Genomic DNA, 72,089 nt, shown 5'->3' with positions numbered 1-72,089 from the left:
GCCCATTTCACTATTGAACACAGATGAGAAAGTATTGGGTAAGTTTTTGGCGGGGAGGATGGAGGACTGTGTCCCGGGGGTGGTTGCAGAATATCAAACAGGTTTCGTGAAGGGCAGGCAACTCGCGAGTAATATACGGCTGTTGAATGTGGTGATGAATCCGTCGGGGGCTCTGGTACCGGTGGTGGTGGTGTCCATGGGCACTGAGAAAGCATTTGATCGGGTGGAGTGGCGGTACTTGTTTGGGAAGATTTGGGTTTGGGTCGGGATTTGTGGCATGGGTGCGGTTGCTGTATGTGGCATCAAGGGCGAGGGTGAGAACGAATGATATGAGCTCATGAAGCTTTGACTTACACAAGAGTACGAGGCAGGGATGCCCACTGTCACCGTTGCTGTTTGCGCTGGCCATAGAGCCATTGGCAATGGCTCTCAGAGGGTTAGCGGAGTGGCAGGGGATGATGAGTGGACAGAGGGAACATCGGGTGTCGCTCTATGCCGATGACCTGTTTTGTTTTGGATCCATTGGAGAGTGTGGGAAGGATTATGGGCCTGCTGGGAGGTTTGGAGGGTTCACAGAATTACAGAATTTACAGTGCAGAAGGAGGCCATTCGGCCCACCGAGTCTGCACCGGCTCTTGGAAAGAGCACCCTACCCAAGCCCATACCTCCACCCTATCCCTACACGTCCACCCTACGCTGTAACCCCACCTTACCTTACCTTTTTTTGGACACTTAAGGGCATTTTAACATGGCCAATCCACCTACCCCTGCACATCATTGGCCTGTGGGAGATAACCGGAGCACCCGGAGGAAACCCTTCAGACACGGGTAGAACGTGCAGACTCCGCACCGACCTGGGACCCTGATTCTGTGAAGCCATTGTGCTAACCACTATGCTACCGTGTTGCCCCTACCTAAGGTTCTCGGGGTACAAACTGAATGTAGGGAAAAGCGAGGTATTCCTGGTGAATGAGCTGGGACAGCAGGCTAATTTAGGGGGAAAGCCATTTACGGGAGCGAGGGATAGGATTAGGTATTTGGGGATTCAGGTAGCGAAGGAATGGACGGGGCTCCACAAGTGGAACTTAACAAAGCTGGTGGAGGAGGCCAGGGGGGAGTTTAGGAAGTGGGATACACTACACTTAACATTGGCGGTGAGGGTCTAAGTGGTGAAAATGAATTTTCTGCCAAGCATCCTGTTTATCTTTCAGGCTCTCCTGATCTTTATAGAGAAAGGCCATTTTTCGGAAAATGCACACGATCATCTCAGATTTTGTATGGTCGGGGAAGGTGCCGAGGGTGGGAGGACCCTGCTACAGAGGCAGAGGCAGCAGGGGGCGTTGGCGTTGCTGAACTTTATTGTTATTGGTCGGCGAATGTGGACAAGGTGCCGCGGTGATGGGAAGAAGGGGAAGAGTGGGGTTAGGTTGGAAGAGGAATCTTGTAAGGGGTCTAGTTTGAGGGCTATGGTGACGGCAGCATTGCCAAAGTCTCCGAGTAGGCATTCAGGGAGCCTGTTGGTGCAGTCCACGGTCAAGATATGGAAACAGCTGAGGAGGCACATGGGAAGCGGAGTTGGGAGGGGTGATCAATTGGAGAGCATGGAGTCAGGCACTGCGAGGGGTAAACAGGACCTCCTCTTGTGCAAGGATGAGCCTGATGCAGTTTAAGATGGTGCACAGGGTCCATATGACAGGGGCGAGAATGAGTGGGTTATTTCAGGGGGTAGTAGATGAGTGTGAGAGGTGTGGGCGGGGGCCAGTGAATCATGCGCACATGTTTTGGGGTTGCGAAAAATTGGGAAGGTTCTGGGCAGGAGTGTTCGTGATCTTAGCCAGGATAGTGGAGGAGGAGGTGGACCCGGACCCTTTGGTGTTATTTGGAGTTTCAGAGAAGCCGGAGCTCATGGAGAGGAGGAAGGCCGATGTTGTGGCTTTCGACTCTGATTGCACGCCGGCAAATTTTGCTGGAGTGGCGGTCGGCATCGCCATCAGGGGGGTAGCGGCATGGTTGGGTGACCTGTACGACTTCCTGCATGTGGTTGGAGAAGATAAACTATGAGTTAAGCGGCTCAGCAGGGGGGGTTGAGAAAAGGTGGGGGATGTTTGTGACCGTGTTTGAGGAGCTGTTTGTCGCAGGGGGTTGGGGGGGGGGGGTGAATAAGGGGAAAAATCTGTGCAGACTGTATTTGTTTTCTTGGGTTTTTGAACATAATATATTTACGGTTACGTCCACTGAATAAAATAGAAAAGGCTGGTAAGATATTGCCTATCAGCTCAGAAACAGCAACTCTATACAACTGGCAAAATCACGTTTAACAAATAAGTAGAAACATGTTTGTGTGGGGGAAAAACTGGGGAGGTATATATACATTTGGGTACCGGAGAGACAGTTACAGTGATTATATCCAATTCAGAGAGAGCAATACGAGGATGGATTGGTGTTGTTGCTTCTCCTATTCAGCCGTTCGTCCCGTCTTTCTCTCGTATTTTCTTGCTCTCTCTTACTATTTTTGCCGTGTTGCTCTCGTTTCCTGTGCTCTCTCTCCGGTTTTCATTCCCTTGCCTCCCCCCACCTCTGGTTACCCTCTGTTGTTCCCAGTCTCCTCCTTTCTCCCTCTCTCTCCACCCTCTGTCCCCCTCCGCCCCCTCCCTTCCCTCCCCCTTCTCCTTCCCCGCGGTTCACCTTTCTTTTCTCTTATATTCAGCTCGTCCCCTCCCGGTTTTCCCCCCTTCTCACTCCATTTGGAGAGATTCTGAGAGGTCGGACAGCCAGTCTGCAGCTGTGGGCGGTGCTGCTGACCACCAGCCGAACAGGATTCTACGGCGGGCGATCAGGGAGGCAAAGGCAAGGGCGTCCGCCCTCCTCCCCAGGAATAGATCTGGCTGGTCTGATACCCCGAAGACCGCCACTTTTGGGCATGGCTCCACCCTCATCCCCACCACTTTGGACATTGCCTCAAAGAAGGCTGTCCAGTACTCCACAAGTCTGGGACAAGACCAGAACATGGGTGCGTGGTTGGCCGGGCCTCCTTGACACCGTTCACATCTATCCTCCACCTCCGGGAAGAACCTACTCATTTGAGTTCTTGTTAAGTGGGCTCCATGTACCACTTTTAGTTGCGTCAGGATGAGCCTTGCGCATGTGGAGGTGGAGTTAACCCTACGCAATGCTTTGCTACAGAGTCCCCACCCTATTTCAATCCCCAGGTCTTCCACCCATTTCTTTCTTGTTGCGTCCAGTACGGTGTCAGCCCTTTCTACCAGTCGTTCATACATGTCGCTATAGTTTCCTTTATCTAGGATGTACGCGTCCAGTAACTCCTCCAGTAATGTCTGTCGTGGCGGTTGTGGGTATGTCCTTGTTTCCTTCCATCGGATGGTTTTGCAGGTACCTTAGTTCGTTCCCTCTGGTTAGCTATAATTTCTCCGTCAGTTCGTCCAGTGTTGCGATCCTGCTGTCCGTACATAGGTCCCTGACCTAATTGCTGCTGTCGTTGGTTCCAGGACTGGAGGTGTTTTTTGAGTGGGGATGGGAGTGTCGCAGTGGCGAGGGCCTGGAGAGAGGTCCCCTTGCAGCAGGCCTCCTCTGTGCACACTCACTCGGCTTCTGGCTCCTTGATCCATCCCCTTATTCGTTCAGCTGTCGCCACCCAGTGGTAGAATTGTAGGTTTGGGAGGGCTAGCCCACCCCTGGACTTTGTTTTTCGTAAGACCTTTTTTTGGAATTGAGATGCCCTCAACACAGGAGAGAAGATAGATGATTCAAAGGCTTTAATCATCTGGGAACTGGACAGCAGCCGAGAAGTGTGCTCATCCCATGTGGCCTGGTTGAGCCTTATCTTATATACCATTTCCTGGGGGCGGAGCCAGAGGCGGATCCCCCAGGGTTCCAAGCCTGGTCTTAAAGGGCCAATGCATTAAAGGTAAGGTACCATTATATCAACTACTGATAACATTCATCACAGGGATCCTGGGACTCTCCTCCCCCCCCCCACCCCCCCAGCCCCTGCCAATACGAACGCCATGATTAGTTTGTCCAGCGCTTTGAAAAAGGCCTTGGGGATGTAGATCGGGTTGCATCTAAGTAGTAAGAGGTACCTGGGCAGTATGTTCATTTTGATCGTCTGGACTCTCCCCGCGAGGGAGAGTGGGAGTGTGCTCCATCTTGGAAGGTCCTTTTTGACTTCCTCTAGACTGGTGATGTGGTGAGGTTCCATTTATGGATCCCTTTCCAGTCATGGGTTATTTGGATCCCAGGTAGCGGAATCTGTGTCGGGCTTGTTTGAATGGCAGTCTCATTAGTGCTGCCTCTCCTCCTTGCGGGTGTATCGAGAAGATCTCGCTTTTGTTCATGTTGAGTTTGTAGCCCGGTGTAGCCACCTAAGATGGACACTGGGCTAACAAAATGGAGAACTGCTAAGACTGTAGGGAGAAAACAGTTTAGCCAGGACAAGCAGTCTGCAAAAGCTAATTAGCATTCTGCACGTAGCAAAACTAGTTTATGGCCAGGTGGAAGATCTCAACCAAAGGTGTAAATAGCAAAACGCTTTGCATAGTAATGAGGCAATCCAGATCTGGGCACACACAATAGCAACATTTGGCTTTGAATGGATACTTTGAGTGGACGCTCAGACGAAACGGCACCAGAAGTATCCATCACAAAAGACCCTAGAGACCGCCCCACCCATCGAGAAGAGACCCTCAGATTGGGGGATTCGTAAGACATCGATTGGGAAATGATCCAATCGATACATGGAGGTAAAGGCCCGCCCCGAAAAGGCACGGACATTGGGGCCCCTATAAAGATAGACCCCGCACATGGTTCTGTCTGTTTTTGTGCTCCGGCTTGGACTGCTGTTTTGACTTCGACCCAGATCCGCTGTTGTATCCTGACTCCGACTCCAGCCGTTGATCCTGTCTTCCATCACCAGCCGTTGAGCACCAGCCATCGTTCAGTAAGTCCCAAAACGACGCTCGCTACGTGAACCCGGCATTACTTATACAGTATTCGACTAGTAACGAACAGAAGGTGCAGCCCAGAAAGGAACAAAAGCCTTGTCCCCTGACCTTGCTGGTTCCTACTTAGATAAGTATTTAGTCGTTTAATAGTAGAAATAGGTATTAGTCTTTAGCGTGTGCATGCGTATTTATTATATTTGCATAATAAATATTGATCGTTGGAACTTACTAATCGGTGTATAGTTTTATTACTTTGAACCTGACCTTGAGATACTTGTGAGGTGTCTATATACGACACCTGGCGACTCCGAGCTGAAATTACACACACAGAGCTGTAGCAGTGTTAAGCACACGGCCTTTAAACGGAGGCGTGTTAATACACTCCAATAAACGCGTAATACACTCAAGTAAAACGTGCAACATTTAGTGGCGACATCCTGACGGGACGCGGTTACAAGTGGCACCCCCACTCCGTCGAGGACCCTGAAATTTGAATTAGAAATCTAGTAAAGAAAAAGGAAAGAAATCACAAGTATTCAAGGTGTTCAAACGAATAAACGTAATTCGGAAGTGTGTTTAGTGCATGCGTACTAACAGGGTTGTAAGGAAAACCTGAAAGCATTTTTGTTGCGACAAACTTTCGGTAGTTTTGTGAACGGAACATAGCGTAAGCCTTACCCGTTTCGTGAGACATAACCTCAACACCCCCTGTTCCAAATTAAAGTGAGTCAGAGAAAATGGCCATGCAGGCAATGGAACGCCTCATGAACCCAGAACGGTTTGTGGTCGCAGCGACCAGCAGTAGCCGAGTAGGTCAGTGTCCCGTGTGGGAGCTGGAACTCCGCAAATATCTGCAAGGAAAGGGATGGCCCCTTTGGAAAGAATTCTGTATGAATGAGGAGACAGGTCCCGGAAGTATAGGACATACTTGGTGGGAGAACCTCTCTCAAATTCACAAGAAAACCCTTAGTAAAGCACGCAAGCCGATGGCAATCGTGTCCTGTTTGGCACAATTGCGAGGCACAGAGGAGGTCGTTCAGACGCTCCGGGCAGAATTAGAGGAGAGAAATTGAATGAGTAAAGTGGATGTAAGGGACATCGAGAAAGAAAATATGGAACTTAGAGGGAAGTTGGCAGAAAAAGGTAGAGAGGTGGATGATGCCAAGAGGGCACATCAGTCTTGTCTAGCCCATCTCAGCAGTTCCCAGACCCAGTACGAAAAGGCCTATCAGGACGTGCAATGTGCCGTCCTGATAAGAGAAGAATCAGAGAAGCAGGGAGAGGCTTTGCAGAGGCAATGCTCTGACCTTAAAGCAGCTTTAAGAGCACTCCATGCTGCCACCACAGAACAAAGACAGAGTACAGTAGACCATGCAAAATGCAGAAAGCAGATTGCGGAGCTGCAATCGCTGCTTTCAGTGCAAAATGGGTTCCAAAGCACCTTTGGAACGCAGTTAGATGAGGAGAATGCCCCAGACTGGAAAGAATTAAGCGAAACAGCGCAGCGTTATGGTCAGGGAACATGTGCGCCAGCAGCGCAGCAGAAAAGACAAACACCCCAACCCCCCACAGATCAGATAGTTACCGCACCAATGAATCCAGTCACCACCCAAAGAAAGGTGACCACAGAAGGCGCACCCGATATCACCTACACCACCCCCTTAACTGTAACCCAACTCAGGGACGCGTGTGAAAAGATCACTCCGTTTCTCCCCACCGCAGACCCCCACCAATTTGTCGCAAAAGTAAAGCAACAGGCAACCATGTACGGCCTGGACGAGAGAGAGCAGGTTAAGCTCACAGTTCTGAGTTTAGACCAATCGGTAGTAGCAGCCCTCCCCGACCCACAGAACGTTGGCGGAGGCACCCTAGAGGAAATGCACACCTCCATTTTAGATGCCATAGGGTATAACCGAGGTGACCCAGTCGAAGGACTTAACAAGTGCCGACAAAAAAAAACCGAGCACCCCACAGCATTTGCAGGAAGGCTGTGGATCCATTTTAACGCAGTTTTTGGCGATTTAAATAGAGCCCATTTGAACCGAGAAAACATGGTTAAATGGACGCGCACCATAATTTCCCATGCCACAGATGCAGGACAGAGTGCTTGCAACAGCTATGACCCCTCAGAAGAGGCCCATAATGAGAAGTGGGTCCTGAAAAGATTGTCCCGCGCTTGGGAGCAATCAGTTCAGGGCAAAGGCAAAGTGAAATCCCCAGAAGAAGCTCAGGCTGCAGCGGACATTCAGGCAGTGAGAGCGCACCAAAACCCCGCGTGGGTGAATGAAGGAAAGAACAGCCCTCCACAGAAGTCGCAGGAATGCTACAACTGTGGCCAGTTAGGACATTGGGCTAAGGAATGTAATGCACCCCAGAGATCACAGAGAGGCCAGCAGACAGGCACTCTGAATAGGAATAAAGCCAAACCAATCCATAGTATAGGGATACAGTCAGGACAGACCAATGTGGACGGGACGGACTGACGGTGTTCGGGCTCCCCCACTTGGGTCTGTGACACTCTTTGGGATCAATCTGGAAGACCGGTAGTCACTGCTAAGGTTAGAGGGAAGCCCATAGAGTTACTTTGGGACACAGGAGTGTCCCGCACCACGATTAATTCCACCACCACGGCACAGGCAGACACGTGGCCGACCACCTCCACCATCACACTTAGCGGTTTTACAGGACACTCGCAGCAGGGACACATTACAGCACCCGTAGCAATCCAGCTAGGGAACATTTCCACAAAACACCCCGTCGTTCTAGTAAATCTTCCCCGGACAGCAGAACACATCCTGGGGATAGATTTTATGAATGCCCATAGCCTGTCGTTCGACCCAGTGAACCAGTGTGTCTGGCGAATGGCGAGATCAGACAGAGCACCCGCTACCCTCACAGTAGGAGAGTACGCTAATAGAATTAGCGCAGGAGGAGACTATTCATTTGACTTGACTACACTAAACACGGACAGACAAGTAAAGGCAGTATTACACAAACATAGGACAGCATTTGCCAGTCACCGGCACTACTGTGGCAGAATGACTGGACAAATTCACGTTACCAGACCTGACCCCCGACCACAGAAACAGTACAGATTTCCCCTAGAAGCAGAGGGAGAAATAGAGAAGGTGATAGGTAGCTTATTGGAGCAAGGTGTGCTTAGAACAGTAGCCTCGACCAATAATGCCCCTATTTGGCCAGTGAGAAAGCCCGACGGATCATGGCGTCTGACCATCGATTATTGGGAGCTCAATAAAGCAACCCCAGCAGTAGCCCCCACGGTAGCAACAAGTCCCGAGACCATGCTCAAACAGGGACTCAACTCCACATTTTTCACGGTATTGGACATTAGCAACGGCTTCTGGTCAATCCCATTGGCAAAGGCGTGCCAGTACAAATTTGCCTTCACCTTCAAAGCACAACAGTATACGTGGACATGCCTTCCACAAGGATTCCACAATTCCCCCTCCATTTTCCACCGACAGCTGGCGAATGGTTTAGAAAAATTTTCCCGCCCCGAATGTCTGGCACAGTATGTAGACGACCTACTACTGCAGACAGACACAAAGGCAGAGCACATTACGCTTCTGGCCGAGCTCCTGGAACTTTTAACCTCAATTGGCTGTAAAGTTAACCCAAGAAAGGCCCAGATTTTGGAAAACAAAGTGATGTATTTGGGTACAGTCATCACACACGGCAAACGCGAGATCGAATTCAAAAGAATTGATTCGATTGTCAAATTGCCCCTTCCCCAGAATGTTTCAGCCCTCCGGTCGTTCTTAGGACTGGTTGGTTATTGTCGGAACCACATCGACGGATTCGCGACAAAGGCAGCCCCACTCTCAGACCTCCTTAAGAAAGGAGCCCCCTGGGAATGGCTTCCGCAGCATACAGAGGCTGTGGAGGAGTTAAAGAGAGCCCTTAGCGCAGCACCTGCGCTACAAGTCCCAGACCAACTTTCCCCCTATGCAATAGAGGTAGCGAGCACAGATCTGACCCTCTCGGCCGTGTTACTTCAGGAACGGCACGAGCAGCTAAGACCAGTGGCTTATGCCTCCCGACTTTTAGATCCAGTAGAACAGGGATTTTCAGCCTGCGAGAGGCACCTCCTTGCAGTTTTCTGGGCAGTTCAGTACTTCTCGTACATTACCGGACTCAACCCCATCACTATTCTGACCGAGCACACCCCCACACAGTTACTCCTAGACGGTCGACCGAAGGACGGTTCAGTTAGCCAGATTAGGGCAGCTAGGAGGACACTACTTTTACAAAGACGCGACATTACGGTTAAACGGACCCGCACACACACATTTTTAGCCGACAACCTCCAATACCCAGGACAGCCTCATGAATGTGAAATTGTAGCACCCCTACACAACACAGGACCCTTCATAGCAAAGACACGCCCCAGGAAGATAGGGAACCCAAGACAAAGCCCCCAACACACAGACACGTGTGGACCACGACTGATATACGTAGACGGTTCATCCACGGTTTTAGAAGGTGAGCGTATCACGGGATGCGGCATCTATGTCGAGGACGCGCAGGGTCGCGCTCTCGAGGAAATAGCTTTAAAATTGCCAGGTCACTTAGGCGCGCAGGCAGCAGAGCTCGCGGCCATAGCATACATAGTGGACCACCCCGATTCTTTCCCCAGCCCGGCGGACATATATTCGGACAGTCTATATGTCTGCAACAGTTTGACAGATTTTCTACCCCTGTGGAGGACACGAGGTTTTGTCTCCGCAGACGGGAAACCCATTCCATCAGCCCCTTTACTCCGCCACATTTTAGATAAAGTGAAGGACAGAACCTTCGGCATCATAAAAGTTAGAAGCCACCATAGGTCATCCCCCCCCCGGGAATGTAATAGCCGACGCACTGGCTAAGGCAGGTTCCAGGCGAGGACACTTATGGACACCCCCAGCTAGCGCACCAGCTAGCGCCCCTGTGAGCGCAGTTCAAGTCTCACAGACCGATATCAAGGATTTAGCTGAAGCACAGAAGCAGGATGAGGATCTCAGGGAGATTTTTAAAGGCAACTTTGTGCCTCAGTTTGACAAATTTAGACACGCACTGACCACACATGAGGGTGTGATCATCAAGGATCAGCTTTATGTGGTCCCGCAGCAGGACAGGAATCAAATGATTGCTTTGTTCCATGACGGGCATGGACATCAAGGAATCGACACGACCACGAGACACCTCAGGCAGCTCTGTTGGTGGCCTAACCTAAGGACAGATGTAACTCACTACATCGAGAATTGCCTTATTTGCGCCCAGAATAACCCGGAGAGGTATTCTAAAAAGGCACAGCTTCGGCATACTCGACCAGTTAATGGCCCCTGGACAAACATCCAGATCGACATTATAGGACCATTGCCCCCTTGTAAGAATGGCTATAAATACGTTCTGGTGGTAATCGATACCTTTACCAAATGGGTAGAGGCATTCCCCTCGAGAACGAATACAGCTAAGACAGCTGCAAAGATCCTGACCCACCACATCTTTACGAGATGGGGTTTACCCCGAAGCATTGATTCGGACCAGGGGTCTCACTTCACAGGACGTGTCATGAAGAACGTCCTGACAATATTCGGCATCAAACAAAACTTTCATATTGCGTATCACCCACAGTCCAGCGGGATTGTAGAGCGCATGAATCGGACCCTAAAATCCACACTTAGAAAAATGGTTCAAGAGAACAACTCAACATGGGATTCAGTGCTCCCATTTGCACTCATGTTTATCAAAAATACAGTTTCAACTTCCACAGGATACACACCACACACACTCATGACCGGACGCCCTATGAAAGGTACAGAATTCCTTTTAGGACTGGACATGACTAGCCCCGAAGTGACGGCCCTCACACATGAAAAGGCAGTTAAAGACCTGGTTGAGACTGTGAGGTCTGCACAGATCGCAGCCGCAGTTCAGCTAGGGAAATGGCGTAAACAAAGCACAGCATGCTTTAACAAGACCGTACACCCCACAGAATTCCAGGTTGGGCAACAGGTAATGCTATCTCTATACAACCCCAGCAGTTTTTTGGCACCAAAATATTCCGGCCCATATTCAATTTCGGATAAAATTAGCCCCTCAGTGTATAAGATAAAATATCCCAATGGAAAGACAGCGTGGTTCCATATTAACCAGCTAAAGGCATATGGAACACAGTCCAACCATGCACACCATGTCCTGCTAGACGCAGCAGAACACCTCACCCCGCCCACTAGAGACACGTTTCCACCATCCCCCTCACAGACCAGTTCTTCATCGGACTCGCCCACGACTCCGCCCACTGACCGCAACAGACCACGCCCCGAAACGCCCACAAGTTGCCGCAGCAGAGACAGCGATACAGACACTGACTCTGAGGACAGCCACAGCACACCACACTACAGCCCACACTGCAGCGACTATGACCCCGACTCCAGTGACCCCATGGAAGTCACTTATATTAAAAACCCAGACCCACCACCCGACCCCGACTACCCCGACAATACCCATTCACTTTTAGACCCACTACTTTGGCACAGGGACAATTCGTGCAGACTTGTCCGCAACGACGAAAGTGACCCCCGGTCACATAATTCAAAAATTTCATGCCTGATCCACACAAGGGTGTGGGATCCGGGAGAGCAGGACGACACGGTGTCTGAATCCCGATACGGCAACCCCTTTGTGACCCTGTTCACAGAGACAGAGGAAAAGTGAGGTGTCCAGATGATGTAAAATAGGAACCGCTTGAGGGAAGCGATCTCCTTTCTGATGGAACCTGCACGTATGTTTTGTTTGTCAGTTAATGTTGTTTGTATTTAATGTTATTGGTTCAGTTGGAGGCTGGACACCTTTTCAGCTGAAAAGATTGTGACCACCTCGCACGCACTTTAGTTTGTCCGCAGATACCTCTGAGAACTTTCTATGGTGAGCAGCTCACCTTATCGGCTAAAATGTCTGAAGCCCAGCTCAATTTTCAAAAGGAGCATCTTGGCTCCTCCCTTGTTTTTAGGTGCCCCTCTATTCGGCGAATAGAGGCTGCAAATCCACGGTAAACACATTCTTGCCCGTTAATCCAGGTTACTCAGGCAGTGGACAAACGGCACTGAGGACCCGCCCTGTCTGAGAACCCACTTTGGTCAGCCAAGCTCGGGTATGGCACAGCACGCCTTACCCGGGGATCCCATTCAAATCGTACCCGTAGAGGCCCATACGCAACCCATTCGACCTTTTCTTTCAAATTTGTTTTCATTTTCGTTAGGTAGCCCTTAGGCCGCCATCCCACATGCTATTTACATCCAGGAACATTCGGATGGTAAATTAGCAAAGCCTGCGAGACGGCTTGCAGGAGGAAAGTTGTTAGGTGTATTCTGGTCCTAAAATTCGCTTTTGAAAAAAAAAAAGATGAGGGGAGTCACAGGGTGTGACTTGGCCAGTCATTTTAATGGGTCAATTGGAATTAGAGGACAGGTACACTAACAAGTACGGATATTAAACTGTATATTGACAGATACTGTGCTTGATCCCATAGCTTTCAAAGGACGAAAGAGGGTTCACAGCAAGGATCGGCCATACAGGAGGAAGAGAAGGAGAATGAAGAGAAGACCATGATGGAAGCCTACCTATTACTGTTAAATGTTATATTTGTATGTGTGGAAGCAAGGCACGTTTTCCCCACAACCACAGCCGTCAATGTTTCCCTCACACCAACTTCCCCGTGCTCAGCTCTGATCAGTGAAGTTCAGACCTGGTGCACAAAATTTATGACATGGTACTCCATGTCATATGTGATTGAATCACTGCTAGTGATCGCAATCCTCTGCATAATCATACAGACCCTCAGGTTGAGGAAGTGGAAAAGGAGAGCCTCCCGTTCCTGCCCCTCAACCGTCTATGGAGTTCGATCCCCTATTTTTCGGTTTCATCAATCCCCTTTGCCCCTTGATGAATAAAGCACTATGTGAATAAAAAAATACCCATGTATTATATTGTCCTGGACTCGACTGCCGAGTCAGGAAATGTTATGTGATGTGGTATGAGTGGATGAGGGATTGTAATAAAATGTTTAAGGTAAGATGAGGATAGTTGTGATAGGTAGAGGTTCCCGGTTTTGGTAATGCATGTCCCCTTTGACATAGTGCCAAGTAGAGATGTCAGGTAAAAAAAATTTTCTTCCCATAGTCAAGGACAGAATAGACGCCCAGGAACTTGCCGAGGTCAGGGAACACAAAGAAGGCACCCAGAAGCACTCGAAGCAACGTGCATAGGTGATCCTTCACAATTTTTATTGTGAGGATCACAAGGAGGGAATGTAGCCACCTAAGATGGACACTGGGCTAACAAAATGGAGAACTGCTAAGACTGTAGGGAGAAAACAGTTTAGCCAGGACAAGCAGTCTGCAAAAGCTAATTAGCATTCTGCACGTAGCAAAACTAGTTTATGGCCAGGTGGAAGATCTCAACCAAAGGTGTAAATAGCAAAACGCTTTGCATAGTAATGAGGCAATCCAGATCTGGGCACACACAATAGCAACAATTTGGTTTTGAATGGATACTTTGAGTGGACGCCCAGACGAAACGGCACCAGACGTATCCATCACAAAAGACCCTAGAGACAGCCCCACCCATCGAGAAGAGACCCTCAGATTGGGGGATTTGTAAGACATCGATTGGGAAATGATCCAATCGATACATGGAGGTAAAGGCCCGCCCCGAAAAGGCACGGACATTGGGGGCCCTATAAAGATAGACCCCGCACATGGTTCTGTCTGTTTTTGTGCTCCGGCTTGGACTGCTGTTTTGACTTCGACCCAGATCCGCTGTTGTATCCTGACTCCGACTCCAGCCGTTGATCCTGTCTTCCATCACCAGCCGTTGAGCACCAGCCATCGTTCAGTAAGTCCCAAAACGACGCTCGCTACGTGAACCCGGCATTACTTATACAGTATTCGACTAGTAACGAACATAAGGTGCAGCCCAGAAAGGAACAAAGGCCTTGTCCCCTGACCTTGCTGGTTCCTACTTAGATAAGTATTTAGTCGTTTAATAGTAGAAATAGGTATTAGTCTTTAGCGTGTGCATGCGTATTTATTATATTTGTATAATAAATATTGATCGTTGGAACTTACTAATCGGTGTATAGTTTTATTACTTTGAACCTGACCTTGAGATACTTGTGAGGTGTCTATATACGACACCTGGCGACTCCGAGCTGAAATTACACACACAGAGCTGTAGCAGTGTTAAGCACACGGCCTTTAAACGGAGGCGTGTTAATACATTCCAATAAACGCGTAATACACTCAAGTAAAACGTGCAACACCGGGAAGGTACGGAACTCTTACAGGAGCGCGATAATTCCTTCCATGCTGCTTTGTGGGTTGGAAATATAGAGGAGCAGGTCATCTGCATAGAGCGAGACTCTGTGCTCTCTGCCTCCCCTTCGGATCCAGCTCCAGTTTTTTGCTGTTCTGAGAGCGATCGCTAATGGTTCGATTGTTCAGGCGAACAGCAGAGGGGACAGTGGGCATCCCTACCTGGTGCCCCTGTGCAGCTGAAAATACTGGGAGTTGGTGTTGTTTGTCCGTGTGCTCACCATGGGAGCATTGTATAGGAGTTTTACCCATGAGATTAACCCTGTTATGAGCCCGAACTGCTCCAATACCTCTAAGAGGTATTTCCACTCAACTCCGTCGAAGGCCTTTTCTGCGCCTAGGGAGATGATCACCTCTGGTGTTCTCTCCCCAGATGGGGTCATTATCACGTTCAGCAGGCGCCTGACGTTCGAGGTTAGCTGTCTAACTTTAACAATGCCCGTCTGGTCCTCTGCGACCACCTCTGGTACACAGTCTTCTGGCTAGCATTTTGGCCAGTATTTTGGCATCTACGTTTAGTAGTGAGATGGGTCTGTATGACCCACATTGCGTTAGATCTTTATCTTTCTTAGGTATCAGTGAGAATAAGGCCAGTGCTCGTGTAGGTGGCAGTGTGCCCTGAGCCAGCGATTCTGTGAACATCTCCCGCAGGTGCAGGGCTAGTGTTGTTGCAAATGTTTTGTAAAAGTCCGCCGGGAACCCGCCCAGTCCTGGCGTCTTCCCCGCCTCCATGGAGCTGATACTGTCCACGATCTCTCCCAGTGCTAGTGGTGTTCCAGGCCCCGTTTTCTGCCCTCCCCAACAACTGGCATGTTCAGTCCATCAAGGAACCATTTCATCCCAGACTCCCCTGTTGGAGACTCCCAACCTCCATGTGGGGTGTTGGGCCCTGCCCATCTCCAACCTCACGTCCATGTAATGTGGAACGTGGTCACGGATCACAATTGCAGACTATTCCTCTTTGACCAGCCCCGGAAGCACTGTTTTTCCCACCACAAAGAAGTCAATTCTGGTATATATGTTGTGTACTGGGGAGAAGAAGGAGAACTCCTTCTCCCCTGGATGGGTGAACCTCCAGGGGTCCACCGCCTCCATCTGTTGCATAAAATGACCGAGTTCCTTTGCCATGTTTGAGGTCTTCCCTGTTTTGGGATTTGATGTGTCTGTCATTGGGTCCTGTACACAGTTGAAGTCCCCCCATGATTAGCTGGTACGTCACTATGTCGGGGATTTCTGCCCTGGCCTTTTTGATGAAGTTCGTGTCATCCCAGTTGGACGCCAACACGTTAACTACTCCTACCGGTTCCCCGTCCAGGGCCCCACTAACCATGATGTACCATGACGTAACCATCATTGTCGCCCTAAACATCATCCTCTTGCTGATCAGTATTGCCACCACCCTGGCTCTTGTCCCATAACAGGAATGGTAGGTCTATCCCACTCAGCCCTTTCTTACCCGCAGTTGGTCCTGCTCTCTCAGGTGTGTATCTTGAAGGAAGACTATGTCGGCTTTCATGTTTTTTAGGTGGGCGAAGACTCTGAATCTTTTCACTGTTGAGTCTCCTTACGTTCCAGGTGACTATTCTAGTGGGGGGCTTCTGTCCCCCCGTTCCTGTGGGATTAACCATACTTACCTTTTGTACGTGCTCCTGCACTCCGGGGTTTCCTTTGTTAGGGGGCTATCCAAGATGGCCGTTGTCACTGCTCTCCCCATGCGGTCGGGCCCCTACGCTCTGTGGTTTGCCTTTGTCCAGGTGTGCCCAACATGGCCGGCAACATTGCGTCCGCTATGTGGATCTGCCCCTGCACTCCGGGGTCTCCCTTTGTCCAGGAGTCACCCAACATGGCCGCCGGCTGTGTGTCCGCCAAGTGGGTAGGCCCCTACACTCAAGGGTCTCCCATCGCCCATAGACCATACTGGGTGGTTACTTGCAGTGATTCCTTGTTCCAAGCACCTGGTTGTGGTCGTTTGTAGCCTTATTGTTGTTCACTTTCCAGCCTTGTTTGTCCCTCCTGTAGCCATCTGGGATGGCCACTTACAATAAGAAACATGGACAGTCGCAAAGCATAACGGGAAAAATGGACAATGTAAAGTTCAGGCAGGCTCAGAGCCTGAATGTATATTTGTGAGCAAAGAATCCAGACAGCATCGAAACCGCCAACCGATTATCATTTTGATAACCCATCTCCATAAGACATAAGACTGATACTTGAGTAGCCGATACAATCCCAGACATTTCGGCGCCACTCCCTGTACTCAGGAACATCAACAACAGGATCAATTACCACTTAAGACACACCCAGCCATCAAGGCACCCACCCCTTTACTGGTTCAAATCCAATACAGTGATCAAGAACTACCCAATTAATGGGGTCCAAACCGAAGGGCCGCCCAAAAGAGCGCAAAACTCCCCAAGGATAAAGAGAGAGACCGCCATGTGTTCGATCTCTCTTGGACCTAGCGCTCCGGCAACGTCCACCTCCAAGTGCAACACCACCAGAAGCAAGTTCAAGTTCAATACCCGCTACCAGATGGATGAGCCCAGCTGAGCAGCAGTTACTTCTCCAGACCCAGTAGATCCAGATTCGAACAAAGGCTACTGTTCCTCTGACCTAAGCTGGGTGCCTAAAGTTTAGTACAGGTTCATCATCCTTCTCTTGCAATTTGAGGTTCAGTTCATTTAGAATTGAAAGGATGTCTGCAAGGTAAGACATTGCTAGCATCCAAGTTTAATCAGCCAGAGGGGACAATTTCTCGAGGAGGAAAGCGTGGATTTCGTACCTCAGTTCGTAAACTCTGAGTAGCACCCGAACCTTTGACAGCCAACGTACTTCTGTGTGTAACAATAAATGTGTGTGCTCAGCCCCCATATCAGAACACAGTGTCAAAAAGTCTGGTACTGAGTGGGCTGCATTCTGAGTGGTACTGAGTCGGCTGAAATTCACAACTTTCACTATTCCTTTCAACGCCACTTCAAGATTGGATGGAATTCCTTTTGATGCCAGTGCCTCACGGTGAATAAAACAATGATTCCAAACAATGTCCTGACCAGCTGCCTCCTTAATCCTGACTATAACTCCGCTGTTTTTCCCAGTCATGTTGGCTGCTCCGTCACTTGTGATTCCTCTGCAATTGCCCCAGTCGAGCCCGCACTTTCCAACCACAAAACTATTCAAAACGTCAAATATTTCTGCGCCAGTCGTGTGGGTTGCTAAAGTCAGGTAGCACAGCAAATCTTCAACAAATTCATTGTGCCAAACATACCTGTGGTGAATGTATAAATACTGTTAATTCACCAGTATACTGTATTACGTTATACTATGTTATTAACCCTGTGGGCTCCATCTATGGGCCATTGTGTGGCTTCATCCGCAAGGGGAGATGTTGGAGCATGTACGGGCTCCGCCCATGGCTCCGCCCTTTAGAGGAAGTTGTTGCTCGTTATGCTTTCCCTTAATTTGCTCTGTTTTAATTACCTTTGCTCAGGAGTCTCCATTTTGAAATCAGGACGTGGCCAACCCAGGTGGCTACAAAGTATAAGAGCAGCAGACCTGCAGGACCGCCTTCAGTATTGTACCGGTCGCAGGCAGGCAAAGTTGTAAGATGATTAAAACCACTGTTTACTTCGACACGTGTCTTCGAGTGAATTGATGGTCGCATCAATACCTAACGTATACTAGCAAGGTTGAACAATCTGAAATGTCTGTACTTTCATCCAGTTGTATTGAGAATGCCTGCGCTGATTTTAAATGAGAAATAAGCTGGGCTTCTAAATTCTCAGCAATATCAGAAATTTGCGAGCCACCGTGCTATCACTAAGAGGGATGCATTTCACTTTTGCAACGAACCTCTCATCTATGACCGTATGAACTATATCTAACGCTGCAGGGTGAATTAATCTCTCTGCTATAGTGTGGGGCATTTTCTCTTTACCTACACGGTTAGCTATCATGTAAGAGGCTAATTGTACTTTGTTGTTCAATGTAACATTTCTGCTGAGGACTTCAGCTGACGATTTAAGTTCTCGTTGCATCCTTTGAAAAAAATCAAGAGGTTTAGGGGCAGCAGGGTAGCATGGTGGTTAGCATAAATGCTTCACAGCTCCAGGGTCCCAGGTTTGATTCCCGGCTGGGTCACTGTCTGTGTGGAGTCTGCACGTCCTCCCCCTGTGTGCGTGGGTTTCCTCCGGGTGCTCCGGTTTCCTCCCACAGTCCAAAGATGTGCGGGTTAGGTGGATTGGCCATGCTAAATTGCCCGTAGTGTCCTAATAAAAGTAGGGTTAAGTGGGAGGTTGTTGGGTTACAGGTATAGGGTGGATACGTGGGTTTGAGTAGGGTGATCATGGCTCGGCACAACATTGAGGGCCGAAGGGCCTGTTCTGTGCTGTACTGTTCTATGTTCTATGTTTGTCTTCGAACTCGCCGTGCTTAGTCTTCAAATGCCTTTGAGGTTTTTAATATAATGCATAACGCATATAACGCACATGGGCCTTGCATCCTGACTTGCATTGGCACAATTAATAAATCCATACCTTAAAAAATCATCTTCATACTACTTTGTGCTTGATTTCAGTTTCTTCTTAATGGGCTGTTCACCAGAGGCCCTGGAGCTCACACCAGCACTGCTTTGTCCTGGTGTGGACCCTCCTGAACAGCTCACACCAGCACTGCTTTGTCCTGGTGTGGATTCTCCTGAACAGCTCACACCAGCACTGCTTTGTCCTGGTTTGGACCCTCCTGAACAGCTCACACCAACACTGCTTTGTCCTGCTATGGATTCCCCTGAGCCACTCACTTCAGCAGGTTTAGTTGTGAGATCCTGGCCTGTTTGTGTCTCTTGTCCTCTCTTCCTTATAACAAAATTATCCATTTTAAATTTTACTGTCCTGTTGCTTGTTTGCTGCTAACAAAATCGCAATTGCGCCCAAAGCACGTGACGTCGACGTTCAGGGGGCGTGACCTCCCTTTATTTAACCTCTGCCTCCCTTTAGGCAGGAGGTTAAATAGATTAGGTAAAAAACATCTTCTGTGTTTCTGCAGCAGCCGGCATTTATTAACGTTGGCTGCAATTGGCCTTCAAACTGGCCGCGAACATATTTTAAAATATCGGCCGCATTGTGCATGCGCATGCTCGCCCGATCTATATAGTTTTGCGCATGAACACCAATGATCCGGTGCGCGTGAGCAATGCGGTCGATTTTTAAAAATATGTTCGCGGCCATTTTGAAGGCCGCTTGCAGCCGGCGTTATTAAATGACGGCTGCTGCGACTGATTCGCGCAATCGGGAGCGCCGCGAAGGATGGCTCCGCGACCCTCCAGACACCTGCCCGCGACCCATCCACGGGTCGTGCCTCCGAGTTTGAAGAACACTGGTTTAACTCGTAGTGTTTATGTTGCATGATAATTGTGTGTGTAAATAAAGTAACATTGATCTTGAACTAACTAATTGGTGTTTGGCTCTTTGATCGGTATCCGGTTGAACCTTGTGGTAGTATCATTTGATAACTGGCGACTCGGAGCAATATAATATTGATATCTAAAGAAAAAAGGGCAACCTTATTGATTGCCATATTTATAGCAGCTAAAAAAGGCAACACTCCTTCCCAGTGTACCCCCCGATCCCTTCCCCCACCTTATCTCTCCCTTCCCGCCACTTATCCCCTCTCTCCCGTTTCCCCCTTTCTTGATCCTCTTTCCCCGTTCCTATCCCATTTGCGCCCCCTACCTCTGTTGAGTGGTGTGTGTCCCCCCCTCCCGGCATGGCACCACCCCCCTGTTGGGGGCACGCTTTGTTGCATACCTCCGGCGCTAGCTTTCTTGCTAGTGCGGTGACTCCCCTCCCGGGGGTTACCGTCTCACTTCTCCCTCGCCCAATCTCTACGGTTGTCTGCCCATTCTTCCCCCATCTTACACTGTGCTCCTTTCGCTTGCTCTCCCTTCACCGCTATTCTCGTTCCCTCATGCTGGGCCATGGTCTCCCACCTGAAGCAGTCCCTCTGGTCGTGGTTTGCCTTTCGTCATTCACAGGGTTTGTTTTATGTGGGGGGTGGTGGTGAGTAGAGAGGCTGGTTGTTTCCTCACCCCCCTCCCCCACCGTCGGTGTGCTGTTGCTCCTTGCCAGAGGCCCCTTATTTTTTCCCCTGCTGTCGGTATTTCAGCCAAACCTCGCCAAACTTGTTTGTCTCGGCGGGAGCTGTGAAGAAGTACTCTTTGTCTTGGTATGTGACCTAGAGTTTCGCTGGGTACAGCATACAAAGATGTAAACCGTCCTTGTAGAGGGCTGCATTTGGTCTATTAAATTCGGCCCGTTTCCTGGCTAGGTCTGCCCCAATATCTTGGTATATACTGATGTTATGTCCTTCCCATTTGGCAGCTTTTGTTCTGTCCGGCCGAACACAGGATTGTTTCCCCATCATGGTATCGGTGCAATTTAGCTATAATTTCCCTTGGCTGCACCCCGGCCTTGGGTTTCGGGGGCAACGACCAGTGTGTTCTGTCCATTTCTGGTGGGTTGAGGAAAGTTTTCCTCCCCACTAAGGTGCCCAGCATCTCGGCAATGTATGCCGTGGGGTCCCTGCCCTCAATCCCCTCCGGTAGGCCCACAATTCTTACATTTCGCCTTCTCGAGCGGTTCCCTTGGTCATCCACTTTGCCCTTCAGGCTCCCCTGCATCGCGACCAGCTTCGCCACCTCCTTCTCCAGTGCCGTGATCCGGTCGCTCTTGTCGGTCGCGGCCTTTTCCAGCTCCTTAATGGTCGCCTCTTGGGCTTCCAGTTTCTTCTCTGCTCTAGGGCGAGCTGTATCTCCGCCAGAGTCTCAGCCACTGCTGCTTTCACCACAGCTTCAATGTCTGCTCTAACCTCCGCTTTGATTTCCTGTTGGTGTTCCCTCAGCGCCTCAGTGAAGAATGCCTTCCAGTGTCCCCCCGGCCCCCGGCACAGGGGGAATTTGCTCCTGTTTGTCCTGCTTTTTTTGTTGCGGCGAAACTTCAATTCTGCCGCTTCGTGTGCCGGTCGACTCATCTGAGTGAGTTTGCCCCGGCCCCTTCTGCTCCTGTTGTCCGTTCTGCCTCTAATTTGGTTCCCTTTGGGCAATGTTTTCTTCTCTTTTAGTCTCTCACTTTCTTCCTTTCCTATTAAAGTTGGGGAATGGATCGCTGTGTCGTTTTGGCAATTTTGGCTGAAACGTGGTTGTTTTTCAGGTATACGGGAGGAGAACCACCTAACGTGCGACACCTCAGCACGTCGTCATCATTGGAAGTCTGTACAGACTGTATAATTGATTGTTGGGAAATATGCTTCCCATTGCTGTAATTTGCTGTAACCTGTTTTGATACATGTTTGTGATAAAATACATTTTTAAAATAAGAAACGTTTGGTGTTGATGGGTCCTCGGCAACAAGTATGAGACATTTGTAGCCACCTAAGATGGACACTGGGCTAACAAAATGGAGAACTGCTAAGACTGCAGGGAGAAAGCAGTTTAGCCAAGACAAGCAGTCTGCAAAGGCTGATTAGCATTCTGCACGTAGCAAAACTAGTTTATGGCCAGGTGGAAGATCTCAACCAAAGGTGTTAATAGCAAAACGCTTTGCATATTAATGAGGCAATCCAGATCTGGGCACACACAATAGCAACATTTGGTTTTGAATAGATACTTTAAGTGGAGGCCCAGACAAAACGGCACCAGAAGTATCCATCAGAAAAGACCCTAGAGACCGCCCCACACATCGAGAAGGGACCCTCAGATTGGGGGATTTGTGAGACATCGATTGGGAATTGATCCAATCAATGCATGACAGGCAAAGCCCGCCCCGAAAAGGCACGGACATTGGTGGCCACTATAAAGATAGACCCCGCACATGGTCCTGTCTGTTGTTTCTGCTCCGGCTCCGCTGTTGACTCCGTTGCTGTTGTATCCTGACTCCGACTCCAGCCGTTGATCCTGTCTTCCATAACCAGCCGTTGAGCACCAGCCATCGTTCAGTAAGTCCCAAAACGACGCTCGCTACGTGAACTTATACAGTACTCGACTAAAACGAACAGAAGGTGCAGCCCAGAAAGGAACAAAGGCCTTGTCCCCTGACCTTGCTGGTTCCCACTTAGATAAGTATTTAGTCGTTTAATAGTAGAAATAGGTATTAGTCTTTAGCGTGTGCATGCGTATTTATTATATTTGTATAATAAATATTGATCGTTGGAACTTACTAATCGGTGTATAGTTTTATTACTTTGAACCTGACCTTGGGATACTTGTGAGGTGTTTATATACGACACCTGGCGACTCCGAGCTGAAATTACACATACAGAGCCCTAGCAGTGTTAAGCACACGGCCTTTAAACGGAGGCGTGTTAATACACTCCAATAAACGCGTATTACACTCAAGTAAAACGTGCAACATTTAGTGGCGACATCCTGATGGGACGCGGTTACAAGTGGTACCCCCACTCCGTCGAGGACCCTGAAATTTGAATTAGAAATCTGGTAAAGAAAAAGGAAAGAAATCACAAGTATTCAAGGTGTTCAAAGGAATAAACGTAATTCGGAAGTGTGTTTAGTGCATGCGTACTAACAGGGTTGGAAGGAAAACCTGAAAGCATTTTTGTTGCGACAAACTTTCGGTAGTTTTGTGAACGGAACATAGCGTAAGCCTTACCCGTTTCGTGAGACATAACCTCAACACCCCCTGTTCCAAATTAAAGTGAGTCAGAGAAAATGGCCATGCAGGCAATGGAACGCCTCATTAATCCAGAACGGTTTGTGGTCGCAGCGACCAGCAGTAGCCGAGTAGGTCAGTGTCCCGTGTGGGAGCTGGAACTCCGCAAGTATCTGCAAGGAAAGGGATGGCCCCTTTGGAAAGAATTCTGTTTGAATGAGGAGACAGGTCCCGGAAGTATAGGACATACTTGGTGGGAGAACCTCTCTCAAATTCATAAGAAGACCATTAGCAAAGCACGCAAGCCGATGGCAATCGTGTCCTGTTTGGCACAATTGTGAGGCACAGAGGAGGTCGTTCAGACGCTCCGGGCAGAATTAGAGGAGAGAAATCGAATGAGTAAAGTGGATGTCAGGGACATCGAGAAGGAAAATATGGATCTTAGAGGGAAGTTGGCAGAGAAAGGTAGAGAGGTGGATGATGCCAAGAGGGCACATCAGTCTTGTCTAGCCCATCTCAGCAGTTCCCAGACCCAGTACGAAAAGGCCTATCAGGACGTGCAACGTGCCGTCCTGATAAGAGAAGAATAAGAGAAGCAGGTAGATGCTTTGCAGAGGCAATGCTCTGACCTTAAAGCAGCTTTGAGAGCACTCCATGCTGCCACCACAGAACACCACAGAACAAAGACAGAGTTGAACCAGCAGAGGGCAGCAGAGCAGAGCTACTGATCAGCTGTTCTGGGGAAATTTGCATACGTGCAGTGCGGTCAGCCTAAGTTGAAGGTGAACCTGCGAAGAAGACCCAAGGAGTTTGAGTAAAGGCAAGCAACCAGCAGAGGGCAGCAGAGCAGAGCTACTGATCAGCTGTTCTGGGGAAATTTGCATACGTGCAGTGAGGTCAGCCTAAGTTGAAGGTGGTTTGTGGAGGGGCTGTTGGCAAGTGACAGTTAAACCCGAAACACTTTGTGAGTGTTTCCCACCCTACCTCCTCCTCTAACCAACCCCCCCACCCCACGGTGGTTGGGAAGCGGGAGCAGGGGCCTGTCGTGAAGGTGAGTGAGTGCCTTTAAATTTGCTTACCTTTCAGCGGGATCAGGGTTTGAGGTAATATCAGGTAAGCTCTTCCTTTCTTTTTCTTTTTCTTGTTTTTTTTTAATCTAGAGGGGATGTCAGGGAAGGCAGTACAATGCTCCTCCTGCAGAATGTTTGAGGTGAGGGACGCCGTCAGTGTCCCTGCTGATTTCATCTGTGGGAAGTGCACCCAACTCCAGCTCCTCAAAAACCGTGTTAGGGACCTGGAGCTTGAGCTGGATGAACTTCGGATCATTCGGGAGGCAGAGGGGGTCATAGATAGGAGCTTCAGGGAAGTAGTTACACCAAAGACTGGAGATAGATGGGTAACTGTAAGAGGGACTGGGAAGAAGCAGTCAGTGCAGGGACCCCCTGCGGTCGTTCCCCTGAGTAACAAGTATACCGTTTTGGATACTTGTGGGGGGGACGACTTACCAGGGGTAAGCCATGGGGTACGGGCCTCTGGCACGGAGTCTGTCCCTGTTGCTCAGAAGGGAAGGGGGGAAAGGAGTAGAACATTAGTAATTGGGGACTCAATAGTCAGGGGCACAGATAGGAGATTTTGTGGGAGCGAGAGAGACTCACGTTTGGTATGTTGCCTCCCAGGTGCAAGGGTACGTGATGTCTCGGATCGTGTTTTCCGGGTCCTTAAGGGGGAGGGGGAGCAGCCCCAAGTCGTAGTCCACATTGGCACTAACGACATAGGTAGGAAAGGGGACAAGGATGTCAGGCAGGCCTTTAGGGAGCTAGGATGGAAGCTCAGAGCGAGAACAAACAGAGTTGTTATCTCTGGGTTGTTGCCCGTGCCACGTGATAGTGAGATGAGGAATAGGGAGAGAGAGCAATTAAACACGTGGCTACAGGGATGGTGCAGGCGGGAGGGATTCAGATTTCTGGATAACTGGGGCTCTTTCTGGGGAAGGTGGGACCTCTATAGACAGGATGGTCTACATCTGAACCTGAGGGGCACCAATATCCTGGGGGGGAGATTTGTTAATACTCTTTGGGGGGGTTTAAACTAATTCAGCAGGGGCATGGGAACCTGGATTGTAGTTTTGGGGTGCGAGAGATTGAGAGTAGAGAGGTCAGGAGCACAGTTTTGACTTCGCAGGAGGGCGGCAGTGTTCAGGTCTGTGGTTTGAAGTGTGTCTATTTCAATGCCAGGAGTATACGAAATAAGGTAGGGGAACTGGCAGCATGGGTTGGTACCTGGGACTTCGATGTTGTGGCCATTTCAGAGACATGGATAGAGCAGGGACAGGAATGGTTGTTGCAGGTTCCGGGGTTTAGGTGCTTTAGTAAGGTCAGAGAAGGGGGCAAAAGAGGGGGAGGTGTGGCGCTGCTAGTCAAGGACAGTATTACGGTGGTAGAAAGGATGCAAGATGGGGACTCTTCTTCCGAGGTAGTATGGGCTGAGGTTAGAAACAGGAAAGGAGAGGTCACCCTGTTGGGAGTTTTCTATAGGCCACCTAATAGTTCTAGAGATGTAGAGGAAAGGATGGCGAAGATGATTCTGGAAAAGAGCGAAAGTAACAGGGTAGTTGTTATGGGAGACTTTAACTTTCCTAATATTGACTGGAAAAGATATAGTTCGAGTACATTGGATGGGTCGTTCTTTGTACAATGTGTGCAGGAGGGTTTTCTGACACAATATGTTGACAGGCCAACAAGAGGTGAGGCCACTTTGGATTTGGTTTTGGGTAATGAACCAGGCCAGGTGTTAGATCTGGAGGTAGGTGAACACTTTGGAGACAGTGACCACAATTCGGTGACCTTTACGTTAGTGATGGAAAGGGATAAGTATACCCCGCAGAGCAAGAGTTATAGCTGGGGGAAGGGCAATTATGATGCCATTAGACATGACTTAGGATGTGTTGGTTGGAGAAGTAGGCTGCAAGGGTTGGGCACACTGGATATGTGGAGCTTGTTCAAGGAACAGCTATTGCATGTTCTTGATAAGTACGTACCAGTCAGGCAGGGAGGAAGGGGTCGAGCGAGGGAACCGTGGTTTACCAAAGAAGTGGAATCTCTTGTTAAGAGGAAGAAGGAGGCCTATGTGAAGATGAGGCGTGAAGTTTCAGTTGGGGCGCTTGATAGTTACAAGGAAGCAAGGAAGGATCTAAAGAGAGAGCTGAGACGAGCAAGGAGGGGACATGAGAAGTCTTTGGCAGGTAGGATCAAGGAAAACCCAAAAGCTTTCTATAGGTATGTCAGGAATAAAAGAATGACTAGGGTAAGAGTAGGGCCAGTCAAGGACAGTGGTGGGAAGTTGTGTGTGGAGGCTGAGGAGATAAGCGAGATACTAAATGAATACTTTTCGTCAGTATTCACTCAAGAAAAAGATAATATTGTGGAGGAGAATGCTGAGACCCAGGCTATTAGAATAGATGGCATTGAGGTGCGTAGGGAAGAAGTGTTGGCAATTCTGGACAAGGTGAAAATAGATAAGTCCCCGGGGCCGGATGGGATTTATCCTAGGATTCTCTGGGAAGCCAGGGAAGAGATTGCTGAGCCTTTGGCTTTGATTTTTAGGTCATCATTGGCTACAGGAATAGTGCCAGAGGACTGGAGGATAGCAAATGTGGTCCCTTTGTTCAAGAAGGGGAGTAGAGATAACCCCGGTAACTATAGGCCGGTGAGCCTAACGTCTGTGGTGGGTAAAGTCTTGGAGAGGATTATAAAAGATACGATTTATAATCATGTAGATAGGAATAATATGATTAGGGATAGTCAGCATGGTTTTGTGAAGGGTAGGTCATGCCTCACAAACCTTATCGAGTTCTTTGAGAAGGTGACTGAACAGGTAGACGAGGGTAGAGCAGTTGATGTGGTGTATATGGATTTCAGTAAAGCGTTTGATAAGGTTCCCCACGGTCGGCTATTGCAGAAAATACGGAGGCTGGGGATTGAGGGTGATTTAGAGATGTGGATCAGAAATTGGCTAGTTGAAAGAAGACAGAGAGTGGTAGTTGATGGGAAATGTTCAGAATGGAGTTCAGTTACGAGTGGCGTACCACAAGGATCTGTTCTGGGGCCGTTGCTGTTTGTCATTTTTATAAATGACCTAGAGGAGGGCGCAGAAGGATGGGTGAGTAAATTTGCAGACGACACTAAAGTCGGTGGAGTTGTAGACAGTGCGGAAGGATGTTGCAGGTTACAGAGGGACATAGATAAGCTGCAGAGCTGGGCTGAGAGGTGGCAAATGGAGTTTAATGTGGAGAAGTGTGAGGTGATTCACTTTGGAAAGAATAACAGGAATGCGGAATATTTGGCTAATGGTAAAATTCTTGGTAGTGTGGATGAGCAGAGGGATCTCGGTGTCCATGTACATAGATCCCTGAAAGTTGCCACCCAGGTTGATAGGGTTGTGAAGAAGGCCTATGGTGTGTTGGCCTTTATTGGTAGAGGGATTGAGTTCCGGAGCCATGAGGTCATGTTGCAGTTGTACAAAACTCTAGTACGGCCGCATTTGGAGTATTGCGTACAGTTCTGGTCGCCTCATTATAGGAAGGACGTGGAAGCTTTGGAACGGGTGCAGAGGAGATTTACCAGGATGTTGCCTGGTATGGAGGGAAAATCATATGAGGAAAGGCTGATGGACTTGAGGTTGTTTTCGTTAGAGAGAAGAAGGTTAAGAGGTGACTTAATAGAGGCATACAAAATGATCAGAGGGTTAGATAGGGTGGACAGCGAGAGCCTTCTCCCGCGGATGGGGGTGGCTAGCACGAGGGGACATAGCCTTAAATTGAGGGGTAATAGATATAGGACAGAGGTCAGAGGTGGGTTTTTTACGCAAAGAGTGGTGAGGCCGTGGAATGCCCTACCTGCAACAGTAGTGAACTCGCCAACATTGAGGGCATTTAAAAGTTTATTGGATAAGCATATGGATGATAAGGGCATAGTGTAGGTTAGATGGGCTTTAGTTTTTTTTTTCCATGTCGGTGCAACATCGAGGGCCGAAGGGCCTGTACTGCGCTGTATCGTTCTATGTTCTAAAGCAGTTTAGCCAAGATAAGCAGTCTGCAAAGGCTGATTAGCATTCTGCACGTAGCAAAACTAGTTTATGGCCAGGTGGAAGATCTCAACCAAAGGTGTTAATAGCAAAACGCTTTGCATATTAATGAGGCAATCCAGATCTGGGCACACACAATAGCAACATTTGGTTTTGAATAGATACTTTAAGTGGAGGCCCAGACAAAACGGCACCAGAAGTATCCATCAGAAAAGACCCTAGAGACCGCCCCACACATCGAGAAGGGACCCTCAGATTGGGGGATTTGTGAGACATCGATTGGGAATTGATCCAATCAATGCATGACAGGCAAAGCCCGCCCCGAAAAGGCACGGACATTGGGGGCCACTATAAAGATAGACCCCGCACATGGTCCTGTCTGTTGTTTCTGCTCCGGCTCCGCTGTTGACTCCGTTGCTGTTGTATCCTGACTCCGACTCCAGCCGTTGATCCTGTCTTCCATAACCAGCCGTTGAGCACCAGCCATCGTTCAGTAAGTCCCAAAACGACGCTCGCTACGTGAACTTATACAGTACTCGACTAAAACGAACAGAAGGTGCAGCCCAGAAAGGAACAAAGGCCTTGTCCCCTGACCTTGCTGGTTCCCACTTAGATAAGTATTTAGTCGTTTAATAGTAGAAATAGGTATTAGTCTTTAGCGTGTGCATGCGTATTTATTATATTTGTATAATAAATATTGATCGTTGGAACTTACTAATCGGTGTATAGTTTTATTACTTTGAACCTGACCTTGGGATACTTGTGAGGTGTTTATATACGACACCTGGCGACTCCGAGCTGAAATTACACATACAGAGCCCTAGCAGTGTTAAGCACACGGCCTTTAAACGGAGGCGTGTTAATACACTCCAATAAACGCGTATTACACTCAAGTAAAACGTGCAACACATTGGCTAAGAGATAAGACACAGAGGGCAAGAATAGGTAGGCATATCTCAGGCTGGAGATGAGTTGAAAGTGATGTTCCCCAGGGCTCAGTGTTGGGACACTTGTTATTTTTTTATTTATATAAATGATTTAGAAATGAGAGTGGAGGGCAAAATCTCTAAATTTTCAGATGAGACTAAACGAGAGCGAACAGTGAATTGTGAGGATGAAGTTCAGTGACTTCAGAGAGACACTGACAAGTTGGGAGAAGAAACATGGGGAGACAACACAGGCTCTATGGTACAGCTTTGAGGGGAGTTCAAGTGCATAATTCTCTGAAGGTGGCCAGGCAAGTTAAAACAGTTGTTAAGAAGGCTTATAGGATCCTTGGGTTTATAAATAGAGGCATGAGTATAAAAGCAAGGAAGTGATGCTGCAGCTTTACAAATCATTGGGCAGACTACAATTGGAATATTGTGTTCAGTCCTAAGCCCCTTATTTAATAAGATGTTAAAGCCTTAGAGAGAGTGCAGAGGAGATTTACTAGAATGATGCCAGCAATGAGGTATTTTAGCTGAAAGGAAAGATGGAAGAAATTGGGCTTGTTCGCGTTAGGGCAGAGAAGATTATGAGGTGACCTTAATGAGGTGTTCAAAATTATGAACAATTTTGACAGGGTAAAGAAGAATATTGGGCGAAATTCTCCCAAAACGGGAGAAATCGTCAAACTGCCGTAAAACCCGGGCGGGTTTTACGGCATCGCGCCCCTTCCCGACGGGGGACCGATTCTGGTCCCCGGTCGGGGCTAGCAGCCCGACGTCGGAGGCTCCGACAAGTCGGGCTTAACGAAAATCGTTAAGCCCGCTTGTCGGACTTAGCGCCGGCTGACGCGTCATATGACGTCAGCCGCGCATGCGCAGGTGGGAAGACTCCACCCGCGCATGCGCGGGTGACGTCATCGCGTTTTTGCGCGAAACCCGCGCATGCACGGTCCGGGTTGCCCCTCAGCCGCCCCGCGTATTGATACTGCGGGGCGGCGGAAGGACAAATAGTGCGCGTGCATCGGGCCCGCTGCCCGCGATCGGTGGGCACCGATCGCGGGCCCATGGCACCCTTGGCACGGCCGTGGTACTGCCGTGCCAATCGGTGCCATGGTTATTTTTTTCCAGGTGGTCACGACGTTTTTACGAACGGCAGGACCAGGTGTATTTGCCGTTCGTAAAAAGGTCGTAAAGGGCTGGGACTTCGGCCCTTCTAACAGCTGTGAATCGCTGCCGGCCGTAAAAAAACGGCGGCAGCGATTCGTGTCGGGATTTCGGCGGGGGGGGGGGGGGGGAGAATAGCGGGAGGGCGTCAAAAAAGTCGGGAAGGCCCTCCCGCTATTCTCCCACCCGTCGTGGGGGGGGGGGAGAATTTCGCCCATTCTGTTTCCACTAGTGAGTAAGTCAGTTATTAAGGGTCACAATTTCAATATGGTCAGCAAGAGAGCCAAGAATGAGATGAGGAGAAACTTATTTACTCACTGAGTGTTTTTGGGATCTGAAGTCTGCTGCCTGGGGTAGGTGTGAAAGCATATCACACAGGAGGTTTGAAAAGAAAGCTGGATATATATTTGAAAGAGATTAAATTAGTGGGCTACCAAAATCGGGCTGGGGAATGGGACTTGTTAGGTAGCCCTTTTGGGAGCTGGTGCAGACACATTGGGCCGAATGGCCTCCTTCTGTGATGGAAAATTCCACGATTCAAAAGTATCTCTTTTCCTGAAGCTGACAATAATCCATTGGAAGTTGCTTTAGTTGCCGGAAAATTGATACAACTTTAACATGCAGTTAATTTCTTTAACATATAATTCACTCTACATTCAAATCTTCTCGTGTTGCTAAGATTTACCATGATGATTGCAGTATGCATTCTGCTAAATTGTGACGTTGTAGACAACCTTCTTGTTTAATTAAACCAAGACTGATACAGGCAGTCTTCTCATTTACGGCACAATTGATTCTCGAAAACCATGTCCTAAGTCGAAATGTTGGAAGTGAGAACTGATTTTCCGATAGGAACATTATTATAAATGGGGGATTGGTTCCTGACCCAAGGCGCGATACCCTGTTTAATAGTGCACTTGTAAACAGTGGAATCGACTTGGTTCAGAGGTTGCTTCCTTTCCATCAATTTGTGACCGTGACACCGTGAACAAGAGATCTGAAGTCACCCCTTATTTGTGGTTTTATAAATTTGTTTCACTCTCCAAGGTCTCTCAAATGCACTGTTCGTTTATCAGTGAAAGGTTTGTGGTAAAATGACTGGCTGTCATGTTTTATTGGTTCCTGAATATTCATCTGGGGCTTTTATCACGTTGAAGTTTGTGAGATCTTATTTCACTGAACTTGCCTGATTTCCTATGATACAATAATCCCTACACTTTCAAAAGTACTTTTGCATCTGAGAAGCAAATTGTCCTTCCTGAATGTGAAAGGCAGAATATAAAGGAACAGAATAGTTGGTAAAGACCAACAGGATGTCAATTAACAAACAGAATAAGTACCATTCATCGTAGCTCAATTGTCATAAAGTTGAAAACTGCTTTGTCGAAGAAAATGATATGGAAATTGCATGAATAAATGCAAAACATCTTACACAGAGCAGTTGCAAATCAGCTTAACAGACGTGTATTGCATATTTGTAGAACTGCTGCGATAGTTCAATCAGCTCCCCAATACCATTTGTGTATTGTTCCAGCTGATCAAGTTGCTCCACTTCAGCTACTGGATACAATTTCTCCTTCAGCGCCTCGACTATTTGAAATCGACAGAGGCCTGTGACCAACAAGACATAGTGTGGTTTTTGCCAATTACTACCCACGACCTGCTGTGCCAATCCTACAAAGAAGAAGAAAAAGAACTATTCAGAAAATGAGAAGAAAGGTAGAGTATGAATTTACCTATTGTGTTTAAAAAAAAACATGACTGATATTAAATTATTAAATGCAGCAATAAGAGAATTACAACAAATTAAAAAATATATATGCATAGATAGATAAAGTCCCTGTTTATAGCCTGATAGGAGATCTAAAGAAAGCAAAATAACAATTGGGAGATATGGATCGATATAATACTTCATGGGGAGATGTACTGGCATTCAAATTGTTGCATTGGTTTTTGGATTTTAACAGACATTTAAATTTCTTCCAAATAAGAATGTATCAGGAAACAGAGGTAGGTTTAAGTAATCTATATTTATGGTTATATATTCGGGGAGGCAGTGGCGCAGTGATATTGTCACTGGACTAGTAATCCAGAGACCCAGGTTAGTACTCCAGGGTGTTAGGAATAGGTTAACAGACCTTACAATTAAATACTAATTTGATGTCAATTATCCAATAGAAGTCATTGATATATAAAGGGATTATAGGTGGCACTATTTGCTGGTGGAGATTGTGTGTGAAGATGGATCAAAGAAATAAAGCTGTTTTGTGGAGAAGCAGAACTCTTGTCTCCTTTACTCCATAGCAACCCAGAAGCTTAAACATGGGGACCAGGGTTCAAATCCCACAATGGCAGATGGTAAAATTGGAATTCAATAAAGAAATCTGGAATTAATAATCTGGGATTAATGATGACCATGAAAACATTGTCGTCAAAATTGGGGATATATATATAAGTGACTGGAGAAGCAGGGAGGTGAGCGGATGGTGAAGATCAAGGAGAAATGGGAAGTGGAGTTGGGAGAGGAGATCAATTGGAAAGTATGGAGTGAGGCATTACTTAGGGTAAACAGGACCTCCTCTTGTGCAAGGATGAGCCTGATACAGTTTGAGATGGTGCACAAGGTGCCTATGACTCGGGCGAGAATGAGTGGGTTCTTTCAGGGGGTAGCAGTTGAGTGTGAGAGGTGTGGGCGGGAGCCAGCAAATCACGGGCACATGTTTTGGGGTTGCGAAAAATTCGGAAGATTCTGGGCGGGGGTGTTCGTGGCATCACCACTGGGGGAAGCAGCTTAGTTGGGTGACCTGTATGACTTCCTGCAGTTAGAGAAGATAAAGAATGAGTTAAGAAGCTCTTCAGGGGGGTTTGAGGAAAGGTGGAGGATGTTTATGACCGTGTTTGTGGGGCTGTTCGTCTCAGGGGAGGGGGCGGTGAAAAAGGGGAAAAATTTGTCCAGACTGTATAGTTGATTGTTGGGAAGTATGTTTGCCGGGGTGTTTATTCGCTGTAACCTGTTTTGATACATGTCTGCAATCAAATATATATTTTTAAAAACATCAAACAGCAATGGTATTCAGAATATAAGGTCCTCCTCCCATGTTTATTCTTGTGACCCTCCCTCACAGCTAATGTTTTACTCTGGCCTTAACTCACGAATGCAAATGGTTCACCAACTGAAAAACTGGAGGAATGCACAGGAGAAAGGCACAATATCAGTTCATAGGTTGAATGGAAATAAAGTTTTAGATTCCGCGTTACACAATCATATAAGAAGATCTTGAGGAATGTACAATAATGCTCGAACTTAAGAAACATGGCATCCACAGACAAGGGGAGGGATTCTCCGACCCTCCGCGCCGGCGGAGAGTAGCCGTTCACGCGGAAATCCAGCACGATCGCGCTTCCGCGATTCTGTGCGGACCCACCAGTCGTCCGCGCGCGGTTGACGCGGCAACAGTCAGGGGCCATTGAAGAGGCCCCCACGGCGGTTCTCTGTGGTCGACCGGCCACGTGGTTCACATCTGGTACCACCCGGTGGAACTCGGACCCGTGCCCACCGTGGCGATCCTGGTGGGGAAGGCGGAGGGAATCTGACTCTGGGGGGGGCCTCAGCGGTGGCCAGGCTCGCGATCGAGGACCACCAATCGGTGGGCCATCATGATGTGGGATGGGCCCACAGTGTGGGTCCGCCATGTCGGCAGAGCCGCACCGAAGTGGGCTGCCGTGCACATGCGCGGCCACGTGGTCTGGACAGCAGAGCCTCGCCGGCAGCCAGAGCTGTGGGATGCACGCCGGGGCCCTGCTAGTCCCCTGGAAAACGAGGAATCACCCTGGACTTTCAAGGAAAAAGTCCGAAGTGATTCTCACCCGTTTTCCGGCGGGCGTGGGGACTTAGTCCCCAAAAGGGAGAATCCCACCCAAGATCTACTAATGGCAAAAACAATCTTAATGATGGATCCAAATCTGTAACAGTGGATTTATAAATAGATAAACATGGCTTTGAAATGCCTCAGACTATTCATTGTGTGACGTGCAATAAACAGACCTTTTTACAAGAGATTGAGAGGTATGATGATGGAGATAGTAGCATATAATACTGGGCCATAACACAAAGGTTGTCAATTCAAATCCCATCATGGCAAACTTTGAAAATGAATTTTAAGAACTGATAGTCATGGGTTAGCGCAAGAAAACAATGACTGGAAAACTTTGTTTTCTTCTATCACAAAACCCAACTGGTTCATTAGTATCTTTCAAAGAAGGAAATCTGCCACTACCACCCAGTCAGACCAGTGATTGATGATTGATGCTCCTTTAAATAGTTAGAGTTGCTAAAAAACAATCTCCCCTCACCTTCTGAGGGTAATTGGGAACGTACAAAATGTATGTTTGCCCATATCCTCCATATTTTTGGAAGACTCCATAGTATCAAAGAACCACTACAGAGCAGGGGTCCATTCGGCCCATCAGTCTGCACCGACACTCTGAAAGAACACCGTACTGTAGCCACCTAAGATGGACACTGGGCTAACAAAATGGAGAACTGCTAAGACTGCAGGGAGAAAGCAGTTTAGCCAAGACAAGCAGTCTGCAAAGACTGATTAGCATTCTGCACGTAGCAAAACTAGTTTATGGCCAGGTGGAAGATCTCAACCAAAGGTGTTAATAGCAAAACGCTTTGCATATTAATGAGGCAATCCAGATCTGGGCACACACAATAGCAACATTTGGTTGTGAATGGATACTTTGAGTGAACGCCCAGACAAAACGGCACCAGAAGTATCCATCAGAAAAGACCCTAGAGACCGCCCCACACATCGAGAAAAGACCCTCAGATTGGGGGATTTGTGAGACATCGATTGGGAATTGATCCAATCAATGCATGACAGGCAAAGCCCGCCCCGAAAAGGCACGGACATTGGGGGCCACTATAAAGATAGACCCCGCACATGGTCCTGCCTGTTCGTGCTCCGTCCTGATCTGTTGTTTTGTTGCTCCGGCTTGCTGTTTTGACTTCGACTCCAGTCTCCAGATCCTGTCTTCTATCACCAGCCGTTGATCACCAGCCATCGTTCAGTAAGTCCCAAAACGACGCTCGCTACGTGAACTTATACAGTACTCGTCTAATAACGAACAGAAGGTGCAGCCCAGAAAGGGACAAAGGCCTTGTCCCCTGACCTTGCTGGTTCCCACTTAGATAAGTATTTAGTCGTTTAATAGTAGAAATAGGTATTAGTCTTTAGCGTGTGCATGCGTATTTATTATATTTGTATAATAAATATTGATCGTTGGAACTTACTAATCGGTGTATAGTTTTATTACTTTGAACCTGACCTTGGGATACTTGTGAGGTGTTTATATACGACACCTGGCGACTCCGAGCTGAAATTACACATACAGAGCCCTAGCAGTGTTAAGCACACGGCCTTTAAACGGAGGCGTGTTAATACACTCCAATAAACGCGTATTACACTCAAGTAAAACGTGCAACAGTACCAATCCCCACGCCCCCCCCCCCTCCCCCCCATCACCCAATGACCCCATCTAACCTTTTGGACACAAAGGGGCAATTTGGCATGGCCAATCCACCTAACCTGCATATCTTTAAACTGTGGGAGGAAACCGGAGCACCCGGAGGAAACTCGCACAGACAATATCACGCAGACATGGGGAGAACATAAAAACTCCACAATGACAGTGACCCAAGGCTGGAATTCAACCTGGATCTCTTGTGCAGTGAGGCAGCAGTGCAACCCAAACATAAAAACATAGTATTTTATTTTATTTGTAAACCTAATTATCGATAGATATGTATTGTCTGATATTGTTACTGATGTTTTTGCTTTTAATACTGTGCCTATGTGCTGTGCACTGTATGGAAAAAAAGATATATAAATAAATATCTTGTGCACACATTTTAAAAAAATTGGACAAAGATATTCAGATTTGAAGAAAGAGGATATTGGAAAAAAGGTGATGACCTGTTCTGAACATTCATGGAATCATAGAATTTTCCAGCAAAGAAAGAGCCCATTCGGCCCATATTGTCTGCACTGGCTCCTGAAAGAGTTACCTAGCTAGTCCTATTCCCCAGCCCTATCTCTGCAGCCCACCAAATTCATCATTTTCAAATATATATTCAGCTCTCTTGAAATTGTGGACCCCTAGTCACTGAATTACCAACTAGTGGAAACAGAATATCATCTTTACCCTTTCAAAATTGTTCATAATTTTGAACACCTCAATAAGGTCACCTATTAATCTTCTCTGCTCCAAAACAAACTCAATTTCTCGAATCTTTCCTTGTATCTAAAATTCCTCATTATGGGTATCATTCTAGTAAATCTCCTCCGCACTCTCGCCAGGGTTTTAACATTCTTCCTTAAATAAGGCGGCCAGAAAGGAACACAATATTCCAAATATGGTTTGACCAATGATTTATAGAGCTGTTGCATCACTTCCTTGCTTTTAAGCTCTATGCTTTTATTTATAACCCTAATGATCCTGTAAGCCTTCCTAACAACTGTTTCAACTTGCCTGACCGCCGTCAGAGAATTATGCACTTGAACCCCGATGTCCCTCTGCTCTTGTACTCCCCTCAAAGTTGTATCAGTGCGCCTGTATTGTCTCCCCATGTTTCTTCTCCTAAAATGCGTTACCTCACATTTCCCTGCATTGAAATTCACCTGTCAGGTGACTGCCCATTTGGCCAACATGTCAATGTCCCTCTGAGGTCGCTCAGGGTCATCCTCACCGTTCACTATTCTTCCTAGCTTGGTATCATCTGAAAATTTACAGATTGTGCTATTAGGTAATTTGGACATTCTAAATTCTCCCTCTGTGTACCCGAACAGGCGCCGTAATATGGCAACTAGGGGCTTTTCACAGTAACTTCATTGGAGTGTTAATGTAAGCCAACTTGTGACAATAAAGATTATTATTACAATTTTGCCCTCAACACACAAATCATTTTTATAAATCAGAAAAGAAAGGGTCCCAACACTGAACCCTGGGGAACACCACTTTCAACTCCTCTGTAGTCTGAGAAATGCCCATCTATACCTACCCCATTTCCTATCTCTTAGCCAACTTCTAATCCATGCTGCCAAGGACACATTAGTCCCAAACATTTGTAATTTGCTAACCAACCTGCCATGTGGCACCATATCAAATGCTTTCTGAAAGTCCAAATATGCAGCCACCACATCTGCTGCCTGTGTCACCTCGTCAAAGACCTCAATTAAATTTTTCAGACATGGCCTATCCTTGACAAAGCCATGTGGACTGTCTAGCAAAATCATTTGCAGCCTCTGGGTGATTGATGGTCACTCACCCAGTGCCCAGTCTGATTATCATCACCCAGTGTCCAGTCTGATGGTCACTCACCCAGTGCCCAGTCTGATTGTCATCACCCAGTGTCCAGTCTGATTGTCATCACCCAGTGTCCAGTCTGATGGTCACTCACCTAGTGCCCAGTCTGATTGCCATCACCCAACGCCCAGGCTGATGGTCACTCAACCAGACTCAAGCCTGTTGGTCACTGCCCCCCACCCAGTGCCCAGCGTCTTGGCCACTGCCCCTCAACCAGTGTCCAGTCTGATGGTCACTCATCCAATGCCCAGTTTGATGGTCACTGCCCCTCACCCAATTCTCACTCAGATGGTCACCTCCCCTCACCCAGTGTCCAATCTGATGGTCACTGCCACTCACCCAGTGTCCAATCTGATGGTCACTGCCACTCACCCAGTGTCCAATCTGATGGTCTCTGCCACTCACCCAGTATCCAATCTGATGTTCAGTCACCTAATGCAGTCTTATGGAAACAGCCCAGTTTGATGGTCATCAGCCTTCATCCAGTGCACAGTTTGATGGTCTCTGTCCCTCACCCAGTCTCCCATCTGATGTTCATCAGCCCTGATCCAGTGCCCAGTTTGATGGTCACTGCCCTCACCCAGTGTCCAGTCAGATGGTCATCGGCCGAATCCAGTGTCCAGTCTGATGGTCATCAGCTCTTATCCAGTGTCCAGTCTAATGGTCACTGTCCCTCACCCAGTGTCCAGTTTGATGGTCACTGCCCCTCACCCAGTGTCCAGTTTGATGGTCACTGCGCCTCACCCAGTGCCCAGTTTGATGGTCACTGCCCCTCACCCAGTGTCCAGTTTGATGGTCATTGCCCCTCACCCAGTGCCCAGTTTGATGGTCACTGCCCCTCACCCAGTGTCCAGTTTGATGGTCATTGCCCCTCACCCAGTGTCCAGTTTGATGGTCACTACGCCTCACCCAGTGCCCAGTTTGATGGTCACTGCCCCTCACCCAGTGTCCAGTTTGATGGTCACTGTCCCTCACCCAGTGTCCAGTTTGATGGTCACTGTCCCTCACCCAGTGTCTAGTTTGATGGTCACTGTCCCTCACTCAGTGCCCAGCTTGATGGTCACTGTCCCTCACCCAGTGCCCAGTTTGATGGTCACTGCCCCTCACCCAGTGTCCAGTTTGATGGTCACTGTCCCTCACCCAGTGTCCAGTTTGATGGTCACTGTCCCTCACCCAGTGTCCAGTTTGATGGTCACTGTCCCTCACCCAGTGCCCAGTTTGATGGTGTCAGGGTGACAACTTTCTTCCGAGACCTACCTGTGTAAGTGAGGCAGACCCTCGGACTCGCTGTCGGGGTCGCTGGTGTTGGGGATGACCTCGATGATGGTGCTTTTCACCGATGTCCCCCTCAGGAGGCGGCTCTTCACCAGCTGGAAGTTTCAAGGACTTTCCACGCTGATGCGCATGGAGGAGGCGGGCAGTAAAACCCCTTCGTTTGTCAGGAGCAGAGGGAGCTGGCTCGGGATCTGGATGGCAGTTGGGCCCATACCGATACCGATACCGGCGCCGGATCAAGCTGAACTTCACTCCCCGGAGCCAACAAACCAACGAATATTAACCGTCAATTCACCTGGTGTGGATACCCGCGCGTGCCGGCAGCAGCGCATGCGCTTTGTGGCATGCCCCACATTTGCTCCTCATGTGGGTGTGTCTGACCAGTTTGACGGAACTCAGAATGATCATGCTGCAGAGCCTTCAAGTATAATTTCATTAAATATTGGGTTGACATGTGGCATTTTACATTCTTGACAAATAAAGGAAAGAACTTATATGTATATAGCATTTATCAGACTTAAGATCTCAAAATGCTTTCAGCCATTTAAGTTGTAGATCTTGTTGGTTCCCGAATCACTGACAGCAACGACCTTCAACATATAGTATTTTAGTCGCTAGCTTAGCAGCTACTTCAACATTTGCGCTCTGCTCACGCTCCCAGGTTAACACCCGCGTTCCTGCCGTGTGACTTTGTGGTGAGCCACGTATGGCTACGTAAGGCTGTTGTATATATGTTCACTATTGTTCTATTGTTCTATTACTATCATTATCTCCACTGTTGTATATACTTACTGTTATTGCTGTTCTGTTATTGGTTGTTGCTTTTGTACTGTTGGAATGTTGTTATTGGTGCTGCTGTTAGCTCCGCCTGTGGCTCCCGCCTCTCTGAGCCCGTCGATCTGGAGCAGTCTTGCAGTGCGGCAGGAGCTACAGGTTGGCGCACTTTTAGTCTATGAAAGCATCGGTTAACTACTACTCAGCGTCTCGACTGAATTGATGTCCACTGGATGGTGTCAGGGTCTACAGAAGTATTTTCTGATATGTGGTCATTGTTCCACTGTAGACAAACATGAAGCCAATTTGTGTCCACAAGGTTCCACAAGCAGCAATGAAATATATGACTAGATTATTGTTTTAGTACTGAATAATAAATATTGACCTGCATACCTGGGAGAGCTGCCATTCTCTTCGCATCAAGCCATGGGATCTATGTCCGCCTCAGACAGTAGTGTCTTGGTTTAAAATCTCATCCAAGACAGTACCTCCAACACTCAACAACCGCCTTGTACTGCATTGGAATGCCAGTCTGTGTTCAGCATTTAAGTCTTTGAAGTGGAAGGATACCCCACACAATCGTTGACAGAGCCCTCAATTCTCTCTCAAGGAAAAATTGGTGGGTGAGAAATCGGAAATTACACTATTGGATTACGTGTCACATTTTAGAGAATGACTAAATAGAGCAGGTGAATTGGCTAGACAACATTTGAAAGTTGCACGAAATGTAATGAAACGGGTACCAGACAAGAAATCCAAAGATCGTAGTTTTGTCAGTGGGGATAAAGTTTTAGTGTTGTTACCAGTGGTACGTGAACCTTTAAAAGCTAGGTTTTGTGGACCGTATCAGATTGAAAGGAAATTAAGTGAGCTGAATTATGTGGTTAAAAAAAACAGATAGAAGGAAGACTCACCGAGTGTGTCATGTGAATATGCTTAAAAGGTACTTTGAAAGGGAAGGAGAGAAAAAGGAAGTTGTAATGATTCTCAAAGTAATGAAGCAAATCCAGATGACTGAATTTGACATACCTCAAATTAAATTGGAAAATGAGGATGCTCTTAAAAATTGGGATGAGCTGTTAAGTTACCTTCCAGAGGAAAAACGAACTGACCTGAAAGAGTTATTGATATCACATGGGCAAGTTTGTAGAGATAAATTGGGAAGTACTAAAATGGCTATACATGACGTAGATGTGGGAAATGCTGTTCCTATCAAACAACATCCATATCGACTTAATCCTTTAAAATTGGCACAGGTTAACAGAGAGATTGAGAGTATGCTGAAAAATGGCATAATTGAAGTGGGTTGCAGACAATGGAGCTCACCCATAGTGATGGTACCTAAACCAGATGGTACCCAATGGTTGTGTGTGGACTATCGAAAGGTTAATGCAGTTACAAGAACGGACTCTTACCCTATCCTACGTTTGAAGGATTTGCGTGATAAAGTGGGACAATCTGCTTTTATTTCCAACTTCCAGACGTGGAAAGAACATTTAAAACATCGTATGGAGTTCTTCAATCAACTTCAGGAGGCGGGTTTGGTGATGAACCTAGCCGAAAGTGAATTTGGAGAAGCCCGAATCACTTTCCTTGCGGAGTTTCCGATACCCTCAAGACGAAGGGAAATAATGCGATTTCTTAGCATGAGTGGATTTGATCGGACCTTTGTGCAAAAGTTTTGTGGCGTGATTACTCCACTGGACTTGCTAAAGAAACGTCAAAAATTTCAATGGACAGCGGAATTTCAACAGGTATGTGACTGCCTGAAAGCTGTGATAACCGATGCGCCTGTATTGGAGAATTGCAGGGGACTCTGTGATCAGATTGAACTGAAGTATTTAACTTTAAAGAGAATTGCCGAGGCGTAGGGGAATGGATGGATCGTGCGTTGACTTTCTTGTTCAAAGAGACTGTAAGTTGAGAAGGATTTCAGTTGGAGGACGAATGGGAAAAATAGACTTATTATTATGCCTATTTGCGTGTGTTTTTTTTTGTGAAACGAAAAAGTATATTTACTGTGTACATTTCTTAGTGGATAGTACAAAAGTGAAAAAGGAAACCATCTTGAAGTTGATGGTTTATTTTTTTTTCTTGCGGGGAGGTGTCATGTGAGAGTACCTTTAAGAAATGGATGTTTAAGCAATGTACCTTTAAGAAATGTAGCAGCTCATATTGCTGATGTGATGTCAGAGGGTGGGGGAGCTGAGCTGAAATCACTTCTGCTTTTTGGGAGTTTTAGTTTTAGTTTGGAGAAAAAGAGCTTGGGTGTGCCTGTGTCTGCAGTGAGCTGGATCTACCGTGATATCTGCCATGAAAGACTATCTCCGAATCATTTGGGTGATTTAAACTCATAAATAGTAATGTCTTTAACCTGATGTGTTTCTGTTTAAAGGTGTTAAGTCTTTTGGAGGTTTGAAGGAACATTTTGAGGGATTATTTAGTGTTGTATTATTTTCAGGGTTATCTTTGAAGTAAGGGGTGTTAGGGATCCAATTTTAATTTTAAAAGGTTAAGTTGAATTCATGGAATAAATATTGTTTTGTGTTTAAAAACCCACATGTCCATAATTGTAATACCACACCTGGAGACCAAGCCGTGTGCTTCAAAAGCAACAGTACATTAAAGGGAGAGGTTGGTTGAACTCCATGATACATTTTGGGGTTCTCAAAAAGCCGCTCCCATTTCACCCCATAACTCAAAGATGTGCAGGGTAGGTGGATTGGCCACACTAAATGTCTCCTTAATTGGGAAAAAAAGAATTGTGTACTCTAAATTTAAAAACAAATTTAAAAAAAAAATCAGATACAGATATACCCACAGTTCTGCTAGCTTGAAATTCTAGTGAAGGAACAGCAACATATGTCCAAGTCAGGATAGTGTGTGACTGGGAGGGGAACTTGCACGTGGCAGTGTTCCCATGCATCTGTTGCCCTTGTCCTCCTAGGTGGAAGAGGTAAGAGGTTTGGAAGGCGGTTTGAAGGAACCTCGGTGAGTTGCTGCAGTGCTTCTTGTATGTGGTACCCATTGTTCCCACTGTGTGATGGTGGTGGAAGGAGCAAATGTTTGTATCTCAGGTGGCAATAAAACAAGCTGATTTGTCCCAGTGATTCCAAAGGGTCAGTCCTAGGACTACTGCATATATATTACTTGGATATTGCTATACTAAGTAAAATTGTAAAATTTTCCCATGATTCAAAACTTAGAGGTATGGCTGGCAGTGAGAACAATCTAATCTACTGCACAAGGGCATATATCAGTTAGTAGAATGGGCAGGCAAGTGGCAGATACAATTTAACACGGAGAAATGTCAGGTGATGCAACTTTTAGAAGGAACAGAAAGCAGAAATGTAAACTTAATGGCACAGTTCGAATAAATGTTCAGAGACAAATGAACCTGGAAGTTCATGTGCTAAATCTTTAAAGGTGGCAGAACATACTCAGCGAGTAGCTGGCAAAGTTTATGGTATCTTGGGCTTCATAAATCAAGATATTGAGTACAATAATAGGGACGTTATGCTGAACCTGTACAAAGCTTTAGTTAAGCCACAATAAGATTATTGCCTCCAGTTCCAGACATCACTCTTTCGAAAGGATGTGAGAGCCCTTGAGAAAGTTAAAGAGATTTACTAGAATGGCCAGCGATGAAGGATTTTAGCTACAAGGTAAGATTGGAGTAGCTGAAGTTGTTCTTCTTAGAGCAAAGGATATTGAGGGTAGCAAAGTGATGGAAGAGGTTGTCACCAACATTATCAAATGACACTTACCCAGCAATAACTGACACGTAGTTTGTGTCCTGTCAGGGCCACCCAACTCCTGACCTCATTAGAGCCTCGGTCCAAATGTGAACAAAAGAGCGCAACTCAACAGGTAAGATGAGAGTCACTGCCCTTGACATTAGGCAGCATGTGACCAAATTTGACATCGAGAAGCCCGATTAAAACTGGAGTCAATGGAACCCTTCGCAGGTTAGAGTCATATATAGTACAAAAGAATATCATTTTGAGTGTTGGAGGTTAATTCATAGATTCATAGAATTCATAGATCCCTACAGTGCCGAAGGAGGCCATTTGGCCCATCGGGTCTGCACTGATCTACTCCGCCATGTACCCATAACCCTGGAGCCTAACCTGTGCATCCCTGGATACTAAGGGCAATTTTATCATGGCCAATCCATCTAGCCTGCACATCTTTGGAAACTGGAGTACCCGGAGGAAACCCACATTGCCACAGCGAGAATGTACAAATTCCACACAGTCACCCAAGGCTGGAATTGAACCTGGTCCCTGGCACTGTGAGGCAGCAATGCTAACCACTGTGTCACCGTGCCACCCATGCTCTTAATCATCTCAGTCCCATGACATCATTCCAGGAGTTCCTCGGGGTAATGTCTGAGGCCCAACCATCTTCAGCTGCTTTATCAATGACCTTTCCTCTTCACAATATCTGAAGTGGGAATATTTGCTCATGGTTGCACAATATTCAGAACTATTCGCCACTATCCTCAGATACTGAAGCAGCCCTTGTGCATATGCAACAAGAGCTGAACAACATTCAGGCTTGTGCTGATAAGTGGCAATTAGAATTTGCACCTCACAAGTGCCAGGCAATGACCATCTCCAACAAGAACGAATCCAACCATCTCCCCATGATATTCAATAGCATTACCATCGCTGAATCCCCAGAATGAAGATCCTGGGAGTTACCATTGACCAGAAACTGAACTGGACTAGCCATATAAGTACTGTGGCAACAAGAGAGCAGGTCAGAGGCTGTGATAAACTTGCTCCTGACTCCCCAAAGCCTGTCCACAATCTACAAGGCTTCAATCAGGCACATAATAGAATTATTTTTGATTTGCGAGGACCAGTGCATCTCCATTAACACTTAAGAAAATTGACACCATCCAGGACAAAGCGGTCCACTGGATTAACACCCATCCACACCACCTTAAACATTCACTCCCTCACTGCCATCGCATAGTGGCAGCAGTGCATACCATATACAAGATGCGCTGCAGCAACTCAGCAAGGCTCCATCAACGGTACCTACCAAACCTGTGACATCTACCACCTAGATGTTAAGGGCAACGGATGCATCAGAAAACCAACATGTAAGTTCTCCTCCAAGCTACACGGAATCCTGACTTGGAAAACTATTGCCATTCTATCACTTTCCTGGGTCAAAATCCTGGAACTTTCACCCTAACAGCTCGATGGGTGTACCTAACCATATGGCCTGCAATGATTCAAGAAAATTGGTTACCACAACAGTCTCAAGGGTAATTAGGGATGGGCAATAAATACTGTCCTAGCTAGTGACATCCACACCACCTAAAAGAATAAATTTTAAACATTGATAGAGATGTATAAGATTATGACAGGTTTAGATAAGGTAGAGAAAGAAAGTTATTTCCATTTGCTGGTGGTACAAGGACTAAATGTCACAGATTTAAAATTTTGAGCAAGAGATACAATGGGGGAGGTTCTGAGGAAGAACTTTTCAATGCAACTAACGACCAAATTCCGGAACTCGCTGCCTACAGGGACAGTGGAATGAAAGATAGTGAACCATTTCCAATTAGATTTGATGATCTCTCAGCAAAATAAGATTACCGGTCTATGGAGCTGGAAAATGGGACTGTTTGGATTGTGCTCGACAAAGAGTCGATTTGGACTCAATGGGCCAAATGGCCTCCTTCTGTGTTGCAATGATTATCATTTATGACTCAGTAAGATCGCTGTTGACACACCAAAGAAACAACACAGAAAAATATCACAATCAGCATTTTTAAGTATTAATGTCTGAATCCGGGAACTTCCAAGCAGTGGGTGTACCCACATTATAGTGGATCGAGAAGGCGGCTCACCACCACCTTCTCAAAGGCAACTATGGATGGGGAATAAATGCTGACCCAGCCACTGATGCCCACACCCTCTGAAATGATTTTTAAAGAAGAAAATCACAGTAAAGGCTAATGCTTCCATTAAATAAATGCTTACTTCGAAAGACGTTATGCAATGACATAAATCAATTTTTTTATGAAGACAATATTCCTTTAAGGTCTGATAAAAGTCAGTCATTTCTGCACCCTCCCTGGGCTGGATCCTCCACCCCGCCTCGCCAGATTTCTGGTTCAGCACACCGGTGGGATCTCCGTTTTGCCGGCTGGTCAATGGGGTTTCCCAATGTGGGGCAGTTCCACGCCGCCAGGAAACCACCAGGATGCAGGCAAAACGGAGCAGCCCGACGGCGGAGAATCCAGACCTCTACCTTTTGTACAGAGTAGTCTCCGCCCAAAATGACCTTTGAAATGAGCAGAATGAAAATGAGGCTTTCAAAAAAAGTATGATTCGACCGGATTCATACTTAAAAGGGAATTGCTCAAGCAACAAGAACACTGATTTTGATTTAAGCACCATACCAGAATTAGAAGACAATGCAAACTTGCATAAAGCTAGTGAAATCTAAGTTCTGAGTCTGATTATTCAACATGTGTTAATGTCGTTTTTACTGTAAATGAAACAATATGCTTGTATTCAGCATCAAGTTATGAATATTTCAGAGAAAAGAATGGATTTCAAAAGAAATAATAAATGAAAAATAAAATGGCCTTTGGAGAATGTGCCTACTGGTAATTCTTCTATAACAATATTGATTTTATTTTTGCAGTACATTATCCATCAACTAACTCCTGAATCATTGCTTAACCTTTTCGGCTTGCCGTTCAACTCTGTGAATCTTAGGATGTAATATGTTTGAACACCATCTCACTTTTGGTACAAACAAGAGGATAGTGGAATAAAAACTGAAATGAAATCACTAAGTCACTGACTGATGCCTGACCGTCTGTTTCAAGCAGATCTTGAGTTAGACAGACGGTGCTTCCACTAGAAATGAGAAAGAGTTGCAAATATGTTTAAATTGAAGTCAAGGTAGTTGGTCATGAAGAGGGTGGCTGTCCACTCCAGAGTTAAATCAATGGTTTGGTTACGTGGGCGGAAAAGTGCCAAATGGAATTCAATCCCGAAAAGTGTGAAGAAATATATTTGGGGAGGGCAAACAAAGCAAGGGAATTCTCAACAAATGGGAAGGTACTGAGACGGGCTGAGGGAGTGAGAGACCTTGGATTGCATGTCCACAATCCTGAAGGTTTCCGGACAGGTGGACAACGTGGCCAAGAAAGCATATGGAATGCTTTCCTTTATTCAGCGAGGTGTTGAATGCAAAAGCAGGGGTGTATGCTGGAACTGTACAGTATGCTGCAACTGTATAAAATGCTGGTTAGGTCACAGCTGGAGTTTTGTGTACAGCTCTGGTCACATGACAAGAAGGGCATAAATTGCTTTGGAAAAAATGCAGAGGAGATTTACAAGAATGTTGCCAGGGCTTGAAAATCACATCTATGAGGAGAAATTGGATAGGCTAGGATTGTTTTCCTTAAAGCAGAGAATGTTAAGGGGTGACCTAATTGAAGTGTACAAAATTATGAGAGGCCTATACAGAGTGGACAGGAAAGACCTGTTTACCCTAATTGAGGGGCGAATTGCCAGTGGGCATAGATTTAAGGTGATTGGTTGAAGAATTAGAGGAGACAAGAGAAAAACCTTTCTCACAGAGTGGTGGACATCTGGAATTCACTGCCTAAGTTGCTGCTTGAAGCTGAAACACTCAACTCATTTAAAATATACCTGGGCTTGCATTTGAAGTGCTGTAACCTGCAAGGCAACGGACCAATGCTGGAAAATGGGATAAGTGAGCAGCTGCTTATTTTTGTCCAGTGTAGACATGATGGGCTGAATGGCTTCTTTCTCCACCGTAACTGTGGTTCTATGGCTCCACAGTTCAATTACAATGAAAACAGCATTTCCATTTTAGTCTGTGCAGCCGTCAATGCTTAAAAAAGACCCATCCACAAATCATTGCTTCTCAGGGCCAGGAAATGACCATTTTCAATGGTATTTAAAAGTGCATTCTCCTGCTCTAATTTACATCATGTTTCACAGATGTCTCATCTGTATCTTTAGTTAGATTTTGGTGCAGAAACACCAAATGAGCTTGCTGCCTTCGAGAATTGTAAATGTGTCCAGTTCCAGGGGAAAATGTGATGTTGCCATATCGTGTTCCGAGTAAGAGAGATATGAAGAGGAGCCTTATCTTTTCAGTGCTGATAAAGGCATCAAACATTTTCAGGCACTGCAACCTGGTTCTGCAAATGATGCGGGAGGCGTTATCCACTCTCACCCCCCCCCCCCCCCCCCCTCTTCTTACATGCGAGTTTCTTTGTTGTGGCAGCCTTCAGGAAAGAAAGTATCTTTCCCAGCCCTGACTTCTCACTCACACCTCCAGCAATGTATCAGAAAACAAGGATGCTCTGGCCATTGGCACTGGTTCTGCTGCTCCACAAACGTGCTGTCAATAGACCAACAATCAAACCTATCCCTAACCTTCAAGTCTGGCTTTAAGCAGCAACACGTCTACTGGATTTTCCTCACTCTCAGGCAGTGGGCTCCCTTTAAGCAGCATGATTAGCACAGGCACACTGCCATTCATGTTTAAATGATGTTTGATCACAAAAATTAATTGGGCCACCTGCCCATGTCAGTAAACAGCAGGAATTCATCATGGGCAGAACAGTGTGCTGTACAATTAATTAATGAACTACGTGAATAAAATGCCATTCTCCTGGCACAGTATGGGTATCCACCCCCGTTACACCAGCTGGCTTGGTACGCTTCAGCTGCTTCATTCTGTGAGCTCTGGATGCACGGCCATATGTTCTCATACCTGATTCTCAGGTAATGTCTGCCAAGGGTATTCATCCTAATTCTCAGAGTTCCCTCACAGGTATATGACAAACATCTGCTTTCAGTGTAGTGGAAATATATGAACAGGGCAGACTGCAGTAGTCCAACCAGTTGGCGATGTAGATAATCAAGTCCAGTGACAATAACAAGGTTTTCCCATCACCATTGCTTGATCCAGGTCTTCACATGAAGGACTTTGGCTTGTTCAGTAACTGCACACCATCTGTCGATTTAAAAAAAAACACGAAGTAGACTTCCGGTGGCAGCCATGGTGTGAGCGTTCACACATTTGGCAGCTCCCGCTCGAGGCTGTTTTGTTCAGACCTTTTCCCCATTCGGAGGGTGGATGTGTAGTTGACAAAGGTGTAGAGCTGGCCAGAGGGAAGTCTGACTCCACTGGTGGGACTGGCGGATGGATCCATGGACCAGAGGTGGGTCGAGGTGAAGGGAGCAGCTGGAGCACGAGAATCTTTGTGCGCCACAGCTTTAGATGGAGAGAGGCCCATGAGGACGTAGCCAAGGCTGTAGATCTGTTGAAGTCGGGAATCGATCAAGTGGAGCAGAGACTAGAGTCCCAGGGCCACGCTATCTGGAAAGTGGAGGAGGCGGTGGGGGAGCACGAGGAGCAGTTAGCTTCGTTGGCAGCCGAGGTGTGAGTAATGCGAGAGACCCAGAAGCGGCTACAGGAGAAAATAGAAGACGCTGCCATGTATGTGGCCAGAATGCTGGAAAAGCTGATGGGAGAGGGGGGCATTGACCGGCCTCTGGAGGTCAACCGAGCGCAAAGGGCGCTGATGAGGAAATTGCAGGTGAACGAACCTCTGAGGGCAATGGTGGAGCGTCTTCACCGCTTCCCAGATAAGGAAAGGATTCTGAGATGGGCGAGGCAGACGAAGGGATGCACCTGGGAGGGGAGTGAGCTGTGAGTGTATCAGGATGTGGGCAAAGAGGAGGGCCGGAATTAACCGGGTGAAGGCTGCCCTCTTTAAAAAGGGGTAAAGTTTGGGATGTTGTACCCAGCTCACCTCTGGGTGACCTTCACAGCAGAGAGCACTATTTTCGGGCACCAGAGGAGGAAACGGAGTTTTTGAGAGAACATGGACTGGCAGGTGAAGGAGGGCATTTAATGGTGTGGAGGTGAATGTTTCTTTTATTTCCTGTTTTTTGGTAATCCCTGTACCTTTTGTTCTGTTGGTGTTGCAAAATTTTTCTCCTTCGAGGTGTTTTCATGCAACAAGGGTTTTACTTTCTTTGTTGTTTTTTTTGTGTTGCATTGTTGGTTGTGATGTTGTGCGAGTGGAGGCATCGGGGAATCAGTGGAGGGTAGGAGGTTTAGGCGCTGTGGGAGGCACTCAAGACAGTGAAATGGGTGAGTTTATATTGATTTGGGTGCACAGGGAGAAGGAGGCGCGGGCAGAGGTGGCAAGGTTGGTGGACGGGATTTTGCAGGTGCATAGGAGGTATGCGGAGGCCCTGGAGGCAGGATCGTTGAAGGGGAGGCAGAAGCTCCAGATGGAGTTTGGGCTGGTGTTCACAAGGAGGACAGTGGAGCAGTTGTGGAGGGCCAGGGGGGTAGTGTATGAGTACGGGGAGAAGGCTAGTAGGGTGCTGGCCCACCAACTCAAGAAGCAAGAGTGGGCGAGGGAGATTGGTAGGGAAGGACGAGAAGGTGGAGTGATATTGGACCTGGTGGGGGTGAATGTGGTATTTGAGGAATTCTACAAGAGTGTTTATGAATCGGAGCCCTTGACCAGGGGGGAGGGAATGTGATTTTTCAGGACAGGCAGTAATTTCCCAGGGTGAAGCAGGGCTGGTAGAGGGGCTGGCAGCACCCATTGGACAGGCAGAGGTGACGGAGTGCATGGGAGCAATGCAGGCAGGAAAGGTCCCGGGCTCAGAAGGCTTCCCAGTAGAATTTAATAAGAAGTAAAAGTTTTCAGGTGACCTGGGGCCCCTGCTGGTAAGGGCATTTAATGAGGCGAGGGAGAAGGGTGAGCTCCCCCGATGTTATCGCAGGATATCTCTGATCCTGAAGAAAGGGAAGGACTTGGAGCAGTGTGGGTCCTACCGCCCAAATAACCATTGAATGTGGGTTCCAAGTTGTTGGCTAAGAATTTCGTCTCGCGGACTGAGGTGTGCCGGGGATAATGCCTGCCAACAGACTCCCCCAATCAACTTTTGAAAGTTCCTGTCTAATACCATCAAAATTGGCGTTGCCCCAATTTGGAATTTCTTGCATCGTCTCTCAAGCCACGTATTAAGAACATAAGAACATAAGAACTAGGAGCAGGAGTAGGCCATCTGGCCCCTCGAGCCTGCTCCGCCATTCAATTAGATCATGGCTGATCTTTTGTGGACTCAGCTCCACTTTCCGGCCCGAACACCATAACCCTTAATCCCTTTATTCTTCAAAAAACTATCTATCTTTACATTAAAAACATGTAATGAAGGAGCCTCAACTGCTTCACTGGGCAAGGAATTCCATAGATTCACAACCCTTTGGGTGAAGAAGTTCCTCCTAAACTCAGTCCTAAATCTACTTCCACTTATTTTGAGGCTATGCCCCCTAGTTCTGCTGTCACCCGCCAGTGGAAACAACCTGCCCGCATCTATCCTATCTATTCCCTTCATAATTTTAAATGTTTCTATAAGATCCCCCCTCATCCTTCTAAATTCCAACGAGTACAGTCCCAGTCTACTCAACCTCTCCTCATAATCCAACCCCTTCAGCTCTGGGATTAACCTAGTGAATCTCCTCTGCACACCTTCCAGCGCCAGTACGTCCTTTCTCAAGTAAGGAGACCAAAACTGAACACAATACTCCAGGTGTGGCCGCACTAACACCTTATACAATTGCAACATAACCTCCCTAGTCTTAAACTCCATCCCTCTAGCAATGAAGGACAAAATTCCATTTGCCTTCTTAATCACCTGTTGCACTTGTAAACCAACCTTCTGTGACTCATGCACTAGCACACCCAAAGTCTCTCTGAACAGCGGCATGCTTCATCCTGTCTGACCTGACATAGAACAGTACAGCACAGAACAGGCCCTTCCTTATTCTGACTCACATGTGGCACTGGTAGCAATCCTGAGATTACTACCTTTTGAGGTCCTACTTTTTAGTTTAACTCCTAACTCTCTAAATTCAGGTTGTCGGACCTCATCACATTTTTTACCTATATCATTGGTGCCTATATGCACCAAGACAGCTGGCTGTTCACCGTCCCTCTCCAGAATGTCCTGCAGCTGCTCCGAGACATCCTTGACCCTTACACCAGGGAGGCAACATACCATCCTGGAGTCTCGTTTGCGTCTGCAAAAATGCCCATCTATTCCCCTTACCATTGAGTCCCCTATCACTATAGCTTTGCCACTCTTTTCCCTGCCTTGGTGTGCAGCAGAGCCAGCCATGGGTGCCATGAACCTGGCTGCTGCCACCTTCCCCTGGTGAGCCATTTCCTCCAACAGTATCCAAAACAGTACATCTGTTTTGGAGGGAGATGAATGCAGGAATCTCGACACTGCCTTCCTACTCTTCCTCTGCCTGTTAGTCACCCAGTTCTTATCTCCCTCAGTAATTTTTAACTGCGGTGTGACCAACTCACTGAACATGCTATCCACGACTTGATGTTCCAAAGTAAATCCAGCCGCAGCTCCAGATTTGCCAAGAGGTCTAACAGGGGCTGTAGTTGGACACACTTCTTGCATGTGAAGGAGCTAGGGATACCAGAAGGGTCCCTGAATTCCCACATCGCACAAGTGGAACATAACACAGGTCTGGGATCTCCTGTCCTGACTTAACCCTTAAGTTAATTTACAACAGCAACCACAATGTCAAGAGAAAAAGAGAAAAACTAAAAGAAAAAAATTACTTGCCAGTCACCAGTCAATCACTTACCTGCTGGTTGAGATGACTGAGTTGACTTCTTCCAGGATCCTCTTCTGCCGCCTCTACTGAACGATGATCTTCCTCCCGTCTGTCACTGGAGGGGTTCTTCGGCTACCCGCAGTACAGTCGAGGTGACTGAGTTGAGTTCTCATTAAAAAGTAGAAAAGGTGAAAATGAAATTGTATTAGTCAAATCCATTTTTCACAGCAATTTGTTTGCCATTAAGACAATAATTGGATAAGTAATTTAATTCATAGTTTTTGTAATTGGTTGAAACTATTGTCAACTCTTCATCATGGTGTAGGTGAGGAGGGAGTCAGTGAGGTTGTGGTGGGGGATTGTACACTTGCCTGCCACAGGAATGCACCCAGTCAAATATCACAACTGGAATGACCACTTAGAAATGGGGGAAATTGAGGAGTGAACAGAGCAAATCTCACCTACCCAAAATTATCAACTGGTGTGAGTGGCTGGGAAACCCAGACTCGCCTCTTTGTTTGGAAAAGCTGAGCGACCAGTTTAGAGGGGGGGGGGGGGGGGGGCCATGTAGCATGTAGGAGTTAGTGCCCAGCAGCCCAAACGATCAATGGGGGGGACTGATCACCACTGCTTGTCAGTCTAGCACCCTCTCCCAATTGCTTACCGGTATTGAACGCTTTGGTAGGTATTTTGGACCATGCAGGGCAGGCTGCTGATGGCAGGGTGGTCTGACGCTGGAGATGGTGACAGCAGCAGCATCTGTAGAAGCGCAAGGCGCCGGCCCATGTGCCGGACCCCGCCCCACACCCTGAGGACCCAGTTACCCATCAGGCCAGGGAGGGATCCAGAGGGGGAGGCCCAATGACATGGCCTGTAGCCATCTAAGATGGACACTGGGCTACAAAATGGAGAACTGCTAAGACTGCAGGGAAAAACAGTCATAGTGAGGACACACAGCTTGCAAAAGACTGTTTTGCATTTTGCACGTACAGAAACCAGTTTCCAAAGAGTTGCAGAGTTTCAGCCAAAGGTGCAAATGGGAAACAGATCTGCATATTAATGAGGTGATCCCGGCTCAGGCTCAGGTACAATAGAAACATTTAAGTATCGATCGATACTTTTCCATAGACGCCCAGACAGAATGGCGCCAAAGCAACCAAAACAAAGAGCCGTAGGGACCGCCCCAAACATCGAGAAACGACCCCAGGACAGGGGAATTCGAATGATATCGATTGGGACAGACCCAATCGATACCTAGCAGGTGAAAGAGCCCGCCACAAGGGGCACGGACTTCTAGGACCTATAAAGAGAAGGTCAAGCACATGACTCGGTCTGTTGCTTCCAGACTCCGGCCCAGACCTGTTACATCGCATCCTGACTCCAGTTTCATCACCGGCCGTTGAGCATCAGCCATCGAACTGTAAATGCCAACACAACGATCGCTACGTGATCCAGACCTTGCTAGCCCTTGACAACTTTGCCAATCAGAAAGTTACAGACCAAGAACGGGACGAAGGCCTTGCTCCCTGACCTTGCCTGTTCCTGTCTAGATAAGTATTTAGTTGTTTAGTATTAGAAGTAAGTTAGTCTCTTTAGCGTATGCATGTGTATTTATTATATTTGTTATAATAAACACCAATCGTTTGGACTTACTAATCGGTGTATGGATTTATTACTTTGAACCTGACCTTGATATACTTGTGACGGTGTCTCAATACGGCACCTGGCGACTCCGAGCATAATTACACATACAGAGCCATAGTAGTGTTAAGCACACGGCCTTTAAACGGAGGCGTGTTAATCACACTCTAGTAAAACAAGCAACAGGCCCATGGCATGGACCAAGCCCAATAAGATGCCCGGGTAGCAGGATTTTCTACCATCGCCAAGATATCCCAGGTCCAAGGGCTAATAAACTGCACGCATGTGGCCCTGGGCTCATTGGGCCAGCTGGGAGTGCCCTACGTTAGCAGGAAGGGGTTTCATTCCATGAACATACAGCTCGTGTGTGACCACCAGATAAAGATCATGCACGTGTGTGCGCACTTCCCAGGGAGTGTGCACAACAGCTACATCCTGTCAGACTTCCCCGGCATCTTAGAGGACCACCCCAGGATGGACTGTTGGCTCTTGGGGGATAAGGGATATCCGCTGAGGACCTGGCTAATGACGCCAGTACGGAGACTGGAGACTGAAGCGGAGACCTGATACAGCAAGGCCTCATGTGGCCACCCGGGCTGTCATTGAGCGGTGCATTGGACTCCTCAAAATGCGGTTCCGATGCCTCGATCAATCCAGTAGTGCCCTGCGATACAGTACGTCCGCTTTGTGATGGTCTGCTGCATCCTCCGCAACCTGGCACAGCATCGGGGTGACTTGCTGGAGTTTGGTGATGAGGAACATATGCCCACCTCCGAGGAGGAAGAGGAGGGGGATGAGGATGATGAGGAGGTGTCGAACCAGCCAGAGCTGGAGGATGATCCCAGGGATGAACCAGAGGACCAGCCGGAGGCTGCAGGACCAGTGGCAGTGGTGAGGGTCCAGCGAGGCCCTCAGACTCGCCTGCTTCATTTAGGACATGGCCTGGTCCATAATCGCTTCCCCGATATCTCCTCTCCATTCCTCACCCTCCCAGGATATGTGTGATATCACTCTAGTGTGCTGGGACTGTGTCGGCACCATAAGAGGGTCACTGTTGAGGGCAGGGGGATGATGAAAACCCAAAGAGAGCAGAATGCTGGCGCTTCTCAATCTTTGTAATAGTCTGACTCCTGCCTCTCTGCTAAGTGCTCGTTCACACCCAACAACTGCATGTGGTTTGCCCGAGGAGAGGTTGGGGGAATGCCTAGAGGTGGGCCATGGTTTTCGAGGTCGGCCCGCAGTGCGAAAGAAAGTGACAGAGGTGTCATACTGGTTGTGGTGGAGGGTTATTAATGTTTCACATGTGTCCAACAATGCCCCACTCATCTGATGGTGCCAGCCCACTCTCCCCAACACTCCTCACCCCACTCTTACCCCCTACCTACAGCCTGCCCTCTTCCCCCCCACCCCCCCCAATGATCCTCAATGTGCTTTGCCTTCCTAGCTCTATTGCTATGTCTAGCTATGTCCCCAGGATGTACATCAGAGGTGGTGGCAGCCAGCTGCTTATCACATCCCATGGACTTCGATGCCTCTGGTGGGCATGCTCTGGGGTCTCTGGGGCTGGAGGGCCCAGGCGCACATGTCGGCAGCATGTGCAGAGCTGTGCCACCCTGTCTTGTGTGCTGGCTGCGAGACACGGCCTCACCAGAGAAGTGGAACTCCAGGGAACTGGTGGCTACCATCCCCATTCCATGGGGTAGGTCTGGCTGTGTCATCTGGCTCTGCCAGGCCTGGCATCTCCCCGATGTCTGCACCATTGTGTCAACGCCCTCTGCAATGCACCTCAGTGACTGGACCATAGAACATAGAAACTACAGCACAGAGTAGGCCCTCTGGCCCACGATATTGTGCCAAACCTTTGTCCTAGATTAAGAACAAATTAATCTACACCCCATCATTGTACCATAATCTATGTACCTATCCAACAGCCACTTGAAGATTTCTAATGTTTCCGACTCAACTACTTCCACAGGCAGTGCATTCCATGCCCCCACTACTCTCTGGGCAAAGAACCTACCTCTGACATCCCCCCTATTTCTTCCACCATTCACCTTACAATTATGTCCCCTTGTAATGGTTTGTTCCACCCGGGGAAAAAGTCTCTGACTGTCTACTCTATCTAGTCCCCTGATCATCTTATAAACCTCTATCAAGTTGCCCCTCATCCTTCTCCGTTCTAATGAGAAAAGGCCAAGCACCCTCAACTTTTCCTCGTAAGACGTACTCTTCCTTCCAGGCAACATCTTGGTAAATCTCCTTTGTACCTTTTCTAAAGCTTCCACATCCTTCCTAAAATGAGGCGACCAGAACTGCACACAGTACTCCAAATGTGGCCTTACCGAGGTTTTGTACAGCTGCATCATCACCTCAAGGCTTTTAAATTCAGTCCCTCTGCTAATGAACGCTAGCACACCATAGGCCTTCTTCACAGCTCTATCCACTTGAGTGGCAACTTTCAAAGATCTATGAACATAGACCCCAAGATCTCTCTGCTCCTCCACATTGCCAAGAACCCTACCGTTAACCCTGTATTCCGCATTCATATTTCTCCTTCCAAAATGGACAACCTCACACTTTTCAGGGTTAAACTCAATCTGCCCCTTCTCAGCCCAGCTCTGCATCCTATCTATGTCTTTTTGCAGCCGACAACAGCCCTCCTCACTATCCACAACTCCACCAATCTTCGTATCGTCTGCAAATTTACTGACCCACCTTTCAACTCCCTCATCCAAGTCATTAATGAAAATCACAAACAGCAGAGGAACCAGAACTGATCCCTGCGGTACGCCACTGGTAACTGGGCTCCATGCTGAATATTTGCCATCCACCACCACTCTCTGGCTTCTATCAGTTAGCCAGTTTGTTATCCAACTGGCCAAATTTCCCACTATCCCATGCCTCCTTACTTTCTGCATAAGCTTGCCATGGGGAACCTTATCAAATGCCTTACCAAAATCCATGCACACTACATCCACTGCTTTACCTTCATCTACGTGCTTGATCACCTCCTCAAAGAATTCAATAAGACTTGTGAGGCAAGACCTACCCCTCACAAATCCGTACTGACTATCCCTAATCAAACAGTGTCTTTCCAGATGCTCAGAAATCTTATCCCTCAGTACTCTTTCCTTTATTTTGCCTACCACCGAAATAAGACTAACTGGCCTGTAATTCCCAGAGTTATCCTTATTCCCTTTTTTGAACAGGGGCACGACATTCGCTATTCTCCAATCCCCTGGTACTACCCCTGTTGACAGTGAGGATGAAAATATCATTGCCAACGGCTCTGCAATTTCATTTCTTGCTTCCCATAGAATCCTTGGATATATCCCGTCAGGCCCAGGGGACTTGTCTAGGTTTTCAAAATGCCCAACACATCTACCTACCTAACAAGTATCTCCTCGAGCTTACCAGTCTGATTCACACTATCCTCTCCAACAATATGGCCCCTCTGATTCATAAATACTGAAGAAAAGTACTCGTTCAAGACATCTCCTATCTCTTCATACTCAATACACAATCTCCCGCTACTGTCTTTGATCGGACCTACCCTCGTTCTAGTCATTCTCATATTTCTCACATATTTCTCACATATGTGTAACAGGCCTTATTCCTCACATGTGTAAAAGGACTATGCTCTGCAGTGCAACAGCAATGCCCACCTGCAACTGGGACAAGCTCCGCAACGCCTCGGCCATTCCCATCTGAAAGCGGGACATGTCCCATAGGACCTCATCAGGGTCAGCCTGGTACTGGGTCATGTCCCCCAGCGGCCTACCAGTGTTGGCCTCGGTGCCACGCATTGCTGGTGTCATCTCCTTCACCCATAGCCTCTGGGATTCCTCCAATTGGCTATGGACATATTGGAATGTCGTTGACATCGCCCTCTGAATATCCTGGCCGCACCTTAGCGTCTCCAGCAGCTTTGGGATAGCATGTTCCATTGGTTCAGCATCTGCCTGGGACCCAGCTGGGTCCTGGGATCTAGCAGGCCTCCAACTGCTCACGCCTGGGGGTTCCTGCCTTCACCTGATGTGCATCAGCAACTATGTGGTGTTTACCAGATTGTGTCCCAGAAGCCTGACCATTAACGTTTCCCACCAAGGTGCTTGTCTCTGTGTTGGTGGAGGGTGGAGATGACAGCTGTGGTGCGTTGATTGTGGCATCCTCGGAGCTCTCGCCCTAGGTGGTCTCATGGGAGGCAGGGGTGGGGGCCGCCCCGGATGGTCGGTGTGGTTGGCTGGAGGACCTGCGGGAGAACGAACGTGTGGTCAATGGGAGGAATGAGTGATTCAGTATGGGAATAACAACTCACATGTGACAGTCCATCCGGGTGGGGCCAGTAGATCCTCACCTCTGTGCTATGTGCCAACCCGCATTGGTGTCTGCTCTATCCTCAGCCACTCCTGTCACCTACAGGGCCCGTTCGTCGAAGGCCGTGAGGATTCTTATACCCGTCACCGCTCCGCCTGTCTGGGTCTTCTCCCTGTGATTGTGGGACAGCTTCTTCTGCGGAGACACAGATAGGCCATTGTGAGCTGCACACATGGTTCACAGTGGTGGAGGAGGTGGGGGGGGATGTGAAGGATAGGTGGGGGGGGGGGATTGAGGGGAGAGGGGGCGGTGAAAGGAGGGTTGGGGGCCACATGTAGGGTCTGGGGGGTGGTTGCTCATGTGGGGGCGAAAAGGTCATGACTGGGGGGGGGGGGGGGGAGGCATTTGTTTCAACTCACTCGTGCTGCCTGGTGTTATCTTCTGACGGCACTGGAGGCCAGTCCTCCTGGTTATGCTTCCTGAGCTGACGGCCGCTGCCACTTTGTCTCAGGAAGCACTGGCTGTCCTGTGGCTCACCCTACAGGGCGCTCAGGGGAACAGGACATCTACCGCATCTCGGAGCCTCCCCAGATCTGCATCCCCGAATCGTGGGCCGGTCTTCTCAGTGCCATGGCTGCGAGCTGAGTGCAGTTGGCTGTGCGAGTGCTGTTTAAGTGCTGCTCGTCCTTGTTAGTGGGGATGGGGGTCTGGGGAATGCGATCCCGGCAGATCGGCTGGCGAGCCTTCATTTGCAGCGTGAAGCCTGTGGGGCCCCGTTAAGTGGACCAATTAACATTGTAAGAAGTCTTACAACACCAGGTTAAAGTCCAACAGGTTTGTTTCAAACACGAGCTTTCGGAGCACGGCTCCTTCTTCAGGTGCTCCGAAAGCTCGTGTTTGAAACAAACCTGTTGGACTTTAACCTGGTGTTGTAAGACTTCTTACTGTGCTCACCCCAGTCCAACGCCGGCATCTCCACATCACAATTAACATTGATAAGCGTTCCCGGCCTTGCCGGGCCGAGCACCGGGAAGCTCCCGTGCAAATGCTTGTGCTGAATTTTCTTTGAGCAATACAGCAATTCACAGATTTAGGAATTTGTAAAATGTAACTGTTCCCTCCAACTTAGAGGTGACAGAGCACAAAGGTTCCCTTTATAATTTTATTATTTCATCCAATGAGACTAAACAATATTTTGGAGATGTACAAAAATTCAACATTATTGCTAAAACTACAAACCAATTCTAATTAGTATGAAACATGCAATTTTATGGGTGTCACTGGCTGTATCGCTGGCTCGGCCAGCATTTATTGCTCATTCCTAATTACCCGTGGGAAGGTGGTGGTGAGCTGTGATCCAGAACCGCTACAGTCCATGTGGTGTAAGTACACCCACAGTGCTGTTAGGGAGGGTGTCCAGGAGTTTGTTCCAGCGCCAGTAAAAGAACAGTGTTAAACTTCCAAATCAGGATAGTGAGAGGCTTGGAAGGGAAATTCCAGGTGGGGGTGTTCCCATGTAGCTGTTGCCATTGTCCTTCCAGATGAAAGTAGTTATTGGGTTGCAAGGTGCTTCCCCAGAAGCCTTGGTGCATCTTGTCGATGGTACATGCTGCTGCTACTATGCATAGGTGGTGGAGGGCATGAATCTTTATGGATGGGATGCCAATCAAGTGGGCTGGTTTGTCCCAGATGTTGTAGAGCTTCTTCTGTGTTGTTGGAGCTGCACTCATCCAGGCAGGTGGAGCGTGTCCATCACACTCCTGTCTTGTGCTTTGGAGATGATGGATAGGCTTTGGGGAGTCAGGAGGTGAGTTACTCACCGCACAATTCCTAGCCTCTGACCTGGAGCCACCACCAACCTCCCTGCCCTATCCCTCACCTGAACAATTTCCTTTACCGCTGCCTCCCTCTGGAGCTGACCTGCTAACATACATGACCTGCCTTATCTCCATGTTCGTAAACTGCACCCCGTGCTCGTCTCAGTTGGCGCACCGCCTTCCTGGTATAGTCGGTCAAAGCTCGCCTGTAGTTCCTTCCTCTTTTCCAGCTTTGCTGGGTCCCCATCTTCTGCATAACTCCTAATTACCTCCAACATCTCATCTATTACCCTCTGCCGCACCAACCTCTCCTCTCTGTCCACCCTGGCCTTAAATGAAATCATCTCACCCCTCACCACCACCTTTAGAGCCTCCCAGACAACTGCCTTCGACACCTCACCCATACAGTTGAAACCGACATATTCCTCAATTACCTTTTCAATTTTGTCACAGATCACTCGGTTCCCCCTAAAGTCCCACATCTAATTTCCACCCGACCTCTGCGCTACCCTCTTCTCCAGCACCATATCCACCCAATGCGAAGCATGCACACCTATAATTCTTTCTTTGAAGATGGCTGATGAAGTTGATAAATCTTTTAATCGAGCATATGAGTTCCTGGGCTTTACAAAGAGGGGTGTGGAATGCAAAAGCCAGGAAGATATGCTAACGCTAAATAGACAATTAGTCTGACCCCAGTTGAAGTACAGTAAATTCTGACCATTCGCAACTTTGACTTTTGAAAACATATTTATCGCACAAAAGTCCTGGTACGTACAATCGCCCATTGTGGCCCCAAATCATCGCTAGCTGCTATTTAAACATTCACATTTACTGGTCCTGAAATAAAGAAAACCAGACATTTAGAAGATAGAGGGCAGAATTCTCCAGCCCTCACCCCCGTCCGTGGCAGCTTTTCCTGCGGCGGAGACAACTCACCATCGGTTGCTGGCAGGATCTTCCAGTGCCACCAAAATCAATGGTGATTTACATTCCTCAGCCGTGATACCGTTGGGCAACCTGAGGTGCATGCCGCCTTCAGAGGGACCATAAATCTTGGAAGATCTGAAAAATTTCACCCAGAAAAAACATGGCTTCTCTGTTTGGGAGGCTAAATTCACCTGCCGGAGTAGAATCACTCCAGGTCTGCGCTAGCGCCAGGAGTGGTGCCCAGGAGCGATTCCCTCTCCCTTGCCATGCAGATGTACGCATTATCGCGAGATCATGGGATTCTGTCAAAAATCCTGCCCCCCCTTCCCCGTTGACAAGTCGGGGCATTCCCCCTCCCACCACGATGGGAATTATGGGTCCCTCCCCACGACCTCCTATCAGAGAGCCCCATGTCAGAGAGCCCCATATCATAGATCTCCCCATCATAAACTCCCGTATTAGAGACCCCCATGTCAGAGCCCTCCATGTCGAGACCCCCCCTCCCCCCATTAATCAACCCTGCCTGGAAACTAAAGTGCAGTACAGGCATAAACAGTGAAAAATTACTGTTTTATCACTTACCTGCCCCTTACACCTGCTGCCTCAGATAGAGATGTTGAAAGCAGCACCTGTTAATTCATAGAAAGTCAAAACACATCACAAGGCTTTAAACCATCTGAGGCTTTGATCGTCAATGCTTCTATTCGCTTACAAAGATAAATAGCTTTTAGTTGGCTGTAACTGGCAGGGTAACAGCTTCCAGACAGCCAGGTGTTTGGATTGCTTGTTTCAATTTCTCTTCACATTTGAATGCAACTCAAGAACGCTGCTATGAAGCTAACCACAATGTTTATCAACATCTAGGAGCTACATGCTTTCACAATTTCTTTTTCTCAACAGAAAGCACTGAACTTGTTTTTGATGTGGTGAGGGCCTGAGAGGCATCTCTGATATGGGGATCTCTGATATAGGTGTCACTGATCACGGGTTTCTCATATGGGTGGTCACTGATATGGGGGTCTCTGATATGGGGGTCTCTGAGGGGCATCACTGATATGGGGTCTTTGATGTGGGTGTCACTGATGGGGGGGGTCTCTGATATGGAGGTCTCAGATGGGGGCTGGGGGTGGGGTAGGCAGGACTTGTGTTGTGGGTGGGGGCCCTCTGATGGACCTTTGGGGCACTAAGGTCAAATACGTACTCCTTTGACCCACTGTGGGGGCTACCGCTTCAAAGCTACACTTGACAATATTTGCACCAATCCAGGCCCGCGTCAATCCTGATAGAAAGGCTTGGGGCATCAAGTGGGCATGGAGAATCTGACTTCCAGTCCATTGATTGGATCCAAATGGGTTGAAGTTACCATTTGTTTCTGCCAGTTGGTGCGGGGCATGTTGCTCGCTTGCGCTGCACCGAGGACCCTGAATATTAGATTGGGATCTGGGCCGGGCACTGATCCCATTTTCTTCCCAACATTCAATTCTCCACCGGATCGGGAACCCAACTACCAGGGCGGCAGAGAGTCCACCCTAAGGTTTCCGTAGTGCATTTCTCCTAGTAGGAAGTGCGCACTGCGCAAGCATAATCTGGAAATGCACATGGATTGCTGTGATTTGTAGGATACAGTAACACCTGGCCAATATTTTACAGTACAGGACAGCACTTAACTAAAATTAGTGAGCAGAGCCCCAAAACAGCGACGACACACACAAAAAGTCACAATCTTAGATATAATGAAAAAGGGTGCAAGTCATGTTGGCCAGGAAATACAATGTCAATTAATCTACCTTCAGGTACATTAGGCAGTATGAAGAAAAAGATAAGGGCCAGTATAGTGTTTCTGATAGTCATACTGCCAGGTTAGCTTTTGTAAGGAGAGATCCACATTTGGAGGAAATGGGGGAGGCTGGAACAGCTGAACATGCAGCTATAGGAAAAACTCCTAAGGTGCTGCAGGAATACATTGCGAAGAGAGGCTGCCACGTACAGCAAGACTCCAGAAGAAAGGACAACCCCTGATCTTAAAGCTGTAAAGGGTGGGCTAACACACTTACAATATGCCAAGGTGGTTGGTTTTAAATGTAATCCAAGGCTGTTTTATAGGTCAGAAAACCCTTGAGCTTTTAAAGGGAAAAGTTAATCTCATCTGCCAGCCTTTTGGAAGGCTAACAGCAATGCCTGGGTTACAGCAATAGTCTTTGAAGATTAGCTTAAGAATTTATTACTGCCAGAGTTCAGTTATCTGCGAGAAGCGAACCTGGGTGGGATTCTCCATTCCGCCAGCCCCGTTTTCCAGCGCGGCGATCCCCACAAGCAACGGGATTCTCCGTCCCGCCAGACCCGTTTTCCAGTGCGGTGATCCCCACAGGCAACGGGATTCTCCGTCCCGCCAGCCCCGTTTTCCAGCGCGGCGATCCCCACAGGCAATGAGATTCTCCGTCCCGCCAGCCCCGTTTTCCAGCGCGGCGATCCCCACAGGCAGCAGGATTCTCCATCCCGCTGCCCCGTTTTCCAGCGCGGCGATCCCCACAGGCAGCAGGATTCTCCATCCCGCTGCCCCGTTTTCCAGCGCGGCGATCCCCACAGACAACAGGATTCTCTGCCCCGCCAGCCCCTTTTTCCAGTGCGGCTCCCACAGGCAACGGGATTCTCTGTCCCGCCAGCCCCATTTTCCAGTGCGGCTCCCATAGGCAATGGGATTCTCCGTCCCGCCAGCCCAGTTTTCCAGCGTGGCGATCCCCACAGGCAGCAGGATTCTCCATCCCGCTGCCCCGTTTTCCAGCGCGGCGATCCCCACAGGCAACAGGATTCTCCGTTCTATCAGCCCATTTTTCCCGTGTGGTGACTCCCACACAGGCTGCAGGAATCTCCATTCCCACAGCCAGCCAAAGGGTTTTCCTATTGTGGCCACCCCCACGCCGTTGGGAAACCCGCGGGAATGGGTGCGCTGCTGGGGAAGCGTCAGATTCCGCCGACAGAGAATCTCACAGCATCTCTTTCAGGGTCCTACTTACAAAAACATGCAAAAAATAGGAGCAGGAGAAGACTATTCGGCCTTCAAGGCTGATCATACAGCTCAATAACGTGTTCCCATCTTTCCGCCCCCCCCCCCCCCCCCCCCCCCCCCCACCCCCCCCAACCATACCCTCCGATCTCTTTAGCCCCAACAGCTATATCTAACTCCTCTTGAAAACAAATATTTTGGCCTCAATTGCATTCTGGGATAGAAAATTCCACAGGCCCACCACTCTTTGGGTGAAGAAATTTCTCCTCAACTCGGGTCTAAATGATTTATCCTGTACCCACAGAGTGTGACCACTGGTTCTGAACTCCTCTGGAAAGGAACATTCTTCCTGCATCTACTCTGTCTAGTTCTGTTCAAATTCTATGGGTTTCTATGATATCCACTCTCATTCTTGTAAACCTCAGTGAATATAATCCTAACCGACTCAATATCTCCTCATACATCAGTCCCACCATCCCAGGAAACAACCTGGTAAACCTTCGCTGCACTCCCTTCATAGAAAGAGCATCCTTCCTCAGATAAGGAGACCAAAACTGCACACAATATTCCAGGTGTGGCCTCACCAAGGCCCTGTATACTGACAACAAGACAGTCCTGCTCCTGTACTCGAATCCTCTCGTTATGAAGGCCAGCATACCATTTGCCTCCTTTACTGCCTGCTACACCTGCATGTTTACCTTCAGTGACTGTTGTGCAAGGGCACCCTGGTCTTGTTGCACGTTTTACTCTCTCAATCCAAAGCCATTCAGATAATAATCTGCCTTCCTGTTTTTGCTACCAAAGTGGATAACCTCACATTTATGCACATTATACTGCATCTGCCACGCATTTGCCCACTCACTCGACTTGCCTAAGTCACACTAAGCATCTCTGCATCCTCCTGACATCTCGCCCTCTGATGAATCTCTGTGTCTAGTCGGAACCCTGGATATGCGATATCCCCTCCTAGTTCCCAAATAACAGATTCAGGCTGTGCTTTTTGGCAAAGTTTTGTTTAACTTTATTTGTCAGCTTTAATGTCTACTGGTAAACTTTGGTTGCAATACAAAATTAGGTCAGATTGATTGTCTTTAGCGAATACAGTAGTTGAGTTTAAAATACAATTACAGATTGGGGTAATTTCTTCAAATCATGATACACAGTAAAAAAATTACTGATTGATTTAAACAAAAGAATAATTGTGATTTGGCAAAAGCAGCAGTAAGGAAATAGGTTTCAGAAAGTGATAGATTGATTCCGGAATGGATTTTTTCATCCCAACAAGTGATTTTTAAGGAAGTTATTATCTTAAAGTCTCACCTTCTTTACAGTTGTGATTGGCTTCAACTAATTTATAATTCACTCAATTCAACCAAAGTGTCTGTCTATCAGTTTTGAGAGAGATATGTATTTTAAAAAGTTGGTGTGAATTTTCCATTCCATCGCCTGCCAATTTTCCAACTTCTCCACAAATGCATCTAGACATTATTGGAGAAACACATTTTTTGCTAAGAAAGTATCTCTCTAGACTAACTGCCCGAAATTGAACTGCCCGTTCTTTCACACAATGGGGCCTTTCAGCCAGCTGACGTCACTGTTCCTTAGTCTCTAATAAGTCTCAAGCAATTTGCAAAATGTTCTCAGCTATTCGGCTGTCCTCACTCCCATGGTTAATATGATTTAGTTAATTACTCTTAATGAGTTCTTAATTAAACCTTTTATCAATATCATCTATAGCTAACTAGAAAGCCAATTTCTATCACCCTCCCACCCAATTTTGTTTAATCTGCAAATTTTGAGACACTACATTTAGTTCCTTCATCTCAATCATTAATATATTGTGAATAGCTGGAGTCCAAGCATTGGTCTCTGCACTACCCCACTAGTCGCTGCCTGTCACAGAAAAAGATCCTTTATTTCCTGTCTGCCATTCTATCCATCTCATACGCTACACCCAATCCCATGCACTTTAATGCCTTTTGTGAGACCTTGTTGAAAACCTCCTGAAAGTCCAAACAAACCACATCCACTGGCTCCCCCTCATCAACTCTAGTTGTTGAATCCTTGAGAATTCCAGTAGATTTGTCAAGCATGATTTCTCTTTCATAAATCCATGCTGACTCTGTCAGATCCCACCATTGTTTTCTAAGTGCTCTGCTATTAAATCTTTTCTAATCGAATCAAGCATTTTCCTTCCCACCAATGTCAGGTTGACTGAGCTATAATTCTGTTTTCTCTCTACCTCCCTTTTTAAATTATGGGGTTACATTAGTTACCCTCCTTAAGTACTCTTGGATGTAGTACCAGGCCTGGGATTTATCGACCTTCAATCCCATCAATTGCCCCAACACAATTTCCCTACTAATACTGATTTCCTTCAGTTCCTCTCTCTCTTTAAATCCTGTGTTCCCCAATGTTTCTGGTATGTTATTTGTGTCCTCCTTTGAGAAGACAGAACCAATGTATGTATTCAGTAGTTCAGCCATTTCTTTGTTCCCCATTATAAATTCCCTTGTTTCTGACTGTAAGTGACCCTACATTTGCCTATGCTAATCTTTTCCTCTTCACATACCTACAGAGGCTTTTACAGTCAGTTTTTATGCTCCCTACAAGCTTACTCTCATACCTTGTTCTCCCCTTCTTAATTTATCCCATTGACCACCTTTGTTTATTCTAAACTGCTCCAAATCTTCAGGTCTGCTGTTTTTTCTGGCCAATTCGTATGCATCTTCCTTGGATCGAATACTACCTCTAATTTCCCTTGCAAACCATGGTTCAGTCACCCTTCCCATTTTATTTTTGCGCCAGACAGGAATGAACAATTGTTGCAGTCCTACCGTGAACATTTTGAATGTTTGCCATTGCCTATCCACTGTCATCCCTTTAAATAACATTCCTCAGTCCATCATAGCCTCATACCATTGTAGTTTCCTTTATTTAGATTCAGGACCCTAGCCTCAGGATCAACAATGTCACTCTCCATCTCAATAATTATCAACAATAATGCACCTGGACATCCACACTTTTGCAGAGAACCATCCCAATATTGATATTTTGCTCTTACCCCCAAACTTATCCAGTTAATAAACTGAATTTGATTTATTGTCACGTGTACTCAGGTACAGTGAAAAGTATTGTTCGGCGTACAGTCCAGACTGATCGTTCCATCCATTAAAAAAACATAGGACATTCAAAAATACACAATGTAAATACATAGGCACAAGCATGGGTTGAGCATAAGGAGTGTAGTACTACTTAGTGGAGAAGATGTGTGCAGAGAACAGATCAATCCATAAGAGGGTCATTTAGGAGTCTGATTACAGCAGGGAAGAAGTTGTTTTTAAACCTGTTACACTGCGTTTTCTCAGGCTTTTGTATCTCCTGCCCCTTGGAAGAGAGAATAACCCAGGTGAGAGGGGTCTTTAATTATGCTGCCTGCTTTCCCAAGGCAGAGGGAGGTGTAGGCAGAGTCAATGGATGGGAGACTGGTTCACGTGGTGGGCTAGACTGGGCTTTATTCACGACTTTCCGTAGTTTTATACGGTCTTGGGCCAAGCAGTTGCCATACCAGGCTGTGATGCAGCCAGATAGGATGCCAGGTGATCATTGCCTTCAAGGCTTACTGCAGCTGTAGAAGTTTCTGCCACATTCTTTATGTTATGGAAGTAAACCCTTCAATCACAATCCAAGATTTCTTGAAGGAATTCAACATCCTTATGTTATGATCCCAGTTGATGTTATAACTTGACGGGAAGATCCCAGAATGGAACACAGCCTCAAAAGCCGTAACTATTCCTTTTTAAAAATAAAACATGGAGGAACAGAGTCACAGGACTGCTAATTAGTTTTAACAACAAGAGAAAACACTTATCAAACACAAAAAATTGGATTTTAATACAAGACTCCTTCACCCCCCTTCCCACCCTGAGCTTATAAATACATGAATAGGATGGGAATAGAGGGATATGGACCCAGGAAGTGTAGAAGACTGTAGTTTAGTCGGGCAGCATGGTAGGCATGGGCTTGGAGGGCTGAAGGGCCTGTTCCTGTGCTGTATTTTTCTTTGTTCTTAACAAATACAGACAGATTTAAAGATTAACATGAATTGCAAAATACATTTTCAGGTACAATGGTCTGATTAACACAAAAAGTCCCTTTTCAGCACAATAGATGACTGTGGTCAGATACACACTCCGCTCTAAACCTAAGTTTGTGTCTGTGGTTTTCTGCTCAGAATCCCCCCAAGATGATTGTCACATGGGAGTTTCCAAACTCCACTCCCAAAAACAGGCTTGAAATTGTTCTCTTATAATAATGTTTTCCCTTGGTGGTTTGCATTCCGAAACCCAATCCAAAGTGCAGGATTTCACACCAAACTCTTTTGGATTTCTTTGTCTTAACTGCTGTGCAATCTGCTCACAACTGCTTTAATGTTCAATTCCCAGATGGTATTAAAAAGGCATCAAACATTCCATCTACCTCTGAAGTGTACAAATGATCTGTTTTGTACTGCATGCAGAAAAATACTTTTCACTGTACCTCAGTACACGTGACAATAAACAAACCCAATCCAAGAGGTCTACTGTCCTACTTTAAGTTCACCACATTAGCAGAAGAGTGTGATTGCACTGGAGAGGGTGCAGAGGAGATTCACCAGGAGGTTGCCTGGGCTGGAGTGTTTCAGCTGTAAAGAGTGATTGCATAGGCATGGTTGTTTTCCTTGGAATAGGAAAGGTTGAGGGGGAACCTGATTGAGCTTTATGAAATTATGAGGTGCATTGATAGGGTGGATAGGAAGGAAGCTTTCCCCCTTCCAGAGGAGTCAATAACCAGGGGACATTAATCTAAGTTTGGGACAGGGGGTTTAAAGGGGTTGTGAGGCAAAACTTTTTCACCCAGAGGGTATTTGGAGTCTGAAACTCACTGCTTGAAACAGCGGTAGAGGTGGGAACCCTCAACTTTTAAGAAGTATTTAGATGAGTACTTGAAATGCCATAGCATACAAGGCTACATGCCAAGTGCTGGAAAATGGAATTAGGGTGGATAGTTGATTGATGGCTAGCGCAAACACAATGGGCTGAAGGGACTCTTTCCATGTTATAAAAACTTTGAGTCTCAGACTAATTACTGTGATTGTCTCTTGAACTCAGAACACATTGTTCTCTTCTTTGAATTCTTCTGAACAATACTTTGGTCTCTGTTCACTTAACTCCAGACTTGCACATTCTTTCTGTCCCAATTCCCTGGTTATCTGGACTGTAATGTATACTTTAAGAAGCCTGCCTATTTGCAGCTCCCATCCTGCTCAGTCTTTCTTTTGGCAGAGTTGAGAGATGTTCATTTTATGAGATTCTGTCCCCAACTGTCCCAAACTACCTAAACGAAAACTTAAAAGCCTTTTACCTTACAAGGACTTCCAGTTGCTATGCCTTGCCCGCATGCATATGCATTTTATTTATTTTTCACACCATAGCCCTCTCTAAGCATAATAGAAACTCAGTTGGGACTTAACCAAACCCCACACATACAAACATCTTTGTCCAGCATGAATTTAACTATAGGTTTTACTCTTCCAGTCACAGAAACATTAAATTAAACCACCTAAAACTATACCTTATTTCTAACATTTACCAATACAAATATTAATCCATTTAACCTAACCTTTGTTTACCTAGCACTCAAAACAATAGATGTAATGATGCACTCATAGGATGAGGTTAGAGTTTCAACCATAAATGCCTGCTGGAAAAGGTTTGGCCTGAGGCTGTGAATTATTTCTCAGGGCTCCCCAAAGTGGAGGCTGAAGCGTCCAGGATTGTTAAATTGGCAATATAAGTTGCAGGGGAGGGATTTGAAGACCTAGCCATAAATGAAGTAGAGGAAATGCTTCAGTCTCACCAAGATGGACGCTCTGTAGAAGAATTGGTCAAACTGATTAAATTAAATTAAATTCAACAGTGGCATAAATGCAGGAAGAAGAGCCTAAAATGTCTAGTTTTACAATCAAGATAAAAGCACATCTCTTAAGATCAGCTGAAGATTTGAATAAACAGATGACAGTACATGATACAATCATGGAAAGAATCATTGCCTTTAGTAGCGCGATTGACACTGTAATTGCTCCTTATTGAGAACTTTACAAAACTGAAAAGCAAAAGCTGAAGCAGTCAACAATAGCATTGATCATTTTTATCCACATCAACATCTACATCAGTCACTTCACCAATCCCCTCCACCTCCAATCTCAAGTAATCTGCACAGTGACAAATTGACACTGTTCTTATTTTTCTAATTTGTTGAACAATTTCTCCAATAAAGTTGTCTTGAATTAACTCAAAAATATGGATTTGTGCCTTTAGAAAGTCAAATTTTGAGATAGCTGGAACCTATCCAAATCACTCCCATTATAAAGTATTTTCGCCATTTCAAATTTCATACTTTGCTAGAATTTGAGGGAACATAACCCCTGCTGAAGAGCAGGGCTTACTATATTTTGTCTAACTGGGCATTGACAGGGTACAGAAGATATTTACTGGAATCATTCCAGTGATGAAGGATTACAGTTGAGTGGGGTAAACTTGAGAAGCTAGTGTTGTTTTCTCCAAAGCAGAAAAAAGCTAAGAAGAGATTTGATAGAATTCATTCAAATTATGAAGGCCTTAAGCAAACTAAATAAAGATAAACTATTTATTTATTTATTTTTCAGGATCTGTTCTGGGACCTCTGCTCTTTGTGGTTTTTTAGAAATGACTTGGATGAGGAAGTGGAAGGGTGGGTTAGTAAGTTTGCCAATGACACAAAGGTTGGGGGACTTGTAGATAGTGTTGAGAGCTGTTGCAGGTTACAACAGGACATTGACAGGATGCAGAGCTGGGCTGAGAAGTGGCAGATGGAGTTCAACCTTGATAAATGTGAAGTGATTCATTTTGGAAGGTCGAATTTGAATGCTGAATAGAGGGTTAAAGGCAGGATTCTTGGACGTGTGGAGGAACAGGGATCTTGGGGTCCACGTACATAGATCCCTCAAAGTTGCCACCACCCAGGTTGATACGGTTGTTAAGAAGGCCTATGGTGTGTTGGCTTTCATTAACTGGGGGATTGAGTTTAAGAGCCGCGAGATTTTGCTGCAGCTTTATAAATTCCTAGCTAGACCACACTCGGAATATTGTGTTCAGTTCTGGTCACCTCATTATAGAAAGGATGTGGAAGCTTTGGTGAGGGTACAGAGGAGATTTACCAGGATGCTGCCTGGACTGGACAGCATGTCTTATGAAGAAAGGTTGAGGGAGCTAGGGCTTTTCTCACAGGAGCGAAGAAGGCAGAGAGGTGACTTGATAGAGGTGTACAAGGTGATGAGAGGCATGATAGAGTGGATAGGCAGAGATTTTTCCTCAGGGTGGAAATGGCTGTCACAGGGGGGACATAATTTAAAGATGATTGGAGGAAGGTATAGGGGAGATGTCAGAGGTAGGTTCTTTACACAGAGAGTAGTGGGTGTATGGAATGAACTGCCAGCAGAGGTGGTGGAGTCAGAGTCATTAGGAACATTTAAGCAACTCTTTGACAGGCACATGGACAGCAGTAAACTGAAGGGGTGTAGGTTAGGTTGATCTTAGATTAGGATAAATGGTCGGCACAACTTTGTGGGCTGAAGGGCCTGCACTATGCTGTACTGTTCTATGTTCTATATTCTATGTTCTATTTAAGTGTCTGAGGGGTCAGTTACCACAGAACACAGAGTTAAAATAATTCTCAAAAGAACCAGAAACACCATGAGAGGAAACATTTTTCATGCAACAAGTACTAAGATTTGAAATAGGGCATTGGATATAGACTCAATGGAAGCCTTCAATAGGAAATTGAATAAAATGATAAAAAGTTGCAGAGGTTGAGGGAAGAACAAGGGAGTGAGACAAACTGAGTTGTTCTTTGAAAAAGTTGGTATGGACTAGATAGCTGAAAGGCCTCTCCAGGTGCTGCATTAATCTATAATCTTATGACTAAATGGCTATAATTCTATGACTAAATAGCTATTTAATTAAAGTCACTTTGAATTTTCTCCCACCAGTCTTTCGGGTAGTGAATTCTAGATCCCAGCAATTCATACTGATC

Source organism: Scyliorhinus canicula, chromosome 9 (genome assembly GCF_902713615.1).
Source record: "Scyliorhinus canicula chromosome 9, sScyCan1.1, whole genome shotgun sequence".
Classification (NCBI taxonomy): domain Eukaryota; kingdom Metazoa; phylum Chordata; class Chondrichthyes; order Carcharhiniformes; family Scyliorhinidae; genus Scyliorhinus; species Scyliorhinus canicula.
The sequence above is the reverse complement of the archived record's forward strand: the minus strand, read 5'-3'. Positions refer to the sequence as shown.